At 54.9% G+C, this 55,627-nt stretch overlaps 3 protein-coding genes across 6 annotated transcripts in view; 1 reads left to right on the top strand and 2 right to left on the bottom strand.

Moving 5' to 3' along the window:
* The window catches only part of CAMK2A (calcium/calmodulin dependent protein kinase II alpha), a 30,163-nt gene extending 18,605 nt beyond the window's left edge, over nucleotides 1–11,558 (top strand). The window contains exons 12-19 of one of the 4 annotated variants that reach the window (XM_027682854.1): nucleotides 660–702; nucleotides 2,468–2,508; nucleotides 7,027–7,059; nucleotides 8,148–8,196; nucleotides 9,503–9,578; nucleotides 10,403–10,497; nucleotides 10,844–11,072; nucleotides 11,292–11,558. In XM_027682854.1, coding sequence (XP_027538655.1) covers nucleotides 660–702; nucleotides 2,468–2,508; nucleotides 7,027–7,059; nucleotides 8,148–8,196; nucleotides 9,503–9,578; nucleotides 10,403–10,497; nucleotides 10,844–11,072; nucleotides 11,292–11,295 — 570 coding nt within the window. In that variant the 3' untranslated portion in view covers nucleotides 11,296–11,558. Of the gene's footprint in view, nucleotides 1–659; nucleotides 703–2,467; nucleotides 2,509–7,026; nucleotides 7,060–8,147; nucleotides 8,197–9,502; nucleotides 9,579–10,402; nucleotides 10,498–10,843; nucleotides 11,082–11,291 lie in introns of all 4 variants that reach the window. The other 3 variants (XM_027682853.1, XM_027682855.1, XM_027682856.1) reach the window with 3 other exon arrangements.
* Nucleotides 11,559–19,092: 7,534 nt separating this feature from the next.
* On the bottom strand, nucleotides 19,093–32,230 carry SLC6A7 (solute carrier family 6 member 7). Its single transcript, XM_027682857.1, has 14 exons — nucleotides 31,895–32,230; nucleotides 26,237–26,417; nucleotides 25,433–25,564; nucleotides 24,627–24,861; nucleotides 24,033–24,171; nucleotides 23,606–23,740; nucleotides 22,848–22,951; nucleotides 22,190–22,314; nucleotides 21,693–21,805; nucleotides 21,480–21,611; nucleotides 21,053–21,152; nucleotides 20,591–20,691; nucleotides 20,212–20,379; nucleotides 19,093–19,308 (listed from the first exon to the last, which is right to left on the bottom strand). The coding sequence occupies exons 1-14, from the start codon at nucleotides 31,925–31,927 to the stop codon at nucleotides 19,093–19,095; spliced, it is 1,914 nt and encodes a 637-aa protein (XP_027538658.1). The 5' UTR covers nucleotides 31,928–32,230.
* Nucleotides 32,231–38,428: 6,198 nt separating this feature from the next.
* Nucleotides 38,429–50,409, bottom strand: CDX1 (caudal type homeobox 1). Its single transcript, XM_027682849.1, has 3 exons — nucleotides 49,939–50,409; nucleotides 38,906–39,051; nucleotides 38,429–38,674 (listed from the first exon to the last, which is right to left on the bottom strand). The coding sequence occupies exons 1-3, from the start codon at nucleotides 50,363–50,365 to the stop codon at nucleotides 38,468–38,470; spliced, it is 780 nt and encodes a 259-aa protein (XP_027538650.1). The 5' UTR covers nucleotides 50,366–50,409; the 3' UTR covers nucleotides 38,429–38,467.
* Between the last annotated feature and the right edge of the window lie 5,218 nt (nucleotides 50,410–55,627).

Below are 55,627 nucleotides of genomic sequence, written 5' to 3' on the forward strand. Positions count from 1 at the left end.
TACTAACAAGATTATCAAGCAAAGAAACTGGCTATAAACTATTATTACTTTTCTGCTAGACAAGTAATGAAATTAGTTCAGGCATACACTTCCAAATAGTAATCCATTACTGTAAGCAATTAGTCCAAAGTAATCTCATTATACGCTGAGCAACTAGTTAGTAAACTCAGCTGGAAAAGGGGAAGGATTCTTACAAGTGTTGTTTTGCAGTGGTGATCTTTGCGTGGCTCCCATGAGCAATCCCTGCCCTGATGCTCTGAGCTAGCGCAGCTTTAATGCCAATTAAATCTGGTTCCGCTCCTGGTGGGTCCCTTTGCCACCAGCTGCCAGCCCCGGTCAGTGGGGTTGTGCTACATCTAGGGCAGGGTAGTATGAGACTGGAAAGTGTCCCACAGATTAAATATCCCTTTAATCTTGGAGGGAAGGCAGTTTCAGAGCGTGCAACCCAATGCCTCAGTGCTGGTGATATGGAGTTGGGTACTGAGAGCTGCTTTTGATGGCAGGAGGAGAATATCAGTCCGTGGGCCAGTTTCCGTCCAGCCAGGTGGCTGGGGGACAGGTGCTGAGCAGGGTTTTCCGCCCTCAGGGATGGGGGGAGCAGCAGGGTGTGGAGAGCTGGGGTCCAGCACACCCTTCCTTCTGCCTTCCTTGTCTTTCAGGGAGCCATCCTCACCACCATGCTGGCCACCAGGAACTTCTCCGGTAGGTGCTGTCTCTGGGACTCATCTCTTTGTCTTACAGGCTGCCCAGGGCAAATCCGTAGGATTCCTGGAGATCTGGCTTTGCCTTGAGTGTCACGGGGAGACTGAGGTTGCGGCCTGGTGCCTCTGGGGATGTGTGGTTTTGGGTAGTCCTCCAGGGGAGATCACCTGGCACCTCCAGGCTGGCATCTGGTGTGGGATGCAAGAGGAAAGGTGTCTGGCTGAAGTGCAGTGGTCTCCAGTGGTGCAGGGGTTTATACGCGCCCAACCATCTGGCTCGTGCTGGGGTGGGGATGCAGGTGCTGGGGGCAGCCAGAGCTCAAGCTGCTGGTTTTGTGTCCTCCTGGAGATGTTTGTGGCTCAGGGAGAGCATCCTCTGCATCGGGAATGTCAGACAGGTTCCTGGGTGCCACGGCAGGCAGATGGCAGCAGGATCCCTCAGGTCTCTCCCCAGGCAGGTGGATGCGGATCCTGCGGGGTTTCCCACTCTCTTCCTGCCTCTCTACATCCCGAGGGCTGCATGGGAGACAGGGCCAAGCATGGCAGCCCAGCCTGTGCACTGGAGAGGTCTCAGCACAGCCACAAGCCCCAGTGCCCCCACCGAGAGCTGTTCCCTCTGGGGACACCTCGCTGCAGATGGGATTTCACAGGCGATTCCCAGGCACAGAACCAAATGGAGCCAAGTGACTACAGAGCTCATCCACTTGCTGTCACCTCCAGCCCTCCCCAGCGCTGGGAATGTCCCTGCAGCGGTGCTGCAGTGCTGGGACACACCAGCCAAGCCCTGCAGCCGCTGAGCCTGCTGGTGGCAGCTGTTTGGGGTCAGACGGGTGTTTCAGGGTGCTTTGCTGAGGCGCCCCGGGTGTCAGGTGCGGCAGGCGGGCAGAGGTGCCAGGGAAGCTCGGGGAGAGGGCTGTGGCCAGGGCTGGTATCTGCATTTGTCGTGCGGGGATCGTGCTGACACATTTAGCACCTGTGGAGGGGAGCTGGAGGAGTCCAGCAGCTGGGGGGATCCGGTGTCAGCCCCGCGCCGGGGAAGGCGGTGGACAGGAAGCATCAAAGGGCAGGAAATTCAAAAGCGTCTCTCATCGTGCTGCCCGTCCCACGCACGGCCCAAGGGCTCAACCAGAGCGCCCAGCCCAGGAGCACAGCGGGGCTGGTGAGCGAGTGCAAGGTCTCGCATGGCGCTGAGCTCCACCGATCCCACCCTGCTCCGGGGGTGCAGCGGCAGTGGGGTGGCTTGTGCGGCCCGGGGGGGGCTGGGGCAGTGCCGGCAGCGGTGGGTGGGCACCGGGGAAGGCGCCTGCTTTTCATCATTGTCAAAATGCGGGTTGCAGCTGTCGGGCCGGCGGGCCGGCAGCACATGATCCCGGCAGCATGGGGCTAAAATTAGAGGGCGGCAGGCGGGCAGCCCATTCCTCCACGCTGCACCACGCCGGGTCAACAGCACCCCCCGGCCAGAGCCCTCCTGCCGCCGGACAGCGCTGCCGGCCCCTCCAGCCGCCCCGAGCGCTCGGCGTGACTTCGGGAGACGGGTCATGCCCCTGGCCGAGAGCCGCCGGGGTAGGACGGGACGGTGCTGGCAAGGTCGCCCCTGAGCTCCAACGGATTGCACCGGGGGTTGCTGAAGAGAGGGCGAAACGAAGCCCACCAGCCGGTCCCGCGGGGTCCCGCCGCTCCGCCGCCCGGCACCATGCTGCTGCTCCTCGCCCTCCTGGTCGTGGTGCCCTGCCTGGCTCTCCTAATCACCTTCCTCCTCTCTCCAGGAGGCAAAAGTGGTGGCAACAAGAAGAATGACGGCGTGAAGGTAAGCCCCCTGCCCGCTGCCCTCTCCTGCCCGCCCCTCGGCTGCTGGGGCGGCGGTGGGGGTCTCTGTGCCGTGCCGGAGGGGACCGTCTCCATGCCCTGCTGTGCCAGGGGTCTCCGTGCCATGCCGGCAGTCCCTGAGACACCCTGCACTTTAAAGGGCAGCTGTTGGCCCGGCTGTCCCGGTGTGTCCCCGTGCCACCGGCTGGGCTCCTGCCGGGACAGGCAGTGCACAGGAGGCTTCGCAGCACTGCCGGTCGTTGCTGGAGGGGTGCATGGGGGGAACTCGAGGCTGTTTCATTGCCTGCAAAATGCGCTTGGCCCCTCGCTACCCCCAGGGAGGGGGAGAGGCAGAGGTTGGACCAGGACAGGGCACGGGGGAGGCAGCTCTTCAGCCCAGAGCCAAGGCTCCAACAGCAGCCATCTGGAGAGAGGGGAGGCCTCATCTCTTGCTCGCTCAGCATGTGTCCTGCTGTGGCTGGTGGGACTGGCCCCAGTTCCTGTCCCATCCTGTCCCAAGGGCTGATGTGCTGCTGGGTGACACATGGGTGCTTTAACCCCTTCAGCAATGCTGCCAGTCCCCTTTGCCCAGTCCAGACAGCAAAGGAACATGGTGATACTTGACAGAGCAAATGGCTTAGTGATGCTCTACAAACAAGCTGGTGCTTGGTGGATCTTGCTTCTTGGGCTGCAGAGCCTGCGGATTTGTCTGTCCCTTTGAGCTGGGGCCACAACTCTTCTCCAGGACAAGGTGGCTCCTGGAGGCAGCAAAATCATGCTGCTGAGCAGCTTCTTCTGGTGACACGGAGATGTGGTGGATAGTAGTGGCTATTGAGCTTTGTCACTTTTCCTGCAGGAAGGAATGGTCCATGTGAGGGCCTCTCTCTCCTTACCTGTTCCCTTTGTGAATACAAGGGATCACTCAGCAGAGGAGAGCTGGCGTGGTGACATCCTCCATCATCAGGCAGAACTCTGGGAGTCCAACTGCAGTATGGCTGCTCTCCTTCCTCCATAGGGACCCTTAGTTGGGAGAACCTAGAGAACATTTTTCCACCCTTTCGTAGGGACTGAACTATTGGACCGTGAGGGGTGCAGGATTTTGGAAGAGCAGAGCCCTCAGCCAGCTTCTTCCCTCCTCAATCCAAATGGTCAGCAGAGCCGGGGGTCTAGGAATGGCAGGTCTCTCTCCCACTCCTCCCACATCCAGTGGCTGGGACAGGACAAGCCTACAAGGACTGAGACCACTCACAGCACTCCAGACCTGGGCTCAGATCCACAGCAGGCCATCCTAGCCATGCAGTGTTATTCTGCAGCATGAAGTTGATGGGCTGGATGGCTCTCAGAGGACATTACTTTGGGCTATGGTGTCAGGTTAGCATGAGACTCCCAGAACAGGATTGCTGGGTTTGGTGCTGGCAGATCCCATAGGAGTCACAGCAACCCATCTGCCAGCCATTGCTGGCCTGTCCTCTTCTGCTCTGAGGTCCCAGCTGCTTCTGAGAGTCACCTGAGAAGTGACACCACAGGTAGAGCTGCCTTGGTTGCTGGAGCACAGGTGAGAGCAAACAGAAGATGCATTTTTAAGCTATAAAAGGAGAGATTGATGGAGAGGCTTCATCAGGCATTGTCCTGAATCTAATTTTCCAGCAGAAAGGGACAGCCTTAAATTTCTGTGTTGTGGTAGAAGACCATTTGCCAGCCCAACTTGCTAATGATGCTCCCTCTTGGACTTCAAAGTAGCTTTGTCCTGGGAAAAGGGGCACTTGCTGTTGTGGCAAAATAGCTTGTTTTGGTGAAGAGCCTTCTGGCTCATCACTGAAACTCAGCGAGCAGTCTGCTTTCAGAGCAGGATCAGAGAGGCTGGTTTGCATCGTCAGCCCTCACTGGTGAGCAGGGAGCAGGTCATGAGACTTCATTCCGAGGCAGTCTACGAGCCAACACTCCTCTCAAGATGGTGGACAAGCTCTGGAGAAAGAATTTGCTTTTTTATTGCACCCTTTCCAACAAGTGGAGGTGAGACAGCCTGCCTAGTTGGCCAGGAAGGTAGGGGAGGAGAAGACAAGGCAGAGGCAAACTCATTCCCAACAGCTTCCTTGCATTGGCCACCTTCAGCATAACCATCCCCACCTCTCATTCCCACGCTCAGCCTGAGGGGACCTGCATTGTGACCCACTCGTGGGGGCACAGGGAGGCTGGGGGCTGTGGGTGAAGCTTTAATAGCCCACCATGGGCAGCCAGCAGATGTCAGGACTCTGCTGAATGGTGTTCATTTCTTTCCATCTTGCTGGAAAAGTGAGGCGGGAGCCTGGAGGCCTGCCTTGGGTGGTTGGGCCGGTGGGAAGGGAATGGTCCTGCCTGCTCAGAGCCGGGCTGTAAGTCAGGCCATGTGATGTGGTTATCTGTTGGAAGAGTCGTGCTCCCATTTGGAGCAATATGCTGGACTGACCGTCCCCATGAGAGCAGGCAGGTCCCAGGCAGCCACCCCTGCCTTTCCTACCCAAGGCTGTGCTGGTGGGCAGCAGGCAGCTGGTGCTGCTCTCCAGCCTGCCCACACAGCTCTCCAACACCAGCATGGGGCTAGCCCAGGCTCAGAGAGCTTGAAACTCACCCTCCTGAGGAGGTTCCTCACCTACTAAAAGCATTCATGGGACCAAAAATCCCCCTTGAGCCCTGCTCTGGGGTCTGTGGGAGGTCCTCTGGTCCCAGCAGCTATGATACCTTCACTGCCCTGTGTAGTGTCACATCTCGTCCCATTGTAAACTAATGGAATCACTGCCCCATGTCACATCCTGTCCCGTCCTAAATTAATGAGCTCACTGCCCCATGTCGCATCCTGTTCCTGTATGTCCAGACTCGACGCGGTCACTGCTTTGTGTTGCATTCTGTGGCGTCTGAAACTTCTGCAGTTTTCTGCCCCGTCTCATGTCCTTGGGCAGCAGAAGCTGTCAGCCCTTCCTGAAGACAGCCCAGCTCCAGTGGCTCCTTTTCCCATGAGGTTCCTGCTGAAATACCACCGCTCACTCTGCCCTTTAGGACATCTGTTGTTTCAGCGAAGGAGAGGCGAGTGTTGACGGAGGACCAAGAGCCTAAAGGGGCTATGAGAGAGCTGGAGAGGGGCTTTGAACAAGGGCATGGAGTGATACAACAAGGACGAAAGGCTTTAAACTGAAGGAGGGCAGGTTTAGATGGGATATAAAGAAGAAGTTATTTATTGTGAGGGTGATGAGGCACTAGCACAGCTTGCCCAGAGAAGCCATGAATGCCCCATCCCTGGATTTCAAGGCCAGGTTAGATGGGCCTTGGGGCAACCTGGTCTAGGAACTGGATGATCTTTAAGGTCCCTTCCAACCCAAACCATTCTGTGTTTTTCTGTTTCTATGGGAGAGAGGGGAGAGCTGCACTGGCAGAGGGGGAAACTCAGTGAGGCTGCTGGTGGGAGCCAGTTAGGATGTCAAAGGATCAACAAGGGGGAATGGATATCAGCAGTTTTTACCCTGCAGCCCACCCATGCACCCTAATGGGTCGCTCTGTGGACTTTTCCAGGAGATTTGTACAGTGTGTGCTGCTTTTCCCACACAGGGCAGGCACAGATGGTGCCTTGTTAAATATGCTGCTACAACGCTTTGTTATTTGGCACTGCAGATTCTGATTTCTGCACATTGGTGTTCCCTGACACCCACTGGGATTCATTCCCTGGAAGCCAGAGGTGCTGAAAGGGTATGAGGTCAGCATGCACATCCCCCTGTCTCCTGGCTAAATTGAAAATGGAGATGGGGAGCAGAGCACAGCAGGGAAGGAGAGTCCAGAAGTAGTTTGGAGTTGCAAGCAGAAGCATGGCTATGGGGTCATCTAACCCAAAACCTTAAAGCCTAGTGGTAGTGGTCAAGGATAGAGACAAATGTGCATGTGTAAGGTCTTCTCTTTAGAGGAAGCTTGTCCTGATTTAAAGCACTGGATCCATGCTAAAGACAGCTTCGCACACAGTATGCATGCCTTGCAGGGTCGAGCAGCAAGGTCTGAAAACAGCCAGCTTAGTTCTGGTCTAGGTCCAAAGCACTAGTCAGTGCCATAGGCAGATGCACCCAGAACAGATCCAGAGTCTGTAGAAGTCAGTATGGCATTCACACTGGGCACAGGGCTGTGGTGGAGCTGCCTTTGATTTTCACCATCCCACTCCTGTTCCTGTGAGATTGCTGTGTGGGTCACAAAGCCACCGGAGTGGTCAGTGACTCCCTTTTGGACTAACCAGGTCCTTGGGATGAGAAACCCCAGAGATTGTGGCAGGTCAGGAGAGAAAGGTGCTGGCAGGAACACGGGGAGGGAACTGGCACAGCACCACCAGCACTGCAGCCAGTGGCACGTCCACACAGGAGCAACACGTTGCCCCCCTGCGCCTTTCGTTTGCCCCTCCATGAGGACCAAGAAGGGGTCCTCACGAGCTGCTGCCTCTCATGTGCTGCTCTCAGCCTTTCTCACTCTGTGTCTCTTCCTGTTCCATCTCTTCTCCTTGTTTTTCCAGAAAAGAAAGTCCAGTTCCAGCGTTCAGTTAATGGTGAGTGTCCTTCGTCTTCCTCAATGCCGATATTGCTGGGCCTCTCCACATGTTCCAGCTTCCCCCGTTTTTGGAAGTTACCTCGGGGTAGGGAAGAAGGGACAGCGGGGTTGGAGGGAACATCCTCAAAGCCGTATCACCCACAAACCCCATTAACAGGGTTGGTGCAGGCACTTGCTGGCCACCAGCTGGTGGGAAGCCAGCCCTGGTTCTTGCTGATGGGTTCTCATGCCGTTTCTCCCAGTTCTCCTGACTCAGGTCTGCAGGCTGCATCGGTCCAAGGAGCCTTGGAGAAACACCTTCCATGCCTCTGCGGGGACTGTATGGTCATGGGACACCTTGCCAACCTACATCGGGGTCTTCTGGGTAATACATAAGCAAGGCTCTGCTGGGAAGAGCTAGCAGAGCCATTGCTCTAGCTCCACTAGCAGAGTTGCCTTGATGGGGCTCCCGGAGAGAGACAGGGGGTCAGTACCCCTCTAACCCCCAAATCTGTGTAGTGCTCAGCTGTTTCTTGAAAGAGCTGTGTCTCAGCCTTCAGTGGTCCATGTGGGTCTTGGAAGCACTGTTTTATTGTACATTTCTCTCCCTACTCTGCGGTCAGTGTGGTCTCTCTCACTCCTGCACAGTCCCCTCTTTCTCATCCCAGCTCCTCCTCGCTGTTAATTTGTACATCTCTCTCTTTATTGTACAGTCAACATGGTGTCTTCCACCCCCGCACAGCCCCTCTCCCTGCCCCTCCGGCAACGCTCCTAGGAACCCACCAAATGGCCCCTGGACCTGCCCCCGTCTCTGTCCCCACAGGTGTCGGTAGGAAAGGCAGCGCCGTTCCTACGAGACCCTCCACAGCCCACCCCTTGTGCCCTTGGCTACAAGGAGTGGAGGTCAGGGAGGGCTCTGCCAATGCTGCCCTAGGGCTGTGGTTGAGGACAGGTTGGACCTGCTGGCGTTTTCCTTGGTTTCTGTCTGTTGGCACAGTCGAGCGCTGCGGGGTCGGACTCGGGGGGCTGTCGAACACACGAGCTCCGTCTGTCACAGGGAGAAGACCCTCCTCACCACCCCATCTCTCCTTTCTGTTCTTTGCTCAGGAGTCATCGGAGAGCACCAACACCACCATCGAGGACGAAGACACCAAAGGTGGGCTGGCGGGGAGGTGGGCGGGTTGTGGGTTGTTAGTCTGACTACCCCTCATGAGATGTTGGCTACAGCAAAACCCACCACCATCGAGCAGCCTCGGGGCCCTTCAGAAGTTGCTTTAACTCCTCAGATGGTTCCACTGCTGGGTTGCTGCCATGAGCAGCTGGGGCACTGCTGGTGAGGGAGAGGGGTGCTCCCATGAACAGGGATGTTCCCTGAAAGCAGGCATCGAAATGACAGAAATCTGCAGGGATAGCAGCCTGGCTGACTGCTCTCCAAAATAAATGGCCCTTTGGGAAAAGCCTCCAGGGGAAATCCCTGTCTGCCGCCTGCCTGCCAGCCAGAGGCAGCTTTCTAAGAATAACCCAGGCAATAATTTATCGGTGCTAATTTGTAAAGTCTCTCAATGAAGTGATCTCAGCACAAAGCAAGATGGACTTTGGCCTGATGTGAGAGCTAATGGGACACTTGTCATCCTAGGGAGGGGCTCCCCGAGCCTGGACACAGAGCCAGGCAGTGCTCGGGAAGTGATGGGAGTCCCTCTCCTCCTTTCTGAACAACTCCCAGGAACGTGCTCTCTCTCCTTTCATTAGTCACAATACAAAAAAGAAAGCCAACAAAAACAAAAAAGAGTTAAGCATGATGGCAATTTGCATTTGAAGCAGAGCCTTGTTAATAAGCCCAGAGTTACCTCTGACAGCTCCTTCTGCATCCCAGGGAGCCCAACCCGCTCTTGCAGCGCATCCCTTCCCGGATGAATTGTCAGTGCCTGGAATTCCCGGCAGCAGCTGCACAGCTTTATGCCCTTTGAGTGGTCCCTCCTTGTATCTCCTGGTGTGGCTGCCCATGTCATCCACCTGCTCTCCTCCCTGCTGAGACCCTCTCCTCCCATTTCAGAGTGAGGTGAGAGCATCCTTGGTCCAGCTTGCCCTGACTGGCCTCTGCTGTGAGTTCATGGGATAGAAGGTCCCAGCTCGGCAAGGCTTTGCAGCCAAGACCAGCCTGTGCCAACTTTTGGGCTGAGGGCAGCTCGCCATTTGGTAATTAACCCTTTGGCTCTTTAGGAAATTACAGAGTTTTTCAGTTTTGCTTTGGCTTTGAAAGTCTTTCCTTTCTGGTGATGAAGAGCCCTTCCCCACATTTCTCTTTCAAGTCGCTTTCCTGCTTTTTCTCTGGACAGTTTCCACAGTCCCCCAGCCTGCTGTGGTCTTTTTCTGATGAGATAAAGATCTCTCACCAATATGGTAACACCAGCACTTCTGGTTTGTATCCTCCTTTTATTTTCATTTTCTCTTTAAACCAACAGTACGCAAGCAAGAAATCATTAAAGTCACAGAGCAGCTGATTGAAGCAATAAGCAATGGAGACTTCGAGTCCTACACGTGAGTGTGCCCAGCGCGGGTTTGGGCTGGGTGGGGTCTCAGCCTCCCAGAGCAGGGTCTCTACTCTGATGGTGCTGCCCAGAAGGTTTTACTGTTGCTCAGGGCAGGGTGACCAGGTTGACGTGGTGGGGGAGACATGGAGACTATCCAAGAGAAGCTGGGGACATCAGTTTCCAAATATGATGCTGCTCTTGTGCTCAGCTGACCACAGCTCTCTGGTCTCACTGTCATGGATGAGCCCATTTTGAGGTTTGCAGAAAGAGAAATAATTGTAAACGTGATTTATGATGGAAGAAGGAACTTTGCATCTATTATATCCAGATTGCCACAGGCTGTACTGAAGCAGAGCTGCTTTCTGCTCACTGAGCTGATGCTCTTCAGAGTACACCTCTTCTGTGTCCAAGGCTGATTTAATTAGCAATGTCTGAGTGAGTGCAGGTCTTCATCACTGTCTCAGAGAATCACAGCAGGGATATTCTGATACAGAGCAGATAATATGTTTTTTATCGCTACTGTTTTCCTTTCTTACAAAGAAGATGGCAGTGTTTGAGGAGGTTTAATTACAGATGGTGACTGATGGAGAATGCCCCCTGCTTTGCTGGGGTCCTGGCTGTAGTCAGAGGCTGGAGGCAAGGTGGGGTGGGCTTCATGCAGAATGCAGAGATGAGTTCAGATTTTTGCAAGAATTACTTGCTAGTGCAGATGCCCCTCAGCCTCAGGCTGAGAGAGCCATCCTGAGCACAAGGCATTTGCATTCTTCAGGCTCTCATGCTAGAAGTGGTGAGATAACATCTCCCTTTTATCTTCCCTTCCTGGCTCCCCAGGAAGATGTGTGATCCTGGGATGACTGCCTTTGAGCCCGAGGCTCTGGGCAACCTTGTGGAAGGCCTGGATTTCCACCGATTCTACTTTGAAAACTGTAAGTAGCTCCCTTGCTTTCTGAGGGACCCCTCCCACCTCCCATGGGCCTGTCTTGACCTTCATCAGCTTACCAGATTGAATAGGATTATGGTGGCTGTGGAGCATCTCTAGCTGATCTGGAAGGTCCCAGCAGGAGATATTTGGTCAGCTGGGACCAGGTGCATGCAGAGGAGTCATTGCATTAGCTGCTTTCTAGGTGCTGAACCCACCCATGCAGCATTTACTCAGCCCAATCAGAGAACCTAACGCAAGCATCTCCCCTTCCCTCATTGCTGCCACCCTGGGCAAGAGCCCCCCAAACTCCTTTGCCTGCCTAACTGCCCTTGTGCTTGTCCCCTCTCCAGTGTGGTCCCGGAACAGCAAGCCCGTGCACACGACGATCCTGAACCCCCACATCCACCTGATGGGAGACGAGTCCGCCTGCATCGCCTACATCCGCATCACGCAGTACGTGGACGCCGGAGGGATCCCCCGCACTGCCCAGTCCGAGGAGACCCGCATCTGGCACCGCCGGGACGGCAAATGGCAAATTGTCCACTTCCACAGATCCGGCGCGCCCTCTGTCCTACCGCAGTAAGCCCTGTGAGGATCCAGGGATGGGGAAGGGAGGGCAGGGAGGGCCGAGTGCGGGCTCATCGCAGCTTTGAGGCTGCACAGCAGGTGGGATCCTGCTCCAGGATCTGCAGTGGGGAGCAGATGACTGAGTGCTGTGAGATGGCACTGGAGGGAGGGATGCTCTGCCAAAGGGATGGTCAAAGCAAATTCCGGCTCTTCCTGGTTTGTGTTTTGCAGCTGAAGCGTGGTCCTGCCTGTGTTGGGCTTGTCACTGACTGACTACCAAGGGGAGACCCCCTCCGACATGTTCACCTACGGGACTTTTCCTGTTGGCTCTGCTGCTTGGTTCCCGCTGGAATAACCCCTCGCTTCTCACCGCACACACTCAACGGCCCTGCCAGCGCAGCGCAAGCATCCCATGAAACCCCCCCACCCTGCCGGGGTCGTGGCGCTGGGCCCCCTTCCTCTGCATGAACCAGGAAAAGAGAAACCATGAACTTAAACCCAAACATCTGGCTGGTGTACAGGCCCTTCTCCTTGGCTGCAAAGCACTGGTGGGCCCCCTCACTACCCAGCACATGTCCTGAACTGGGCTTGGACTCATCATCCACCTCCATCCCCACCTCTGCTGGAAGCCCTCCGAGGAAGAGGGGGGCAGTTTTGAGCTGCTCTGTGCTGCATCCTCCCCGTGTGCTGGTGGATTTTGCTTTGCTGCTATCAAGGTCCCCGTCTGCTGCCATGACTCCTGCCCGCTCTTGACCCGAGTTCCCACTTCCCAGCAGCCTTGAATGGGGAACCACAACTTAAACCATTTGCAAAGTCCATTTTCCTCATGCACCTGGGCAAGGAGGGCCATGTTTGGACGGGTGAGTAAAGACTACCTGTTTATTTTCCCTTCCCAGCGCAGGCTGGCTCCTTCCCAGGAGAGCAAGTAGGTTTGCATCCTGGCTCCAGGCAGCTGCTGCGCCAAGAGGGATGGTCTCCCTCCTTCCTCCCTTCTCCCTTTGGAGCAGGGACTGGAGAAGCTGGGAGAAGAGAGGAGGAGAAAGACAACTGCTTCCCAGTACCGCATGGGCACAGCCGGGAGCTGGAGCTCTCCTCTCCTTCCCACACTCCTTCCAGCCTGGATCCTTTACCCCAGCACCCACCCCTGCCCCTCACGTGCAGCACTGGCACTCCCCTGCTCCTGACTCCCAGGCTGGGACGGGGGCAGCTGAACTGGCCGCTGATTTTGGGGCACAAACCTCCATCGCCCACACGACTCCTTCCAGCGATGACAAGGAATGCAAGCTTTAGTGACAAAACTCTGCAGAATCTGATTGTGCTTCAAAGAAAACAAACAAGCCTTTAGCTGTCTTCTCCTTTGAGCGCATGCCTTTTTATAGGGAAAAAGAAACCAACCTACCGTGCATTTCGTAACTTGATTTTGAGTATTTGCTGAAATGGATCTTTATGTAATAACTAGAAATATTCAACTGTTTAAGGTGGGGAGGGAGGGGGGGTTTTCGGGGGGTTGCTGTTTCTCATTGCGTTTACATTTGGAAAGGGGTTGAGCCGCTACGATGCTCCTACTGGGGGTCCCGCGGCTGCCAGCCCCCTCCCCACACCGTGGTGGCTCATCCCGTCCTGTCCCAGAGCACTGGATGGGTGAAGGCACCCATCTCTGGGGGCACCCGCCTCCCCAGGGTGCCTTCCTGCACCCCACGGGTCTTCCTGCAGGGCAAACCACAGCGGTGGCTTTTGGAGAGCCACCAGCATGTGGCTTTCGGGACAGAAGACACGGCCAGGATGAGAAATTTTGGTCTCACCTCTTTGCCATCAGGTAGAGGTCCGAGGGTGGGTGTTTTTCCGGCAGTTCTTCCGTTTCTCATTCTCTTTTTCCGACTGGAGCCTCTTTACTCATTGATGTGAGGCTCCTGCAGCGCTGCTGCCCTGGGGGACTTTCTAGCTCCCCTCTCTGCATCTGCATGGCGTTTAACTTTCTAGACGGTGCGTGTGTTGAAAAACAAAGAAACGAACAAAAAAACTGCTTGTTTTGGACATAAGAAAAAAAAAAGAAAAAGAAAAAAAAAGGAAAAAAAAAAGAAAAGAGGAAATGTTTCCTCCATGTAAATACTGAGCGTGTATTTTGCCTTTTATGTGGTTTTGAACGCTTTGCTCTCTGTCGAGGCAGGGACGGCCACCGTGCCAAACGCAGCTGCATCCTTGCAGACTGCAAAAAACATTTTCCCACTGGATGGAGGGGAAGAAATCCAAACTGCTGGGGCATGGACAGGCCCTGAGAAGTGTTGTGGTGTGTTCCGCTGTGCCGGCGGTGCGATGGCTGCTGGTGATGTGTGTAGAAGATGCCTTTCTGGGGGCAAATCACAGAGCTGCTCCACGGGTGCCCATGTGGGTCCCCTTGCCCTTGGTGGACCTATGCTGTTTCACCGTGGGCTTGCAAGAGATGACCCCAAAGCAGGGAAATCCATGCAGGGAGAGGATTAGCTTTTAAGGTAGACTTTTGGTGTTTTTACAGATCTGTTTTTCCTCCTATAGTCAGGTAGTGCTGAATTTTTTTCATTTTTAAAGGAAGGACTCAGCTCTTTCACAGTTCTCTCTCTCCCTCTCCAGAGCTTGCTCTGAAGTCAGCCATGGTGAATGCCATCCACCTTCTGATGCCCAGGCTCTCCAGGTGACAGGAGAGTTTTTGGGGATTGGTATAAGGTGGCTGAGGATAGAGGAGGTCATGTCAGGGCTCTGCATGGGGGCTGGAGGGTAGATGCCATTTCAACCTGTTTTTGAAGCTGCTGATAAGTGTGGACTTTGGGTGAGCTGTGAGGGTGAAGCTGCTCCAGCAGCTGCTACTGGAGAAAGGAATGGGACAGGAGGTGCAGTAGGATTTGCTGGGAATGACAGATGAGATGCTGGGGTAGATACAAACTCCTTTCACTGAGAGCCCACAGTCACTGCTAGGGAGAAACATCTTGGCTTCCAGGAAGGCTTTGAGGTGCCTTCTTGAAGGGGGTTTCTCATCCTTGAGGTTTCACTAAGGTCACCTCCCCAGGAGGCAGCTGGATGTCCTTGCAACACCTAAAACCTTTCTGCTCTTTTCCGAGGGAAGCGGAGTCTGGGGTTTCAACTCATTCTAGTCTTCCAGTCAAGCTGAAGCCTGACCAAGGAAGACCCAACTTCCCAACATACCCATGCTGGCAGCATTAAGCACCTGCACTTTAGGGATCTGTCCTGCCTGGCTTCTCTGTTCTGCTTCTCCTGAGCAGGTTCCTGTATCCCCAAGAGCATCTCTGAGCAAGCACTGACAGATCACCACCATTTCTCTCAGTATTCGTGGAAAACATCTTCTGTCTCTGTCTTCCTTCACATTTCCTGATTTCTTCTAAACTTGCAGGAAAACTATAAAAATAACCATCAACTGCCACCATCTTCTCTGGCTGGCAGAGCCAAGGATGCTGCTGTTATGTCTGTACTTTTGAGCTGTTGGCCCCAACAATCCCCCCCTGGTTCTGGGGATGACAAGGTCCAGGGATGCTCCCAATAAACAACATGGACAAGGCCACCTTGTTGGGATGGGGTTTACCACCATGGACCTCCTGTCCCTGTTGGCCTCAAAGCTGGAGATCAGGCTGTGGCACATTTCATTTCCTGGCATAGACAGAACCCCACTGCCCTGGTCACCTGCCTGTCTGGGTCAAACCAAACTCAGAAGTCCTACAAACTCATCCTCTGTTTCACCTCTCACAGGGGATATCTGACTGGAAGCTCTTGCTGTGGTGTTCTCGAGCTCCCAGCTCCACAGGTGGGCTTGGGAGCTGCCTGTTTTCCCTTTCTGGATACCAGGGTCCAGTGGCAACATCATAATTTCTCACATCTTGCTGGTGCATCCCCTCTGGAAGATGAAGAGGCTACTCCTGGGTCTCTATTCTTTGCTGGAGGAGCAGGGACTCCCCTCCTGACCCCAGACAGTCACAGCTGGGAGAGTGCTTTCCCCCCTACCCCACATGTAATGCCCCCTCTGCCAGGCACCGAATTTCTGTGTGACCCCAAACCTGCCTCCCCTCCCTTTGCCTTCCACAGTGGATGCCCCCACGGATCTCCAGAGGTTGGAGCAGGCAGGAACAGTCATCTGCTCCCACTTTGAGCTCACAGTGGGCCCTGCAGCCTGTGGTTGGATTACAGTGCCATGTGTGAGAGGGCAGCCATGCAGCCCCATGGACCAAGAGCTGTCTGCCAGCAGGAGATCCCATAACCTCCTCTGACCACCCCAGGAGATGGGCTGACCCTTCATCCTCACCACAGGGCACATCTCATGGTGTGCACCATGCTCTTGATGCAGCACTGAGGTAGAGACTTTGCCATCCCACATGTCCCAGGGTGCAGGTCCCAGCCCATCTGCACCAGACAGGGAAACCCAGACGTGAGCAGACTGTGGGGACATCAGAGCAGGGGCTGGTGGCCACTCTGCCACCCGTCCCACCAGCCGAATGTCCTTCCCTCCTGCAGGTCATTGACAGGGAGTGGGAGAGGGAGATGTGGAGGGGACTGTATCAAGTGGCTCCTTCCTTCTTTGGGTTGTTGTCCCTTTTTTCTAACTGTTGCACAATTTTAGGGCTTTTGTAACATTTTTTGGACAAGCAGGGAAAATAAGTTAACAGTGGTTTAAGAAAAAAAAAGTGAGATCTATCTCTCTCTCTTATATATTATATATATAAAAAATATATATACTTACAGGAAATCTCTATGGAAATATTTATTTAAGATGACTGCAAAAAATATATTATAATTAAGATTATACCAAGCTTTGTCACGTAACAAAAAATCAGGCCCCGGGGAGGGGTAGCTGCCTGTCCCCTCGTGTCCGTCCGTACGGTTGCAGCTGAAGCCTTTCTCTTCTCTTTTTGTAAGTGCACTCGAACTGTTGAGCAGTGTGACCGTGTTGGATTCAGTGGGAACTTGGGGGTGGGGGGTGGGATTGGTTTTGTTTCCTTTTCCTTTGTTTTGTTTTTTTTGTTTGTTTGTTTTTTGAACCTGTGGCTGTGAACAGAATGATCACTGCTCAAATCCGATGCTCTATTTGGGGAGGGCGGTGGGGGGGACTGGGAGTAGGGTGGGTGTGGGAGGGAGGGCGAGTGTCAGTTTTATTCTTGGTGTTCAAGTGCAATAAATAGCTACCAACTTCTGAGCATGGAAACGGGTGATTCTCCGTCACTGCAGTGACTCAGACCGTCTGCCACCCCCTTGTCCCGCTGTCACCGCACTCCTGTCCTCGAAAGCATCGAGGCTGGGACCAACCCTTGGGCAGGGGTTGCAGGTATCCTGCTGCCTGCAGGATGCTGGTACCCTGGGCGCTGGCTGCTCGGGGTGTTTAGCCTTCCTGAGGCTTTGGGGACCTCAGTGTCACCCCCCCAGACCCAGCTCACTGCAAGCATCCCTTTTCCCAGGCACGGGGTTCTGGGGGCTGCAGGTGTATGGGAGCCCCCAGGAGCTGCTTGAGCTGCATGGAGGGGTGGAGGTGCCCACTGGGCAGTTTGAGGGAGCTTTGGGGGAGCTGGTGCTGCAGGGTGAGGGGTACAGAACACCCAGGTGAGTCCGGGGTGGGTTGGGGGGGCTCCCAGGGGCAGTTGCTGGGCTTTGCCCATGCAGGTGGGCTGGTACCTCAGGGGGATTGTGGTCGGGCTGTCACAGCCCCTGTCCTGCACCCCCAGTCCTGAGGTGCCCCCATTGTTCCCCCTCTCCCTGCCATCTGCCCTGGCCCCAGCAGGTGTCAGCACTGGAATGATCCTGCTGCCATGTCCCCCCCCCAGCCCTGGGCAGCCACGCATGGCCTAGGGCACATGTCCTCCGGCTGTATCACTGCCCCCGTGCCTTTTGCCCCGGTGTCCTCCCACACTGCCAGCTTTGCTCCCCAGGCACATTCCCTGGCATAGCCTCGGCTCCTTCCTTCCCATCACTCTGCAGCGCAATTCTGGTTGATGGCAGCTGCCAAGGGAGAGCCCCAAGGATCCCAGGATCGCAGTGGGGGTTTGGGGAATGTGGCAGGACACCATGCGAGTAGGGAAAGCTGGGAGACACGCAGAGACTGGACCAACTTGGTCAGCCCAGAGCAGTTCAACTCCATGCCGTGGAAAGGTGTGAAGCACTCCTGATTCCTCCGGCACATTGTGGCTGGCAGTGACATCATGAAACACTTGGGTCCATCACCTGCTCCATCACCCCTGGAGACCCCCGTGTGTGCCCCTCCGGGGGCCAGCCCAGCCCGGGCTCCCCAGCCAGCACCCGCAGCGATGGCTGGGCAACACCGTGACCTCCTGAGGCCTCCTGCTCAGCAAATAGTGTCAAGGTTAGAGCGAGGGATTCATTGGGGCCATAAATGTTTATGGCAGGCCCTCCCCACTCCCCAGCCGCCACGGCTTGAACTTTCCATCAGCCACACTTTTATGGCCGGACTCTAATGATTAACCCGGGGGCCAGCGGCCGAAGGTGCTTCATGCACAGTTGTGCTGCAGGAGCCCCACACGCCCAGGGAAGCTGCAGCCATGGTGGGATACGGGGAGCAGGATGGGGAAAGCCATTGGTGGTCCTGCAGAGGAAAGGAAGGGCAGAGCCGTCCGGGAATGAGCTCAGCATCCCTGGGCAAGGGGAGGTGAACAGGCAGGTGGAGCAGGTGTAGGAGCTGGCCCTCTGCTCTCAGAGGTGAAAAGGCAATAATTAATTCTCCTCCACTGTAGGGAAAGAGAAAAACTGCAGCCTTATGCCAGAATTCACTCTGGAGGCTCAGGCAACAGTGCTTGATCCAGTGCACCAGAACCACATGCATAATCCAGACACAAACCCCCAATTTGTGTGTTTGGTCTTTTACCAGGACAAAGATTTGCAGGACAAAGCCCAGGGCAGCTGTGCCTCCCAACCCTGTAAGCCCCTCTAGATGTGCCTTTCTTCCATGCTGGGGACCCCCCAGATAACCCACACAAGGGCTGCGTCACACACTGGTTTTACTGGCGAGCCAATGGCACATGGAAGGCACACATGACACTGGGATGATGGACACTGGCAGAGTCAGGTCCAAACGGCCCCACCCAGGAGCTCACTGGCACCCTCAGGCCAGCAGCGTCAGCAGGAGATGGGGTCCCTGTGTCGTGAGCCCTGGGCTGATCTACCCCAAAATCATGTGCAGGAACTGAAACCCAGCCCTTCTCCTTTCCCTGGGAAAAGCAGCACCCAGGGCTAGGGCCATACATTGGATCTGTCCCTTGGCAGTGGACATGGCTCCTCCTTTGACACTGGGTCCAGCTGAGACCTGTCCCTGACCTCCTGTACACATGGAGAACAGGTCACTCAGCCTCTTCCCTTCTTTCAAGTCACCCAAGCCCTGCCAGGCACCACAGGGAAGAGCTGCCCTGACCCACCAAGGTCCTTGGGGATCTCCAAGCCTGGAAAGGCCCGAGTTGGTTTGTTTATAAAGCTTTTTTTTTTTTTTTTTAATTGCTTTTAACTGCTCATTTATTAGGTCAAATTTCTTTAGGAGGACACTGATTAGTGCTGGTTATTTGCTGGAATACCTCCATGTGATCAGAGCACACTGGTGCACGTTGTCCTCAGGGCATGGAGGATGTTACAGCCTCTCTCACATGTGTTTATGGGTTACTGGAGTCAAATACACACAAACACAGAACAGACCAACGCAGAGGACCTCCTCAACCTCTTCCACCTCCCCACCTACTGCAGCCTGGACATTCCTGCACCCTGGACACCCCTACACGGGTGGGGGCAGGGCTGGGACTGAGGGTGGGAGCGGGGCAGCCCTGACACTTCAACCAGACACTGTCACATGAACGGATGGACTCAGCACACAGTTTGTCACACTGAACAGAAACACATCAGGGGCACCAGGATGGGCAGCAGCTCTATCGTGGCAGGGCCAGGGTGGTGGTGAGGAACCTGACAGGGTCGACAGCTCCCGACTGCTGCCCAAAAGACCCCCCAAGCCGTCCTGAAGTGCTGCAGTGCAACCCGTGCAAATTGGGGGTGGGGGGAGGTCCCCTCACATCATGGACTCCTCCTCGTCCTCCTCCTCCATCTCCCGGTCCACTTCGATGGCCGTGTTCTCGTAGCTGGTGATGCCCCCGTATTTCCTCATGTGGACCATCAGCGGTTTGGGGGACTGGCTGCCCGCCAGGCTGGCCACGTACATGCCCGTCCGGTTCTCCTCCAGCGACGGGCCCCAGTCCATGGTGGGCCGACTGGCCTGCTGGACTCGCTGCAGGGAACAGGCAGAGGGAGCACGGGCATCTTGCACCAGCACTGCCTCCGCCCCCACAGCCAGCACACCCACACCTCCCAGGGGGACAGGGTGCTCTGCTAGCCCCCAGGGACTGGAAGAGCTCCCCATGAGCATGGGATGGGGCCAAATGCTTGTCCTGAAGCTTTTTGGGAAGGCAGCTCTGCCTAAGTGCCTTGCTGTGGGGGTGTTGTTGTCTGTGGGTGCTGGTGGTGAGGGCTTGCAGGAGAGAGGGGCTGTTGTAGGGCTACAGCCCTGTGCTGTGGGGTTAGTCACCCAGACAAGGGGTTGGCCTTGGCCAAGGGGGCTCCTGACCATGCCACGGTGCCCACGGCTGTGTCAAGCCAGGTTACAGACAGCAGGCAATTGCTGCCTGGGGAGGGCAGCAAGCTCTGCTCCTTTCCTTGTGACAGCCTGGGGAGAGCAGTGAAGGGCTGGGAAAGCTGTAAGCAGCCAGCAGCTCCGTAACCTGCTCCTGGGAGAAGCCTTTCAGTGCAGGGATCCCATCTGGGCTGCCTGCACAGTCTGGCAGCTGCCTGCCTTGCTCTGCCTTCTCTCCTGCCAAAGAGGTGCAAAGTCCCAGGTGCCCATGCCTGCCCCACATTTGGGACAATGTGCTTCCCCTCAGGGCACAGCAGGCTTGCTTTGGAGTGGGAATGCACACAGGGCTGCTCACTACCTGCCTGGCATCATGGTGAGCAGCACTGCTGGCAAGGCCTTGGCATGTGCCAGCCATCTCTCACACCCCGTGGGCAGGAAGGAGAGATGGGGAACACACCCCTCCAGCAGAGAGAATACAGAAACTTCCGGAAGGTACAGGCTTGGCAGGGGCTCGTGCTCACCCCTGCACACTTCTGGGGTGCAATGCCAGGCCCCTCCTACCTCCCATAGGGTCCCTTCTTCTCGGAGCAGAGCCACCACCATGCTCAAGGGAATCATCAGGCAGGAGAGGACTCCCATGAGGATGCCCAAGACCTCGGCCCAGGTGGGGAAGCGGTAGCTGCCGTACTCAGAGGGCTGGTACTTGACAATGTTATACACCAGCAGAGCCTGTGGGATGGGAAGAAAGTGAGGTCATCCCAGAGCCCTCTGAAGGTCTCGTGGTCAAAAAGAAAGGCTTGGACATTATGGACACCTCCCAGCAGAACCTGGGATGGTCCCTGGGGCAGGAGATGCCAGCAGAGCAACTTGTCACACTGGGAGGTCACCCAGGGATACTGGCACCACTGTGGCTCTCCAGCACCTCAAGCTGAGCAGTTACCATCATTGTTGCTGGGGATAGGACCATCCAGCAGGCTCTGAAGTAGGGCCCTGGTTTGAAGCCCAGCATCATGTGGATATCTCGGCAGAACCTCTTTATGCCTGGAGGAAGGAGAAGGAGAAAGACTCAGAAACTGTCAGCCCTCCCCCAGAGCCCAGTGCCTGTACCAGGCTGTGCTGCACTGATCAAAAGCAGTGGTTTGCATCCTCCTCGGTAGTCTCCCCTCCCAGCTGGGAGATGGAGGAGGGGATCCCAGCTGGTACTGTCCGTGGGACTAGTCTCAGCACCCCACGGATCTTTGGAAGGTGAATCCAGTGACGGCTGAGAAGAAACAAGGGTGGGAGCAGAGATGTTTCATGGTCCATTGTGAGTCTGTTGGTTTCCCTACTGCTGCCTCTAAATCCCTCTCTCCATACAGACAGCCCATCCTTCCCTGTGCCCCTGTGGGGACAAGCCCCTTACCATAGACACGTGTCACCACGAGGCAGGTAGTGATCACCACCACCATGAGACCAAAGCCAGCGCTGTAATCATCCAGTAGGACCAGCCAGTACATCCCACCCTGCAGAGACAAAGCACAATGGCCAGCATCTCCAGGACCATCATCCCAATAAACCCCCACCCAGCTCCTCCCACTTTTGTGGATCCTGGGGAAGACAGCAGAGACATCAAGAGACACCACACTTCTTATGGGGTTGTTGTAGGGATGAGAATAACACTGTGTCAGTCCCCTTGGACTCACACCTTCTGCAAGCCCGGGCTCATTGTTTCTCTTTCACCTTGATAGCTGATGTGAATACTCGTGTCTGCAAACATGGCCGTGATCGAAGTTCTCCCTAAAATGAAGCCCTAGTTGGTCCCCACAGTGGATCCATGCCCACACCCTTACCTCTGTTGTGAGGATGAGCCCCATCAGGAAGAGGGCAATGCAGATGACAGCCGAGAACGAGGCTTTCTTTGGCCGCAGGTAGTAGGGAAATTCATCTGTCACTGCCGTAACGATGGTCTCCATGAATGCAAACTGCTTGCACAGGAGGAGAGGGTCCCCTGAGCCCTCAGGGTGCCTGAGCTCCACAGTTGGCTCAGTGGGCTCTCTCCTTACCTGGCTGTCCAGGCCCAAGGTTAACAGCATGAAGAAGAACAGGAATGACCAGAATGGAGAAAGGGGGAGCATTGTCATGGCCTGTGGGTACACCACAAAAGCCAGACCAGGACCTAGGGGAGGAAAAGGACAGCAGGTGAGAAGGGGGTGAAGGGGCTGGACATGGGGGGATGGAGAAGAGGAGAGCTCAGCAGAGCAGCACCACGGCAGGGACCTGCCAGGACTCTTGCATGATGGGCAGGAGGGGTCCTGCAGCAGGGGGTGGAGGGGTGCAGGAGAACCAGCCTGCTCCTTGCTCAGACCTTCCTTAGGCATCACTTGGTGCTCAACCTTTACACCACAAGAACCCGTCTCCCCCCTTCCCTCCCCCTGGCCAGCTGAGCATACATCCTCATCCCTCATACTAGGACCTTCTCAGGTGCCTTCAGTCCTGAAGGGACACTCCTCAGCACACCCAGGCAGAGGGGGAAGGGGAAAGGGTCTTCGTTTGGCCTCACCTGCTTTTGCCACCTGGTTAACAGGGACCCCAAGCTCCTGGGACATGTATCCCAAAACAGAGAAGATGGCAAACCCTGCCAGGATGCTGGTGATGGCATTACCCAGGGTCACTATGAAGGTGTCCCTACAGAGGAGAGATAAGATGCTCTGTACATGCTCTCTCCTTCTCACCCCACACTAGTGCATGAAGGCATTGCCAGCCCCAGGAGCCACAGTAAGGTGACCCAGCGTGACTCTCCCCCAGGACCTCTCTTGGCATGTGCTTTCCAGGGTCAAAAGGACATAGGTAATTTTGTGGGTTCCTCCCAAGCTTGCTTTCCCCTGTGGAGGGGATCAGACCAAATGTCCAACACCCCTCTCCATTGGTGAACCATAAACAACTCCAACCTCAGTTATCCTCAGACTTCAGCACCCACAGCCCAAAACTTTGGAACAGGGTGCTCTGCATTGGTGCTTAGGAGAATTTTCTCCCACAGATGCCTCTGTTCCTCTCAGGCCTGTGCAAGCTGCCAGGTATTGCCACGGTGCTCCTGCAAGGAGCAGTGCTGGATGACTGTGTGTTGCACCATGTACTTCTGCTGGCTTTGAACCCGCTGTCTGAGGTTTTCATGGCTCCCCCCAACCCACCATTTTTACGAGACAGCAGCTGGCTCCCACCTGTAGATATTCTGATGGAAGGTGTTGTACGAGGCGAAGGTGAGGAGGCCCCCAAAGCCCACCCCAAGGGAGTAGAAAATCTGCAGGGCTGCCTCGATCCACACCTGGGGGAAGGAAGCAGTTCTGAGGAGATCAGGGGTTTGGAAACCTCCTCACAAGGAAGATGGCATTGAGAATCTGCTTCCCCAAACCCCTGGGCACATCTTCCCCAGCACCCCAGGCATGCACATGTTTGTCTTTCCTAGTTAACACACTCACCACTCACAGTGGATCAGCTGGCTAGTTAAAGGGCTAACAGGAGTGTTTTAGAGTCAGCCCAGTGTGGCATTAAATGCCCTTGTAAAACTGGATGGTCTCTTGGTGGCCACCCCTGCTGACCCCTGATCCACCTGCTGAGATTTCTTGAGAACAACAGAACAGCCAAATCCACCATGGGAACCCACTGCCACACCCAGCCCATCACTGGGGCTGGGATGATCCTGCCCATGGTCCTGGTACCTAGGGGAGGCTGTGACCACATTGTCCCCTCTGTGCAGAGCCAGAATCACAGGCATGGGGATGGGCCTCATGGGAACAGCGGTCAAGAAAAGGTGTGGGGCAAAGACTTTTGATCTTGGAGCAACCAAGAGAGAGGATTTTAGGTCAGGGAGTGGTCAGAAAAGACACCTGAGTAAGGGAACTGCCTCTGTTGCACACTGGAGGTGGCAGGAGAAGGTTCATTTCCATGTCTTGAACAAACTGCACAATGTCCTGCTCACCTTGGAAGACAGCAAGTGATCAAACTGGGGCGTGAGGTAAAACCGTATCCCCTTCCAGGCCCCCTCCAGGGTCACACCACGAATGAGCAGCATCACCAGGATGAGGTACGGGAAGGTGGCAGTAAAGTACACGACCTGTGGGAGAGCAGAGCCAGCTGGGAGAGCTGGGAGCGAGAGCACAGTGTGAGCACTGCCCCCTGCCCCGTCCCCTGGGTGGGACTTTGTGCCACCCTGCAGTGCTGGGGTCCTTGGGCTGCAGCAGGGCTGGTGTGTCAGTCCTGCCGGTCTCCAGGTGTGGAAGGCATCCCGGGAATGTCCTGTGTCCAGCAGATACTGTTTGTGGGTCTCACTTTCCCAGACGTGCAGAGTTGCAGGCACTGGTGAGCATTGCTGTAAATCCCCCCAAAAGAGGCCATCCAGCCCTTACCTTGCCAGAGGATTTGACTCCCTTAAGGATGCACAGATAGACGATAGTCCAAGAAAGGAGCAGGCACAGACACAGGTTCCAGCGGATCCTCCCGGGATCCCCGATCCCTGAGCTCCCTTGGATGTGCAGGACATACCGACTAGAGAGAAAGGAGAACCACTAGTGAGCAGCCATTAGCACCCTCTACCTTCTTCCAGAGGCCCTCTCTGACCCTGGAAATGCCTCTGCTGCAAAAAATAACCTTGTCAGCAATCCCAGGCACTGGCAGCTATTTGCCAAGGAAATGGGAACAGTTGGTGTGAGGCTAGAGGGGATGCCTGGTATCTTGAGAGCAAATTCCTAGCCATTCCAGGCATGGGATTCATTTCAGTCTAACAGATCACCAGGCCAGAAAAGCAGCACTAGAACATGTCATCCCAGTGGCTAAACTGAGATATCACCCACAGCTGAGCACAAGAGCCCATCACTGCTCCTACAACACCAGCCATGAGTGCCCACCATGCCGTGATTTATGGAGCACAGACCCCTCACCCCTCATCCTACCCCCATCCTTTCCCTTGCTGGATGCCAAGCACATCCCCATGTTCTCCTTACCTCCAATACTCCTCGCTGGGGCTGACAGTGTTGGTGATGTTGACAGGGAAGGTGGTGTTCCCCCCCTTGATGACGTGGTGGTCCAGGCACAGGTCGGTGTTCCACCAGTTGCCACAGTGCTGCCAGGGCAAGTCACTTGTGAGGGATGCAAAGAGGTAGAAGAGAACATAAGCAATGATCATATTGTAGTAAATGGCCACCAAGGAGACGATGAGGATCGTGCCCATGCCAATGCCTGGAGGAAGGAGAGGGTAAAGAAGGAGTGAGCCATCTCTCTGGAGCAGAGCACATCCAAACCCAGGGTCAGACACTGCATCTCAGCAGCCAAATGTTCAACCAGTCAGAGGTTCACCTGGTGAGGGAGCCTTTTATTGCCATTTTACCCTCTGGACATGCTTTCTCTGTATTGATGATCTATTGCCTCATCCAGACAACTTTACTCCAGTGTAATGTTGAGAATAAAAAGATTTGATTTGACTTTTTTTTTTTAAATGCTTTATTCTCCTCTTTGTCTTTAACAGTCATTGCTTAGCTTTCATGCTCTGGGTTAATAATTTTCATACTATTTCTACTATTTCTAAAATGATCATGCCATCCAGAACCCTCAAAGACTGACAGATCTTATAGATACCTTGCAGCTATTAAAACAGCTAACCAAAAAGTCCAGCCTGCTCCACTTTCTCCTAGGATTTAACTTTTGATGCTAACAAGAGCTTTGAGGGTCACAGAATGCTGCTGCTGGTCCATGTTCTCATCAATCAGGTCTTGCAGAGGCCTTGCAGTGGCTCTGGACTTTCCTCACGCACCTTTAAAGAGAGGGCTTATCTTCCAGACTGCAAGTGGCCCCAGGCTGGAGAACTGGCCAAGTGACAGTTCCATGAAGAAGATGGGGATCCCACAGATGGCCAGCATGATGAAGTAAGGAACCAAGAAAGCTCCTGCAAGAAGCAAGGAAAAAACTCCTGAAAGCAATACAGAGCAAACACCTAAAGCCCATCTGTGACAGGGAATGAAGTTCATTCAATATCTGTGGTCCTGAGGGATCTACACCAAAATGTGGAAGACAATGAGGAGCGACAGCTCACTGTCAGTGCAGGAGAAAAGGGCTGTGATTCACCTGTGTCATGCTTCCCCCCTGCTCCCAACTTTCTTTTCTCAAACACCGTGGCATTCTCCCGTTATTATTGTGTGAAACAAGCAATTCTGAACCAGCACTTTGCACCATCACCCCGGACTCTTGCCTTGCAAAAAGCTCCCTCCTTCCATAGCTGGGAAGAATTTGCTGACCCTGCTGAGTCCTGAAGGACACCAGGCCAAGAAACTGTTGGACACCAGGAGAGATGGTCAGGTAGTGTTCAGTTCAGCACTGAGCTGGGGATTTCTCCGGGTCCGGGAATACAGAGATGGGTTGGCACATCCTTTCCCGCACAGGGGTACAGGTGGTTAATGCCCTAAACTAGCACGGGGGGCAGGAGGAGGCTTCACCTCATAACAATGACTAGTGCTACTTCCCAGCCCCAAGAAGGGGAAGGGACACCTCTTTAGGGACATGTCCCACCAGCCCAGCTCAGTGATGGGGAAACCAGCTACTCCAAAGGATGCTCAAGTACCTCCTCCATTGGTGTAAGCCCTGTAAGGGAACCTCCAGACGTTTCCAAGGCCAACGCAGTATCCGATGCAGGAGAGGAGGAAATCCAGCCGCCCCGTCCAGTTCCCTCTGTCTTCTGGGCACTCGGAGCCCAGGTCCCCATCCTGGCTGCTGGGGCTTACCAGGAGATCTGGTGTCACCGGCTGAGCGAAGGAATGGGGTATGGGAGAAGGCAGACAGGAGTCAAGGAGGGAATAAAAACAGAGAATGAAGAATGGGAGAGTGGGAAGGAGTGCCAAGAACTCCTGTGTGAATTTGTAACCCCAAGTCGCAGCACTGACACTCGTCCCTTGGGGACACCCCATTACAGCAACTCTCTGGTCACCACCCCAGGCAATGTCCTGCTCTGCCACTGAGCAAGGAAAGGGGATAAATGCAATCCCATGTGACCAGAGCTTCCCTGGGAAAGGCAGGATGGTCCTGGTTCACCCTGGGAAGCCTCATCAGGATCTATCTTGCAATTCCAGGTTCCAAAGACATACTTTTAAGGGGCCACAATAAACTTTCCGGATATCCTGCAGAACATGGGCATGAGGACAGCAGAACACTGTGGTGTGCCAGGGAGTGTGACACTCCATCCCCATGTGCCACTGCCATGCCAGGCACTCAGGCTGCTATTAAATGCTCCATATATTTTTCACACTTTTCCAACTGGCAAAACACTGTGGGGATTTTGTGATGCTCTCACTTGTCCCTGCTGAGAGACCTCCTTCCAGCTTTCCTAATATGCCCTGGATCAATGCAGCACAGGCAGGGAATTAACCCATTCCCTTCCTTCCCACTGTCAGCTCTGCAAGAGGGAGGTGTGAGTCCTGCAATCCATTTAGGCTGGGGTGATGCACTGTGAGGACTCCTTGCTGTTTGTGTGTGGGTGTATGTCAGGCCTGTAGTGAGATGTTTGGTCTGAATTTCCCCAATCTCCTGATCTTGGGAGAGGGGGGAAGGCATCCCTGCTGGCTCCCATCCCTCCAGAGCTGAAAGCCTAAGCCAGCAGCTGCTGGGTGAGATCCCATCACAGATATCCCCTCAGCAAGACCAGGCAGCAAAAAAGGGGTGGGATGAGGATCCTGTCCCTGTGGCACCACATGTTGCTGTGCCCTGGCATGGGAGTACATCACATTCATATTGAAGCACAAGAAGATTCTGGGGTCCCTGCTGACAAGGCACCAGGACCAGGGCAGGAAAAACCCATTTGGGAACCTTCTCTTCTTCTTTGGCTCTCCAAAGAAAAAAGCAGCTCTCTCCATGTCCCTCTTCACAGTCCTAGGGAACAAGTCTATGGGAAGTGGTTGAGGGAGAGGAGTCTGGATTTGGAGGGATCAACCAGAAGGAGTTGTGGGTTCCCTGCACCAGCATGCACATGTGCTCAAAGCCTGCAGCAGACCCCAATTCCCCTGAGCAGAGCTCAGTGCCGCCCTGCCACAGCCTCCAGGAAGGTGGCAGCCACCTTCTCTGCTCTCCTCCTCCTCCTCTCTGGCTGGACTGGACTGGAGGATGCTCTTGCTGCCAGTTCCCATGGAGACACTGAGCCGTGCTGTCGATGGTGAGGGCTTCCAGCTCCCACCCTTCCCAGGGTGCACCCCACACCCCCAGCCACCGGCACTGCAGACGTGTTGCTTGCAGCCCAAAGGCACCAAACACAGAGGTGAACTCACCCCCGTCCCCACCTGGTGTGAAAACCCCCTGAGGGACAGGACAAGCCAGGGCAAACTCTTCCCAAAGCCAACCTGAAACACACAGCCCCAGCAAAGCCATAACACCAAACCCCTCCATGAAAAGCCCATCCCCACTGGATGCCACCATCACAAGGCAAGGACCAGAAGAAAAAGTTTCAGAAACACGGGCTGAAAAGTCAAAATATGGCCTAAATATAATACTGTTGCTATAAAACTGTTGCTACCTGGCAGCCCTCCTGCAGCGGTTCAACACAGCTCTCTGGCTTTGCAACATCTCCAAGCCATGGCCGTGCCTGCTAATTAGCCCAGCACGCACAGCAGGCACGACCTGCAGCTGTCTCTGCTTGCAGGGGATGGACAGGCTGCTCCGCAACACCTTCCCAAAAGTTTCAGCAGATAAAACCTTTATTCAAATGCCCCTGCTCAGTGGGGACCATCACAGTTGGGTCTTTCCCCCCAAAATGCTTCCCTGTCCATCACATTGCCTCAGGGGAGCTTTTGTTTTCCAGGTTTGCATCACAGAAAACCAGCAAGCAGGGATGCTGGGAGATCATTAAATCCTCTGCCTGACTCCTGCATCTCTGTCTGAATCCTAAACACCTACGAGAGGGCACAGGTAGAGCTGCAAGAGCTGATTACATGCCGTGCCCATCCATCAGATACAGCACAGAAATCAACACAGAAGCAACAACAAAAAGAGAAAGGAACAAACTGGACCTTTTCCAATCTGTAAATGGCCCAGTCTCCATCTCAGTCCCCTTTTCAAGGGCCGTAGGATGTAATCTGTCACCTGTGTCTCTGTGATAACTGTCCCCCTTATAATATCTTTAGCTGGAGCTCTGCAGTTTAAATTTGATACCCCACAGCAGAATGCAGAGACTGCTCAAGCATCAGGTAGACCCTGAAGACAGTGACAGTGTGGTCCCCACCGGGGATGTTCGGGAGGCACAGGCCAGGAATGCTGCTGGAAAACACACAAAAAGGCTGCTCCATGACCAGAATGCTCAAAAACGCCCCAAATCTCAGCCTTTCCATAGAAATCACAGAAAAACTGGCCTACTTGCCTGGCTTAAAATGAATTGCAAAGCACAGTATTTAAGGATTCTAGCCCATCTTTGTCCCAAATAGCAGAGAAAAGCACACCTCCCTACTTCAGACTGCTGGAAATCTCACACACCGGCTCGATTCCAGATCCTTTTTTAAGGATTATTGCTCCCTTTCAGCCTCTGTCATAACAGGAATTTTCTTTTTCAGCAGCAGCTGAAGTGCTCCAGTGCTACAATATTGCTCTAGTGCTTTCCACCGTCAACTGCCATCCTTCAAACCGGGCTCCCGTCTCGCGGTTATAAACAGACGGGGACCAACAGCTCCCTTGGCAACCACGGCCTCTTTGAACACAGCATCACTTTTCATTATTCACCAAAAGATGTTCCCAAAGAAGTCAGCAAATCAAAGGTCACCAAGAAAAGAAAAAAAGCACTTTAATCTCTGCCAAGATAAGAGCTCACGTCCGTAAGACAATCCCTGTGCTAATTATTTTCTGTAAACCAATTTACTTAAACCAGTCCAAAACTCAGCTGCATCCATGAAAAAACCAGCCAGATCAAAGTTACTTTTTCATCGTATTTTGTCTCTGCTCAAGCTGGCATTGTGGGGTTATTTTGCCAGTGTTTTGTGCATGGATCACAGCCTTTGATTGGGAGAAATGCCACCCGGTGCCAGATTTCTCCCCTGCGGATCTGAGCACAGCGAGTCTCTAAAGTGTGAGTCACTTCAGATTACCTCGAATTGCTTGTTAATCTCCGAGAGAAAAAAACCAACAGAACAGCATAAAAATTAATTCAAATGTAATATCACTTAGAAAGTGAAGTAAATAAAGCATCGCTGTGGTGTGGGAGAGCCCCTTGAAGGGCTGCACTGACCATGGGTGCCCCCAGCCCATGGCATCTCCCAAGACATGGTGGAGTCAGCACAGGGGGCTTTGGGGGCTGGAGATGGCTGAGGCTGAAGCAAACTCATTACAGTGATGTCCAAAGTTCAGAGGGTACACATGGATACAAACGCTTATGGTCTTTCATTCAAAAACCCTGGGGAAGTTTTGAGGCAGTTTGTGGCAGGCAGAGGAGGGCAGTGGCTCAGGCAGGAGGAGGATGCTCTGTGGATATGAGGAGGGACAGCCCAAACCATGGCTCCCACCACTGGCTCCCATGGGCTTTAGCCCATTTCTACCAAATAACCCTCCAAAGCAAATAATCAAATTAAAACATCCACTCAGCTCTTCTGGAAATACCGTTATGCAAAAGCCAACCTGAAGTCCTTAGAGCCTGGGAAAGATCTTTTCCATTAAAGAGGCATTTTCATATATCTAAAACATGTCTGGTGAGAAAGCTTAAAACTCCTGACTCGCCTATGGGAAGTGGATCATAATGAGAGGGAGAGGAGGCTCTCAGGGTCCTGGGTGGGTGCTGCAGTTGGAATGGGCACATCTCTCCATCAGCCACCGCCAGCTCCAGGCAAGCCCAATGCCAGCGTTGGTCCCAAGGTGGCTGTGAGCACCAGGTTTTCCCTCTGGAGCTCAGCAAGTGGTTTTGGGTAATGGTGGATGGAGGGCTCTGAGCAGCACTGGGAATGGAGAAAATGACTCCAGAGACATCTGCTTTCCATCCCAGCTGATTGCCATGGGATTAAATGAATTCCTGAATAAATGCTAAACAGGATCACCAGCATCAAGTAACTCAGAAAACCATCGGAAGGGACAAAGACAACTTTTAGTGGATCTTGCAGTCACAAAGACATCTGAAAAAGCAATTTGTAGGAAAGAGGAGGAGAGAGAAGAGCCAGACAATGCCTCCAAACAGTGGAGAAACAGCAAAGAGCTGCTGGCTGTCACCAGGCCACTGCTGGCTTTTTTACGTCATGTTTCAATATCCTAGGAATTTCCTGGCAGTGATGAAACTCTCCTGGGTTTTCATTCATCAGGATGCTGGCACAGGTTGGAGTCACCCTGCCCTGTGGTTAATGGGCATGGATTGGCAGAGAGCAGAGCCAAAGTGGCTCCCAGCCCTGGGTCACTGCCTGGGATGCTCCAGGAAGTGCTGACCCACTGGCAGCAGCAGTGCATTCCTATGGTGAAGCTGTGGCTGACACCCTCTGCCACCCTGCTCCACCATGTCCCCAAGGGGGACAGGCACGAGAAAGTCCCCAAAGTGGGGGAAAATGGTAACTCAGAGAGGCTGTAAGAGCAAAGTGGTAGCAGAGGGGAGCCTGGGATGGGAAAGCCTGACAGCTGAGCTTAAAAAGGGTTTCCAGCAGGATGGAAAAAGGATTTGTAGCTCTGTCAGCTCTGCCCTGAACCCAGAGTTCAGTGTTCAGCTGGCCCCTCACCACCCAGCCCCCTTTAAATCCTGCGGGGGAGGATGAGGAGGCAATCCAAGCTGCAGGTGGGAAAGTCACTGCCCAGCTCCCTGTGTGGGACTCCTCATCCCTTACCCCTCACGCCCGCTCCGAGCCCGGGGGCTGGTGGGAGCAGTGTCCCCGGGGTGCCAGGCTGCGGGGAGCCAGCTCTGCCCCCGGTGCCACCCCCGGCGTCTGTCCAGACACAACATGAGTCACCCACCGCCGGCAGCACCTGCTGGCACGGGAGGGCGAGGGCAGGAGCAGTGGGCACGAAACGCCCCATCCCTCTGCCCACAGTCCCGCTTTGTCCCCGCGCACGGACACTATCCCCTAATATCCGACTAATCCCTGTCGGCTGCCCACGAAGGCTCCCGAGGACAGGATGCAGGGCGACAGACATGCCTCCCCCTCTCCCCGCTCCCAGCCCGGGGGTATCCTTGCTCCCTGCTCCCAGTCCAGGGGTACCCCCGCTCCTGGCTCTCACCCCCCGGGGGTAACCCCTGCTCCCCGGCTCCTATCCCCGGGGCACCCCCGCTCCCGGCTCTCACCTTCCGGAGATGCTGCTGCCGAACCTGCTTCATGCCAGACCCTGTTGCTATGCGCTCCCCGCTCCGACACTTTTCGTCTCGCTCTCTCTGGCGCTGGGGAGGGCCGAGGGGGAGAGGGGAAGCGACGGCCGGCACGGAGGGTGTCCCTCTGCTACCGGGGGGAGCTGGGGAACGGCAGGAGCGAGGCTGGAGGAAAGGTTTGCCTCGAGTGGAGGATGGCTGCGTGCGGAGCAGGGAGGGAGGAGGGAGGTCTGTCTGTCAAACGCACCCCTGGCGGGGAAAGGGGGGCTCTGGGACCTCAGCCCCCGACCTGGGCAGCAAGGGGGAACGGCTGCTGCCTCGCTCATGCCACGAATGCATCAGGTGTCCCTAGGGACGGACCTGACTTTGCAGGCACTCTGCCACTGAGCACCCCACGTGCCCCAAGCAGCGGTGGCAGCAGCACGAGTGCAGATGCCAGAAGCTCACAGCACCTTCCTGTCCAGCTCTGAGCTGATTTTCCTATGGCAGGACACAGCTGGAGCCTGAGCAGGTCAGAATTGCCTTCTTCCCATGGTGCTTGAGCCCAGTCCCTGGCCCCGGGAGAAGGGAGGAGGGATGCTCCACAGCCTTTGGGTAGGACCAGCACATCCCACCATGCTGGGGGCAAGAGCAATCCTTGGGCAGTCCCCAGGGTGAGTGACTGACCCCAGCATACTGTGGGCCCAATGCTGGAGCACAGGCCACATCTCCAGGGTCCAGATGAGTCAGCAGTGGGATACTGCAGCACCAAAGCCCAGGGAGATGTGGGCTTTTCCCCGTCAAGTTCTGTCAAATTCCCTATGAGGTAGCAGAGAGCTGGTCTGTGCCTTCTTCTCCCACTTTCCTGGTGGGAAATGTCTCCTGCATGGCTGGAAGGAGGGACAACTCTGCATGCCCCAGGGCCAGTGTGGGACCAGCAGAGCTCAGGACCCACAGTGGTGCCTGTTTCCTTCACTTGTCCATCACTTCCTCCCTGCCCAGTTCATCAGGCAGTGTATGTCCCTTTTCCTTGCAAATGCCCTATGGGCTCCAAAATGCCCCAGACCTCTCCCCAGCTGCTTTGCTCAGGTTTAAGGCTGAGTGGGCAGCACTGGGGATGAGGAGGACAACAACAGAGCTGGGACTGAGTGGACCCAGCCTGCCTGATGTAAGAGCAAATCTCCATCACATTGAATGGGAGTTGTGCTCCTGGAGCCCTCTAAGCACTTCTGAAAATTTTCTCTGAAAGGAAACGGATCTTGAGCATAAAGACACATTTCTGCAGAATCCAACATGATGAAGTGGCTCAGCATTTGCACAGTGGGTCTTTCAGAGCTAATATTTACCGATATTTCCCATTGGGAAAGGAGGAAAGAACAAACTACACAACCTAACAAACATCTCTTTTTACACACTCACAGCTTCCTCAAAAATGAAAAGGTCTTTGGGAATTCACCCAGGCAGGTTTTACCTGCCGTGGACTCACCCATCAATTCTCCCTCTCCCGGGATACTGGCTGGGAATGCAGAGCTTGGAGCTGGCCAGGCTGACACCCAGGGGCTGCATCAGGCACTGTCCCTGCCTCACCCTTCATGCAGGGCAGGGATGCTTTATTTGCCTTTCGTGCCAGTGCAATCTGAATCAGCCCTTTGATTTTTTCCCTTGGGATCCACCTAAAGAGAAGCATCCCATGACCATCTCTGTGACATGGGAGAGGAGAGACTAATGTCACCTTATTACAACTGTCTCAGTCCTGTGTCACCAGCATGGACTGAACTCTGTACAAACAACCCAGCATTCCTGGGTGGACTTCAAGCCCTCATCTTCTTGTGTCCAGGGCAGTATTTGCCAGCAGAGACATCCAGGGCTGATGCTGCCCTGAAATGTCCATGATGACACTGCTGCTGCTGGGATGCTCTGTATCTGGAGCTCCCTTTTCTGGTTTGTCTGGTGCTACTCTGAGAGCACCATCAGCTCTCCATTGCCTGGGACCACCAGGGAGTAGAGGTCCCACCCCAGGCACCTGGGGTGCTCCAGGGTCTCATTACATGGCTGGCTCAAGTCTTGCGTTGCCCTGGAGCTGGCAAGAAGCCCACTCCATGGAACAGCACCCACCAGAGGCAGTAGGAACCAGAAAGAGCAGTGCAGTCCAGGGACCCCCAAAACCCCAGGAGAGCTCAGGAGGAGTACAAGGGTACTGCACAGCTGTTCGCATGCCCTGATCTTCAAGGAGCTGGCACTAGGGAGCACAAACGGGGCTTGCAAGCATTTTCTAGCAAGCGTTGCTTCCTCCCACCCCACCTCTGAGCCACCCCTGGGACATCAAGTAAACCTTTCCCTTCTCCTGGGCCGAAGCACAGACACAGCAGGGAAAGCAAAGACTTGTCTCTCTGTCGTGCTGCAGAACTGACAGACACTGGCACTGCCTGGTGGGCAAGGAGAGGGTGGAACATAGGCTGGGGAAACACCCTTGCCTACCCTGCCTGGGCAGCCCACCCACATCTGAGGGGCAGCCACCCGGGAAGAAGCGAGAAGGTGGCTGACAGCAAGATGGGACTGTGCCCAGATCTGCGGCGCAGACAGGAGGAAGGCGACAGCAGCAGTGGTGCTCTGGTTAGTCACTGCTGGGAAGTGTGCCATGCTGTGGGACGGTGGTGTGCTCGGCCACCTGCTGCGTGTGGCCTTATTTTGATGATGATTTCAAGATTCCTCTAAGGAGGAGTGAAGCTGGGCAGCAGGAGCTGACGAAAAGCGCAGAGGAAGGAAGAGGAAGAAACTGCAGGGGCTTGCTGGGGACATCTCCCAGGATCCTCTGGCCATGAGGGCAGGCTGTCCCCATAAGGACCAGGCTCCATGTGGGGACGTATGACTCAGGAGGCAGCTGCTGCAGGTGCTGAAACCAGGTGTCAGTCACCTGCCAGGGGTGCAACCGTCAGGGTGACACATGTCCAGGAGGTTGGAATCAAAGGTTTCAAAGCTGATGGGCACATGGTGTCCACCGGCCCCTTTCCTGGCACAGCGGGGACCCTGCAGGGTTTGCCCATCCCTGCCCAAACGGCAGATGCAGGGCGGCAGGGGAGGACATGGGAGTGGGGACGCAGCAGATGCATTTCGTCACCCGGTCAAGGGGCGTGTGTGTGTGTAGGGGGAAGGGGTGACTGGGTGTGTGGGCGCATTTATTGCCTCTTCCCGCCAGCGCCGGCTCCCTGTGCACACACGGGTGGCAGGGACCCAAGGGCACAGCCCACGGCTCCCTGGACTTTTACCCTGCTGTGCAAACAGGCAGGCGCCAGATTAGGGTATCAGTTGGAATTTCATCCTGTCAATGGCACCCGCAGCCTCTCTGGGCGGGCGGCAAAGCATCTTCCCTCTGTCCTGGCCCCTTGTCCTACCTGCAGGCAACCCAACACTGCAGGTGAATTTGGGAGATGCACATTTCATCCCCCCAGGACTCTGTTCCTCCCCAGGCTCACCCCTTGCAGACAATAGTGATGCCCATGCTGGGTTGCCATCACCCCATCCCCTGCCAGAGCAGGATCCCACTGCTGGTCTCCCTGTGGCAATGACAAAATTGGATGTCAAAGGCAGCCAAAGCCCACTGAGGGAGGATGATGAGTGTGGAGGAGCCAGCCCCTGGCATGGTGACCATGCTGGAGTCTGCACACAGAAATGGCTCCACCTTCCCCAGCCCAGCTCTTCAGGCAGGTGGCCCATCCAGTCTTATCCCTTTCCTATGTGGCACCAGCTCCATTGTCTTTGCCTCCCCCTGCCTGTTTTAACTCCTGATTCTCCATGTCCTCTTGCAAGGGTGTGGAAAGGTGGTGGTCCCATGCCATGGGCAGCCTGGCACCATGCTGGTGAGTGCAGGGTCACCAGGGTGCAGTGGTGGGTGCAGCTGCTATTGCAATTACAGGAACAAACCGTTTGCTCTGTCCCTCTCTCTGCAATGACACCTCATCCTGTTCCCACTCCTCCATCTCCTCCACCCTTTATCCTGTTTCAGGTGTCCCTCCACAGCCACCTGCCCTGCGCTGGCACCTTGGCACACACATCTCCACCTCTTCTCAGGCAATGCTTGGCACTGGAAGGAGTTTTGGGGCTGGACAAGCCATATTGGGTAGGGATTTGAGGGCAACCCCTTACTCAGTGCCCTTCTGGACCGGGGGGACACTCCTGGGATGGAGAGGGGAGAGAGTTGGGCACCAATGCCAGCTGTCCCAGGCACTATCTCACATCCTCGTTCTCTGTTTGTTCATCTTGGACAAGGAGGATATTCAGCCCATCGACAGCCATAAAATGAGATTAGAGACCAGGAGGCGCCAATGGGAGCTGGCCTTGTTCTTTGGCCTCTGCCAGCCCAAGCACGGCCTCACCCTTTCCCTGCTGTCTCCAGAGTCTGCAGCCGCTGGGTCACCCAGCACTGCCATCCCTCTTGGTGCCAAAGGAATGAGACGTGGCAGCGCCAAGCCACGATATGAGCCATGACACCGCCAGCAATGCCCTTGTGGGATGGGCACAGTGTGTGCTACATGGGCAAGGCTGCTGCCCCAAGACACCCTTCCTGACCTGGGCTGCGCTCAGGGGCGTCGGCGCCAGTGTGGCTCCTGAGCCAGCACCCTCCCCTGCCATGACACCGTGGGCCAGGAGGGATGGCAACAAACCTGTGGCACGCAGGATTCCTGCTCGTTTTTATTTTCACTGATGCCTAAAAATAAAAAGGAAAACCAGTTCTGCCTTATATACACAAAAACTGAGCCGAAGTCCCGAGCTGATGCAAACATTTGTCCTCATCACTGTGTGCACCTGGCAGTGGTGGCCATGGGAGGTGTCATTGGCTCCTGCAGGAGGGACACCCAAAGCCTTTGAGGGCTGGAGCAGAGCAGTGGGTGCAGTGGGATAATGGACCCACCTGTAAAAGCCACAGCACACCTGGGCACCTTGTGTTCTGGGGTCTGTGAGCAGTGTGGGGCTGGCAGTGGACAGGGCAGTCAAGGGATGTGAGGCACAAGACACTGTTGGGTGGGATTTGAGGGCTTGACTGGGTGCTCTGCAGGCAGCAGGGACATGTCTGCTGCTCCATGTTCACGGAGCTTGGAGAGATGATGCTGGGAAAGGTCACACAAGCCACCATGCAAGGCTCATGCTCCCTAATCCCTGTCTTGGACTTCAGAAGCTGCAGCTCAGGAGCAGCTGGCTCAGCCCTCAGCAGGAGCCACAGACACAGCTGTGCCCCAGCTGTGCCCCACTGGCCTTTGGGTCTGCTGAAACTGGGCTGCCCATTAACCTGGGCCAATAGAGTGGTCAGGACTCAGGGGTGTGGGATGAAGGCACTGCTCAGCTGCAGTTCACCAGCAGGAACAGACAGGGGTTAGTTACTGGCCTAGGGCACAGAGCAGGTAAAAGGAGGTACGGTGCATGGAGGAGGGGGGAGACAGGGAGGATAAAATCTGTAGTCCTGTAATCTGTAGTTTTAAAAAAATAGGAAAAAAAAAGCCTCTTTGTCTTTCTGAAAATCAATTCTCCACCCCCTAACTGCAGGGTGCATGCCAGCCCCATTTCTCACACGCCTGAGGTGGCTCCTGCCCACCTGGCAGCAGCTCCTGGTGCCTGTGGTGACTGTGATCCCTTGGACTACCACACAGAACTTTCCTGGTGTCAACCCTTCTGGACAGCATGGGGCTGGTTCTTGCACCCTACCCCAATGGCAAACCTTCTGTTCTCCTCCACTTCCCCACAGGAAGGTGGTCTCAGGGCTCGGCAGGATGGTCTGCCCCCAGTGTGCCCGTGCCAGGCTCCCTTGTCTCCTCTCCCTGTGCTCCAGGTGGAGGATGGCTGCAGTGCTGTCTTGCTATGGCACAGATGGGGGCACTGGGACTGCTGGACACGTCTCCATGTGGCTCTTTGTGTCTGCAGGGGCAGAGCTGGTGATGGGGAGTGGGCATTGCCAGGGTGGCTGAGGACATGGACAGGGCTGTTCAGGGACTCTTGCCAAGGATGTGCTCCACCTTGCCACCATCACTGCGGTTTGAAGGACTCCCCCATCATGTCCTACAGCCAAGTGTCTTGCCTGGTTCCTGCAGCCCAGCTTGCTCTGCCCTCCTCACCCCACTTCCCGGGAGACCAGTTCAGCAGAAACCCATTTTGCCTTGAGTCCAGCCAGGTCTTTTTTCTACTTCAGTCTGGTTCAAACTGCCCAAAAGCACCAAGCAGCTGGAAAGCCAGGAGGACCAAAGGAAGCATCCTTCCAGTTCCACCTGGAGCACCACAAGAGAGCCCTCCTCCACCACCACCCCCTCTCTTCTGCTGACATAAGAACCTTGCCTTGGGCTACAGAGACCAGAGCAGTGTGTATTTCCCATGGGAGAGCAGTACTACCTAACCCATTTTTTTTACACAGCCCACCAGTCCCATGGGAAGGTCCCAGTGCCACTTTGCCCCCTCACTGTCTGCCCCGTCAGTTCAGTCAGGGGCCATCGTGTCTTTGGGAAGGGGCTGTCACTCTTCTGGGCACACGGACCGGCTGGGCTCTGTGCATAGTGCTTATCTCTTGGTGTCTGTAGCTGGTGAAGGGGGTTAAGGCATGAATTCTTCCTTGATCGTCAGCGGAGATGAGGAGACGAGGTTGGGGGCACTGCTGTTGCAGAGGCCCCCGATGGGTCCGAGCGTGCTGACGGCCGGCGGGGTGGGCGTGGTGGTGCTGGTGGGTTGGCTTTGCTGCTGCAGCTTCTTCTTGTTCACCTTCCTCTCCTTCGCCCTCCGATTCTGAAACCAGATTTTCACCTGCAGAAAGGAAAAGATGGATATGCAGAGCTGAGGATGGATGCAACCAAAGATGACCACCCTCATAGTGCCCCTGGGACAGGGAGGGCATCCCCAGGTTTGGAAAGGAAGGGATCTCTGTGGAGCAAGGTGGGGCCTCTGCTAACTGCTTGGGCCACAGCCCTCCCCCACCCCATTCCCATCTCTATCTCCCCCTGGGACGTGGTTTTCCCGGGACACTGCAGCACTGACCTGCCGTTCAGTCAGCCCCAGGGCAGCGGCCAGCTCGGCCTTGCGGCGGATGGTGATGTAGCGGCTGTAGTGAAACTCCTTCTCCAGCTCCAGGCGCTGGTGGTCTGTGTACACCACCCTGTACTTGTCTTTTGTCCTTGTCTTGCCTGGCAGAGAGAGCAGACTGGGAGGTGAGTCGTGGGGAAAGGGAGCAGTGGAGGGGAGGGAACATCCCCAAGGGCACGGAGGAGATGCACAACCACCTGTGGAGAGCTCAGGAGAAATGTGGCAATGCCCTGGGGACCAGTGGGAAAGACAGTCGTGAGGCTCCTACTGGATTTAATGTCCATCCTGGTTAGCACCAAGGTGTTTCTCCCTGTTGAAAAGTACCTGGGCTTTGGTGGAATTGCTTGGTGGAAAGAGCAGGAGGGATTCAGAGGCACCCCAAGAAGACGGACTATAAATCCCATGTGTCCCTGAGAGGAGCAGGGCTGCAAGTCCTGTGGTGGACTGAGGACAAGCTGCCTGGGATTGCTGGACAAAGCCCATCTCTTTGCCAGGAAGCCCAAAACCAAGTTGTCATCACTTAAAGGCACATGGATCATGACAGGGGAAAGACAGAAAACCCTAGAATGACAGCATTTCTCTGCCACTGAGAGGGTTATTTTCCTTTTCCCTGTACTGATCTAAGACAGAGGGCAGTGCTTTCCATGCATTTTCAAAGATCCACTGGAGAAAGCCCACATGATGCCTAAGCAGTCCTGGGGACTGACTCCATGGGCCAGGGATTTTTGGCCAATGCCAACCTGAATCTCTCCTCGGTACCCCCAGATATGAACAAAAGTTGGGGCCATCAAGACCCACATTTCTGAGCACAGAGATGCACATCCCACAGGCCTGCAAACAGCACCTGCTGCTTTGTAGCACAAGAATATAGTCAAAAGACAGCCCTACTGTCTCCTCTGTTAGTTCCTTTGCTAATCCCACAACACACAGGATTTGTGGAACCCTGCCTGGGCTAGGGGCCGAGGGGTGCAGGTGGCACTCCAAGGAAGGACACCTATTCCTGGAAGTTTGCTGACAAGTTCCTGGTGCTTTCCTCTGCAGAAATGCCCATGGGCAGGGAATAAACACAGCTGTGAATATTTGCTTCTCCACCCAAAATTACAAAATCCTGTTCCAGGGAGTCAAGAGGGATGGTGCTTGGTCATTTGTTTGCCTGGCAGACACGTTTGCCCATCTTCTCCTGAATTTCTGCCGCTGAGAGCAGTGCTGCCACAGGGAGGAGTAGGAGCAAGTGCAGAACAGCTCCATGGATTTCCCTGGGGCTGCCCTGGGTGTACCAGCATGGACAAGATACTGCCTATCACTGCTGCAGATGTGCAGAGAGGGATTTCTAGTGACCCAAGAACCCGTATGACCTCACTTGCAGCCTGATTATGCCAGGAAGGGGGATCTTTGTGTGCCTGCCATCCTGTTCATCCATTCCCCCTAAAAAGTCTCTGGCACCTCAGCCAGTTTGGGCCAAATCAGATGGGCATTGGGCAGTCTCAGCAATACAATTAAATTCTGAGCCTCCAGTGGAAGCAGGAGTTTGGGTGGCGCAGAGCAAAACTGGGCTCTAGAGACACTAATAGGACATCAGAGAATCTCCACAGAGCAAACCCCCAACCCTCAGGCTGAAAATCTGTTTCTCAAGCAACTCAGTTTTACTTTTGACAGTGCCTCTCTCTTGCTTTCCCATCGCAAGGAGATGGGGACTTTCCTAAGCCACCTCTTACACTGAAACATAAATGTAAAAGAGTGTTGGAGGCAGAACAACCCACAGTCACTGTATGTTCCAGGTCAGAGAGGGGCACCCTCAGGGTCATTTCCCTTGCAGCATCCCATAGGATGTACAAAGACAGCTGTTTTTCTACTGCTGTAGAAAAGCAAGAGCCACAAACCCAGCTCATATAATTGACCACTGAGCAAACCAGGCGTGGAAGCACATGAGTGGGAGCAAGTGGGCTGGCACAGAAGGCATCTTGCCCTGCTGGGACTTGACAGTGGCACTCCAAGGCACACAAGCAGCAGTCACCCAATTCAAGTTAGCACCTGATTTCCATGAGTGTGCCACCCTTTGTCCTGCCATTGCTCCTGGAGGTGCTGGCTGGGGCTCAGCACAGCATGAACAGAGTGATGGATGAGGGTCCCAGCACAGTCCTCAAGAAGCACCAGAGTTCTCCAGTGATACTAGGAAGAGGGAGTGAACCCATCAAAGCTGCAACATGACCAGGAATAGAACCAGAGAGTCCAGGGCTGGACTCCAGCCACTAACTTGTATTTGAGGGATGTGATGAATTCAGTGACCGCTTCAGAGAGTGGGGAGCCCAGCTCATCCCAGGGCTGGTCAGAAGTGAACACCTAATCCCTCCTCACCACTGCCAGGTCAAACCTGCCTCTGGACACAGAGGGTGACTCTGCAGGTCAAAACAGGGTTAAAAAGGTAATTTGTTTGAGCAAGATGTGTGTGGAATGTCTGCAGAGACGTGGCTAAAACGCAGCGATTCAGTGTGCAAGGGGGTCTATGGCAGCTTTGCCGGGTGCTTGTCTCCTATTTGGCACATCAGCTGTGACAGCTCAAAGCAAAACTGCCCACAGGAGATTCTGCTGGGCTGGAGTGATGTTGGAGGCACCCAGCCCCTGTAGGACCCACACTCTCCCCTTGCTCTCCCACAGGACCCTTGTCCTTTCCGGGGGTTGCTGCCTCCTCTCGCCACCCCACAGGGAAGGAGTTCACCAGCATGAAAAGAATTTCTTCACCCCAACCCAGCAGGGACCTGTGCTGAATTTGCAAGCACAGCGATCCTGGGAAGTTACAGAATAAACCAGATGCGCTGGTGGAGATTTATGTGAGGTTTAGCAGCTCTGTGAGAAACTGGGCTCCCTTTGGTTGCTCCAGGCTCAGGGGCTCCTACAAGTTTTTTTCTTTCTCATACATTTATCTTTCTTTTTTCATTTGAAAGCAAACACTTTTCTAAAAAGATAATAACTTAAAAATGATCTTATTGGAAACATTGCTGTTTGAATATCCTAAAAATACCTGGAAAGTGAAGGAATTGACAGATACAGTAAAAAAAATAATTAAAGGATAAAGAATAAAGGCAGTTTGCGAATACCACATATGCCATGAATTTCAGCAGGAATTATTATTTCCTGCTGCAGCTGTAAATAGATCCATCACAGCTTGTTCTTTGTTATTCTCTCTTCATCGTTCATCCTGGATGGAGGGCTGTGCTTTGCCTCAGGGGTGGCAGAGCCATCGCTGGGCACCCGGCTCTCGCTGCCCAATGTCAGGTAGAAAAGACTCAAAGCAGAGGGCTCACGACCAAGCCAGAGATGGAAAGTTATTCACCTTGACTAATTGCTGGTTTCGGATGTTTGCTGAACTCTGGGATGTGCTGTGAGTGATTCACAAGGAAAAGAAAAGGATTCCAAAGAAATACTATTGACAATGAATAATTCAACTGCCTTGAATATGAATGCTGGGTTACACTTAACTCTCTCCTGGAGAGTTTTTATGGCTTTGTGAAAAGAAAGAGAAAATTCGGGATGAGCCAGCCTGGTTCCTTATGGGGAGCCCTCATGCCTACGGGGAGACCCTGATGCTGCAGAAGTGAGCAAGGCTAAGCAGAGTGATGGAGCTGCTCCCACGTTTACATCCAAGCCTGGCAAAGGTGTATCAGGCAGTCCCATGCCTGGGAAAGTTTGGAGCTGAGACTGCTGTCCCAGGAGAGGGTGTGACTGGGGTGCATGGGGTGCACAGGGGGTGCTGGTGATGTCTCCTAACACAGTTGCTGGCCACTTCCAGCCCTGCTGTGCATTTACAGCTCCTCCTGCTTGTCCCCAAAAGACCAGGCAAAGGAACTGCTCAGGCAGCCAAATGGAGCCATTCATGGGGCCAGTGGGAATGGTTTCGGCTTTGGGATCAAGGCAGGGCCAATGGCTGCGTGGGGAGAAGGGATCGTTACTACTGTTAATGTATAACCCTAATAGCACTCACCTGAGCCATGATTAGATAAGGGAATAGCTTTAATGTGCTGTGCAAACCCCAAGGGACGCGCTCCCGAGTGTGCACACACACACACACACACACTTGCACAGGGGGATGGAGTCCTGATCCCAGCCTGGATCTGCTCTCCACAGCAGCCCTGCCCCAGAACAGGGATGCTGGAGCTCCTGCCTTGGGCTGTATCAGGAGCTGGCAGGGTAAAGGAAAATCAAACTAGATCCCTGTGCCCACCATCCACGGTCACAGCTGCCAGGGAGGTGGTAGTTCACCCTCTCTCCGACCTTGGCCTGTCCAAAGGATGACTTTAATCAAGAAACTGTGCCCCAAAATCCCTGAGAGATCAGCAATATGGGACATTGTGAGACTGGTGCTGAGCAGCTCTAAAAATCAGTTGAAAAGGAGCTCATTCAAACCAGGGAGGAAAGAGACTGCACGGTGGCAGGGGCACCCTGGAGGTGGAAAACAGTGAAGGAGCAAAAGCTGGCATGTGCTATACAGAACTTGTCTTTTCCCCAGTCCTGCCTGGTCCCACCTTCCTGGTGATGCTCTGGCCACACACTGGCTCCCTCTGTACAGCCTTGTCTGCCCGTCTGTCTGTACTGGGTGCATGGTCCCACAGTATCTGAGGGCATTACAAAATTTTAATGCTGAAAAACATCAGCTGTGTGTAAGTCCCATTACCAGTGAGCACCTAGGAAAGAACTGGTCTGCACTGGGGTTAAAATGCACAAAGACAGGGCTCGAGGCTGTCCCCTCCATGTGGGTTCTTCCTCTCCATGAAAAAGCAGCTTCGTTCTGAATAAGCAGTCCTTCCATCCCAAAGGAATCAGTGCTCTATCAGGATTTGGTGTTTCTCCCCAGGGAAAGGATCAAGGAAGATTTCCCCTACCCCCAGCAGAGCTTAGGCAATGCTACAGATGGAGAAACTGAGGCACAGAAGCAGTTCCAAAGCAGAGTGAAGTCCCAGGATCAGAGCCACAGCTCTGCTCACTGGTGGGACTCCCTGGATGTCTTAACCCCCAGTCCTTCTGCAGGTCCATGGGGGGAAATGGAGGTAACCCTAACCCACACCTAACTCACACCTAACCCACACCTTCACAAAGACAGGGACAGCCAGCAGAGTGATGCCCCGTGACAGAGACTCCCAGCCCAGAAGAGGGCTGGGATCGGCTCCTGAAGCTCAGGAGACTCCAGGCTGGCTGGAGCCATCCTCATCTGGCAGCCAGCTGTGCTCCAGCTGCCTCTGTGTGGAGGGGTCGATGCTCCCTCTGCCGAGCAGCGGTGATGGGAGCCTCACTGCACAGTGGTGATGCTGAGGCTCAGGACAGACAGCCCAGCTCATTTCACCATCCCTAAACTGACCAGAACTGGGAACCCCAAAGTCTGCACTGACAGTGGCAGGGGCTGAGCCTCTGATGCCCTCCCTGGGCACCCCCTGCCCCACACTTGTTTGCTCCCCTCCTTTCCCCTCCAGCTCCAGCAGCCACTCCAAAACACCCACACTCCTCTGTGGCCTGGGAAGGGGGGATAAACCCGAGCCCCCCACCCTCCCTGAGTGCTGGGAACCAGCAGCTCAAGCTTTTCACAAGCCTTCCCCTTCCCGTGCATACTTCAATATCCTCAGCTATTTTTCCTCTGCCGCAGGAAGCAGAGGAGTGATGGATGGGACGACCAACACGGGGCGAAGGAGCGGAGCCATGTGGTTTGCTTCATCTCGGCCAAGGAGAAACGACCCCCTCCGGAGGGCAGTCCTTCCCGAGATCCCTGCCTGAGATCGTTCCTCTGCCAGAATGCATCGGATTTTGACAACCGCTGGGTGTCAAAAACTGGGTGAGAGGAACCACACATCCCCCCCCCCACACACACATTTAATGTCTCTGTACTGCAGAGGGAGGAGATGCTGGATGAATCCTCACCCACTGGACCCTGCCAAAGCTCCCCAGTCTCTACTCTGGGTTGGGAAAATGGCCATTACAGACATCAGGGTTGAGGCAAGACTCATCTGTGCCACAGAGTGCTGCAGGCCCCTCCAAGGACCCCAGCAACCCTCCTATCCCCAGGGTAGTTCCTTCCAGGCTGTCTGCTAACATTGACACAACCTGGTTCCAAAGACTTCAGAGCAAACAGCAATGCTCCTGTGGGCACCCACTAGCAATAAAACCTGTTTCGGCTTGGTGCAGCGTGCACTGGAAATGTTTCACTTGCCAAACTGCCCCACTTGACCCAATGGCTTTCTAGCCTCCTGCTCACAGAGGATCAAGCTCTCTGCTCCCAAAAAACCTTTGCTCTAAGTGCAAAGCTGTGGCTGGGGGTTGCACGCCCGGGGGTTGTGGGACTGGCAGAGCTGTGAGGCAGAGCCCAGGCTTGGTGCACAGCACAGCTGCTAAGGGCAGCCAGGCTGACAGGAAAGGACAGACACACCTGGTCAAAGAGCTGGATTTGGAGAGCACAGACCGGCGCACCGGAGCGCAGGCTGGCCCTGGCTGGGCTCTGCACTGCTGGCACTGTGACTGGGCCAGAACTGCACCCACACCCACACACATGGGAAAAGGCACCTCTCTTGCAAGCCTCATGTTCCTCCCAGGAGGTGCAAACACCAAGGGGATGAAGAGCAGGTTCCTGGTGTTTGCAGCGAGCTGGCAGTTCCCTATCACAGCCTCACGTTCTTGGGCATGGACAGCGCAACCGGAGATGCTTCAACCCCAGAGGCAGCAGCCTGAAGCTGGGTTTGGGTCAAGTCTTTACCGTCCCTGCTGTGATTCAGTCCTTTATTTTGGCAACTGGCAGATTCCTTCAGTTGTTCCCATGTTTTATGGGTGCCAAGCTGAATGCTGCCAGCCTGGCTCCTGTGATGGGTCAAAGACCACACCAGGGCGGGAGGGCGAGGAGCGCCGGGGCCACAGCCAGCGCCTGCGGGATGGGAACAGCCTGATGCAGAGCACTGCCTTCACACCAGCCCTGATCCAGCTCATCCTGACCTACCACCTGGATGGATCTGGTGCATCTGCAGCAGGAGGAGGACAGCAAGGCAGTGGGGGTCCCATCTGGGCACCAGGATTCCTCTCCCCCTTTGCAGCCCCACAGGGTTTGGCCCATCCTTACCGTGGGGCAGCACAGGGGGAAGGATCCAGCCCCTTATCCAAGTGATCACAAAGCTAACAGCACTGGAGTGGGTGTCCTTGAAGGGTCCCCTATGGGAAACATCTGTCATTGGCCAGAGGTTTAAAGTGTCCCTCTGCTAATCCTGGGGTATTAGCCAGCCAAGCCCATCACGTAGGTACCGCCAGTGCTCCAGGGAAGCCCTTTTTGTTCAAGGAAAGTCAATTCTAGGGAAGTTTAAGAGGCCTGTACCTTGGCCAGCAGGCTAAGTAGACAACAAACCCCAGATGGGGCCAGGAGCAGGTTGTGGGTTAATAATTCAAGGGGAGAAGACTGATGGGGCCCAACACACGGACACTGAGAGTCCTGGGAGAGCAAAGGGTCTCACAGGGAGTGACCATGTCCTAAAGAGGGGTTCCCCATACAGGGTCTGACCAGGGAAATCCACTGTCCTCCAGCCACCACCATCATCCCAAAACATACTAAGCACAGCATGAACCCCAGCAGTCCAGGGGAAATGTTTCTGTCTCATTATTGGGAATTTTACACATGGGCCCCACTAGGAAAATAAACAGAGCTGGAAAACTGACTTAGAAAGAGTGAAAACTGAGATGGAAAACTGCACACCCAGCAAATCACCACTCACCCATTTTCAGAGCACCACTCTTTGCTCTCCATCACCCCAAAACCTGCCCAGGCACCACGGGCATTGGTGCCACGTGAAGCCCTGAGCACATTTGCCTGCCCAAGGGATGCCCCAATTGCACTTTCACTTGCAATATTTAGCACTGCTGCCTTGGTTGGATTAGTGACCTAAAAGCCAGACCCAAGGCAGTATCTAAGGATTTGCATGACTAATGAGCAGTGGGTGAATTTCAAAGTTCAGCCAACCCCCTTTCCAGCCACCTTCCTGAGCTTTTTATAAACCCAGGGTGCAATTCACAGGGAAGTTTGCAAATAATTGTGAATAAGGAGGAAGCATGAGGCTCTGACACGCTGCTCATGAAGATTTTATGAGCAGAAAAAGAGGTGACATTGGAGAGAGAAATAAGGCCTGGGGACATCTTCCAGCTCAGTTCCCTTTAACTCCCCATTCCCAGCAACCGGCGCTGCAATTCCTTGTGCTGCTGAGTTATCTCGGCTCAGCCGGGTGAAGCACGCATGTATGTAGCAACAGGTACATAAAATCATCCCCCTGCAAAGCCTGACTCTGCAGTGAGTCACTGGGAGATTTCACATTGATTTTCCTCGGGCTCTGGATCACGTTTGCAGAAGTCCCCAACACACTCATATTCCCTGTGTAACATTTGCTCTTCCCACCACACAGCTCTTCCCCAAAAGCTTTCAAACTAGGGCCAAGGGCTGTTTATACAAAGCAAGACAGAGAGGGAACTTTAATTTACAACTCTCTGAAGTATTATGATTTATAGCACTCACAATGAAAGTGTTGATATTTACAGTGAAGAAGTCTGTGTATTCATTTCCTATTCCCACTGTGGTGAGATGGGTAGTTTATCAATCCAGATTGATTAAAGTCCAGCTTATTGATTCCAATAAAATGATTCATCTAAGAGCTTCACCTTTATCTATGTCAAACCTATCTCTGCCCTGCACTCTTTCAAGCTTAATGGAGACTTTTATTTAAAGGGTAGCACTGGAAAACACCAGCTGCATCCCACCATCTCCCAGCACATGATCCCACTATGGCCAAATCCTGCAGTCACTTGGCACCAGCAGCACTGGGCTTGGACCCAGCAGACGTGCAAGGACAGGTCCTTAATCTGTGAGTGCCTTAGAAAGGGACCTTGTCATCCATCCTAAGGAAACCCCCACAAGAAAGGGCCTTTCACCCCAGTATCCAGCCCCGCATCGCTGTGGTGGGGCTGGGGCAGCTCCTCTGTGTGTGAGAGGAACAAGGCCGACTTATTTGTTCCTTTGTATTTGATCTAAGAGATACAAACTAAGCAACTAATGATATTTTTCCAGAATTCAATCAACTCAATTGTCGTCTGACTCAATCAGAGGCACTTTCAAGCCCCTGTTTTATCTCGGCCCCACTGCTGGGTGTAAACCCATGCCCTTGATCCAGAGGAGAGGTGTGCTGATGGCTTTCTCCTCTCATTAATTTTCCCTCCCACCTCTTTCCTCAAAAGAAACCGAGATGTTCAAACCTACAAAACCTGCAGAAGTGGCAGGGTCCCAGCTGCAGGGGAGGGCTGCAGATCACATCCCCCTTCCACCCCAGGCAGAGGGAAGCCCTCAGCTCTGGCACGCCTGTGGGTCTCCATCACTGGGTGTGGGGAGAGGTATTTTTCCTAAATAGTTATATTCAGTGCTTAAAATGGGACAGGAAATACCAGCCTCCCTCTCCCCTCCTCTTTCCAGACCGGGGCTGTTTTTTTCCATTTATCGGGATGTTCTGCCTGCTCCGCTGCAGTCACTGGTCCCCATTCCTGCCACATGGATCCTAGGAGCACAAGTAGCTATTTTCCATGCTGGAAGACCCCAGGCACCTCTGCACAAGGCCCTTACATGGGCCTTGGCCAGTGGGAATAGCATGGAGCCAAAACCAAGCCAAAAACTGGAGACACTTTGCAAACAGGGAGCCCTAGCCCTGATTCCAAGCATATGGGGCAGCAGTAACTGAAAACACAGCCACTCCTGCAGTGAGTTTGGCCCCAGCAGAGCTCTGAGGAGCTCATGGCCCAGGAGAGGAAGAGGGGTGGCAGGTCCAGGCAAGCCCTGTGGGCAGAGGGTCCCGCTGTGGCAGGACAGGACCAGGCTGGGAAGATGAAAGGGTGAGGGTAGGTCAGGACAAAGGGCCCCGCACCTCACCTCACTGCCAAAGGAGCCAGCCACCATCTCCATGACAAAGAGAAGCCTTTGTCAATTTGGGCTGGCCCCAAGGGGGATCTGCCCACTGCCTTTGAAGTGGGCAGCAGGGTGGGCAGGGCGCTGGGGTCGCCCAGACGCTTTCCCCAGGTCAGGAGTTCAGCGGGGACAGGACCCCAGGAACATGGGGACAGGACCCTGGGGACAGCACGACCGCTTGGTGCCCACGCCAGAGGTGACTACAGGAACCAGGGCACCCTCTTCTGCAGTGCCAAGCACCCACCCATGGTGTGCTGCACCTGTGGCACCTACATCCACCCTCCACGTGGCACTGTCCCCAGCACTTTGCACACACACACTGCCTGTCACACACACACTGAGCACAGCACCATCCTCTGCACACAACACCCTGCACGCACACACTGAGCCCATAACACCCCCCATACACACCCGGTGACACTGACTGTACACATGTACTGCTCAGGGTACCTTGCACACACACAGAGGCTGTAGCACCTCACTAAATCCACCTTCTGTACACACACACACACACAGCCTGTATTTATGTACAGTACCTTCCCTTCACACATACACACACACAAATACACGCAGCGTGTGCACACCCACCATGCACAGGTTTTCATACAGCCAACTCACACTCTCACACAGACACAGCCCCACACACTCACCCTTGCATGAGACCCCCCATCCAACACCCCTTCGGGGTCCTGGGGGTCTCTGACTCTGCCCATCCCTACCCTGTGGCCACAAGTGAGGACAGGGGTGCCAGGATGGGGAAAAGGACTTTCCAACCATATAACCCCAGCTGCCACCAATGCGGAAGGACAGCACCCTCCCTGCCCATCCTCAGCTCCTGCCACTTCGGTGGTGGGGTCCTCTGCTCTTTGGGGACTGGGTACCACACCAAGGGCAGGCCAAGCTTGCTGTCCCTCCGGCAGTCCCCGTGCAGGGAGAGCCACGGAGCAGGATCTGGCCCCACAGGACTTCTAGCCTAGAGATCCTGTGCACTGAGGACGGCGCAAGTGTGCAGGGTTGGGGATTTCCTTACCGTTGTTGCTGGTGCTGGGAATGCTGCGCCTCATCCACTCATACGGGGTGCGTCTCTGGGCATTAGGGGAGAGCTGGGGGACAGAGCTGCTAATGGGTGGAGGCAGGAGTCCAGAGCCTGGGGGCTGGATGGGGTTAAAATCTGGGGGGCTGAATCCAAACTGCCCTGGGCTGGCAGTGGAAGGCGTCGCCGTGGTCCCGTAGGAATGCCAGTCCTCCTTGGCTGGGGTATAGGGAGACCCCCAGGCGGCCGCCGGCTGCCCGTGGTGCAGGTCGTTGTTAATCCCCGGCACATGGTGGTAGCTGGCGAAGTCCGAGTACTGGGGCGGCCCCGGCACGTAATTCTGGGGGTTGAGGTTGAGGCTGGGATGCCGGACCGGGCTGGGATACATGTTGGTGTCCTTATCCACAAGATAACCCACATACATCTTCCCCGGCCGACCCCGTGCACATGCTGTGCCGCTGAGCCCCGACTGCGGCCGGTTGGGTTTGGCGGGGAGGCGGCCGCCCCTCCTTCCCCGCCACTCACCTGGGCGCCTTGGGGAGCCTGTCCTGGGGCCAGGCACCTCCCTGCCCACAGGCTTTTATTGGGCCCAACCTCTCGCAGCATTTGCATTGAAAGGCAGGTTTGCATTTCAAAGTGCAGGAACCCCAGCGGGTGAGGGGGACTGAGTTCAAACCTCCCACCCCGGCTGCAAGGAGGACGAGGTGGTGGGTAACCCTGGGGAGCACTGAGGACCCCACGTTCCCTCTGTTGTCACCACCCCACAACTATGCCCATGCCACCAGATGTGGTCCCTTCATAGAAGCCAGCTTTGGGGACACTAGGGCAACACAGGTGTCACCCACAAGGATGCCCGAAGGAGCCCACCACCATCCGTACCCCAGGAGCAGGATGCCTTGGGCTGAGACCCAGCATTAAAACCCGGCTGTGGGCAGGGGACAGGCTGGGCTGTGCCTGCCACCTGCCCTGTCTCCACGCTGGGGAACACTAAACTCTTGCTCTGAATGGGGCTTTCCTGTGCCCAGTGGCAGCGTTTGGCCTATTTGGAAAAGGGGGGCTGGTGGGAAGTGAAGGTTCTGGATCCCCATTTGTTCCCTCCATCCGGGGGCAAACTCACCCCTCGAACCCTGACAGCAAAGCTCACCCCAGTATCAGAGAGCAGGACAGATGGACAGACAGAGTCTGTGTGCAGGGGGAATGCTCTCACCATGGACACAACGAGAAGTCCCTGGGCTCTGACACATCTCCAGGGGGCTCACAAACCTGTGGCAAGAGGAGTTTCTCACCTGTTTTCAGCCTTAAGAAAGCTAAAACATCCCCATATGTTTGGTGATAGGGAAAACCAAGCAGAAAGGGGACTCTCGTGGAGCCGTGTCTGCCTGCAAGGTGGGAGGTGGACACCAGCCATAAACACCCCAGTAAAGATTGCCCACTCATCGACTGTCAGGCCAGACACACCTCCACTCCAGAGGGGACAAGGGACCGAGGACCAGCATTGTGCCATGCTGCCAGAAACTGCAGAAACTGGCATCCAGGAGCCTCCTCCCCACCATTTTCCCCCTCCCCACCGGTGTCACCAGACACCACCACAACCACAGTCATCATTTGCAGGCTGGTTTTTCTCTCCTCAGTCACAAACACAGCCCACAGAGGGTCCAGAAGGGTGTTTTATCACTCCTCCCCAAGGCCACCTCTGTCTTTTTCTCGGCACCAGCCCCTTTGCCTGCTAGAAACATGAGCAGGACAAGGACTGATCCACTCTCACCCTCCTGCGGCTGAAACAGCTGGGAATTTGACAATAGGAAATAGGGGGGGAAAAAAAGAGAGAGAGTGAGAAACGCAGAGGGAAAAAGAGATTAAGGACGAAGTTGAGAGGAGGGAATAAAACCTCCAGCACAAGGTTGTGGACATTCAGCAGCTCTGCATCAGTACTGGGCACCTCATCCCATCGCTCCAGCCTCAATTCCAGCTGAAACTGTGTGAAAATAACACACAGATACTGCTGTGCCACATCCAGTCCCTGCAAGGAGGTGGGAGCCAGGATGAGATGGAAGGGAGATGGGTAAGAGGCAAGGAATCTGGTTTGCAAGAAAGGAGAAGAGTAAAACCCCAGCAATGGTAAATCACCCCCAGAGCTGACACTGCTGGGGCTCTGCGTCCTGAGACCTCTCATGGCCAGAGGCACCATGAGAGGTGAACACTTAGCAGCACCCTCTCTGTGCCCCCGGGGTCCCCAGCCCCTTGCTCAGCTTTGTGCTGGCTCCCTCCCTTGTGACAAAGGTGACTGTCATCACAGTCCCACCCCGTGATGATCTCAGCTCACTACGCAGCTCAGATTGCTTGATGTGCCATATAGCTCCATCTATCCTGGATTTTTCCCAAGGTCTCAGCTTTGTGTAAACAAGAGAGCCAAGGCCACCTTACTCCTCCTCTTCCTCTCGCCAGCAAAGAGGCACTGGCTCAGGAAGTACGAAAAAAGAGAAGAAAAGAAGAAAATCCCCCCTGAGTGGATGGTGGGAGGTACTGAGGGATGCAGGTGGCTGCTGGGTGTCACCCCAGGGGTGGCTGCAATTCAGGGACTGGGGTTATTCCTGCCACTGGCTGTTTCCTACAGGCAGTGATGGGCAGCCCAGTCCCCCTTTCCCTTTTCCCATCCTGTGGGGCCAAGGCCAAGGGCTCAGGCAGCTGCTGGAGACTGGGAGGTGGGGTTCAGGGGTCTGGGCCAGCACCCCACACCTGCATCCTCCCCAGGTGACAGCAGGTGACAGGTTCAGTGGGGCGCAGGATCACCACGTGCCTGCCAACAGCCGAGCCACGAGCTCCCTCGGTGGGGGTAAAGTGGGCCAGGGAAGACAATGAGGCCATAAAGATCCACTGATGATAATTTCCCTCTTCTCCTTTTCTTTGACTCCTTTATTACTGGTGAGGATTATGGCTGGCAAAGTTTATGCCAAGGAAGAGCCATGTGAGAAGCCCTCCATGGGCTCCCCTCCATGGGCTCCCCGAGGAGCATCTCTGCTGCTCAACTGGAGCTGAAGGATGCTGATGGGGATCCTCAGAGCCCCAGGATACTGCCTGCACTGGGGGCCCATGGCTGAGCAGGTCAAGGACTGCCAGGGCCCCTGGGAGTCCCCAGCTGGATGACAGGAGGTGGCAGTACCCCCTCCATCCACCCTAGAGACCCCCAGCAGTAAACCCAGCCTGGGGGCCTCCTGCTAGTCGTCCAGATCTGGTGTTCCTGATAGTAACTAGGCAGACACAGTGGAGAGGGAGAGCAGTCAGGGTTCCCCGATGCTCCCTGGGGCTCGGTGCTCCTATCCGTGATCGAGTGATGCCATCTCCTGGAAGCATTAGGGCTGGGAGGTCCCCAGGGCCAGGCTACAAGCAGCTATCACAGATGGAGCAGGGAGACCATTCCTTCACCTCCTCCTCCCATGGAGGAGGCACTCAATCTGGGAAATCAAGTCCTGTCTTGTCACCCAACTTGTTCTGAACCTCACCATGTTTTCAGCAGGAGAGGGAGATGCCTGCAGAGTCAAGTAGGTGCCTCCTCTCACTACCCTTTCCCCTTCCCAACCTCCTGCCCCACCACCTCCCCTCTCCCTCCAGCTCCTATTGCCCCCACAGTCAAATCTGTGGCTTCAGACCAGCACATCCCAGAGCTGCATGGCCCCACACACACCCCAGCCCAGCCATCACCTTTCTGTCATTCCCCAGCTTCTCCTGCTGCCCTCCCAGAGCAGGAGGAAAGGGAGAGCAGAACATGTCTCCAATGCATCATTCCTGTCACACATCTTTGGAGCAGCATCCCGGAGGGCAAGGGAGGGATGGGGCAATCACAGATGCCCCACTGAATTACCCGAGAACAACTCCTCTTCCCTGGCAATGGAGACATCAGTGCAACCTGCTTGCAAAGGACAAGCCCCCAACCCATCTCCATCAGCCCCATGCAAACTCCTGTGAGCCCTTTGGCTCTTCCCAGGTGCCTGAACCACATCTGTGCTGGCACTTGTGGCCCCGTGCCAAGTAAAGTCTGCAGAGCTTGTCCCTGGAGGGACGGGTGCTGGGATAGCCTGAATGGGTGTGCTGCCAGCACTGCCATAGAACTCCCCTCTCCCCATCCAGGGCTGTGTTCCTCTTGGGGATCTGGAGCAGCTTTCCTGGCAAATGCAAATGCCACAAATTTTGGGACTATCCTCAAGAAGGCATTGGACACATGCTGCCATCCCTCATTGCTTTCTAGCACATGTGGGGTCCCTGCTCGCACTGTGTTGGGATGGGATTCCCCCTGCACTGGTGGGGAGTGTCCTGGCTGTGCTTCACTCCTTCACCGTGTTTCAGGCACTGTGTAAGCAGAGGGTTAACGATTCCCAATTCCCACATTAAGTGGCTGCAGATGTGTGGGAAAGTCTGGGGCGGCCGGACGGCATCGCTATTAGTATTCACCCAGGAGCCTGTCTCTGCCTCCCGGGGGCTCTGCCGAGCACATTTAATACCAAGGTTCGTTGTGGGGGTTAGGAAAAGTGCGTGGGACAGGGGCGGAAAGGCCCCGAGGTGGGGAAAGGCAGCGGGTTAGAATCCTCTGCCACTGCCTCCTCCTCTGCTCAAACCCAGGGGATGTAGGGAAGGGGCCAGCATCTGTAGGGACACAGCACCACATGGTGTATGGCTCAGTGCTACCTTCTGACACTGTGGTCACCCTGCGGGGTCCATGGCTGGTATTCCCGGTGCTGCAGGACACTCCCCAGCCCAGGATGCTCCCCCGTGCATTGTGCTCAGACATGTGGTCACTTTGGAAGAAGTCCAGCACTTTTTGCCTCCCCTTCCTCCTGGGCAGTGCTGTCACCCACCCTGGCAAAGCAGGACCACGCACAGGGTAGCTGTTCCTCCGGAGGCCAGGGCAGAGCTCTGGAGAGGCTGGATGAAGCCTTGGTGCAGCTCCCCCAGGGCTTGAGGGCTGGATTCAGCCAGGAGCAAGCGCTGGCAGCTGCCACACCAGATGGGCTGCCCAGATGTGCTGCTGTGCTCCCTGGCACCCACTGCTCCTCTCTTGTGGTCTGCAGCTTGACACCACATCAGAGCGATGCTGAAATTCCTGGGCTGTCTTGGAGTTGATAGGAACTTGGAGAAACCAAAGCCGGGGCAAATCTGGCTCTCGTTAAGCCTTCGGAGAAGTGGGAAAGGCCGACATCTGCTGCTTCTTTCCTACCTGCCTGTCACCTGCTGGCACATGGGACCTGTTGCTGACTCCAGCATGGCTGTTTCCACCATTGTGTTGGGTCATCCTGACTCTGGTCTCTCTCCTTGTCAGGTGTGGAAAAGGGGCTTTTTGCTGGGGTCCCAGCTCTGCCTGGGATGGGGCAGGAGGTCGGAGTGCTGCTTTGATCCATATGATGCCAAAGCAGACCAAATAACCTGGAGTGTCCCTGTCTCAGTGGCTGATTTCCCCACCAGAGATGTGGCACTACATGACCCCAAGCCCCCGTTAGCACTTTATGATGATTATTGAGGCTGGAAATCCCAGCTGAGAGTGGTCTGGCATCTCACACTGCAGCTGTCCTGGCCCCAGGGGGACCACTGAGTTCTGCAGCACCACTGACGGGGGGTGCAGGCGCCAGAAATAGAGGCGAGCAATGAAGGGGTGATGAGGCCCAAGTAGCAGAGCTGCTGCCCTCCACCCACACAC

Source organism: Neopelma chrysocephalum, unplaced genomic scaffold, assembly GCF_003984885.1.
Source record: "Neopelma chrysocephalum unplaced genomic scaffold, ASM398488v2 Primary Assembly neopelma1_63, whole genome shotgun sequence".
Lineage (NCBI taxonomy): Eukaryota > Metazoa > Chordata > Aves > Passeriformes > Pipridae > Neopelma > Neopelma chrysocephalum.

Excerpts from the sequence above, each read along its gene's own strand:
- CDX1 (XM_027682849.1), bottom strand. The coding sequence starts at position 50,365 with ATGTATGTGGGTTATCTTGTGGATAAGGACACCAACATGTATCCCAGC. Across the intron at positions 39,052-49,938 it reads TCCCAGCACCAGCAACAACG|GCAAGACAAGGACAAAAGAC; the intron begins GTAAGGAAATCC and ends TCTCTCTGCCAG. Across the intron at positions 38,675-38,905 it reads TGGGGCTGACTGAACGGCAG|GTGAAAATCTGGTTTCAGAA; the intron begins GTCAGTGCTGCA and ends TCCTTTCTGCAG.
- SLC6A7 (XM_027682857.1), bottom strand. The coding sequence starts at position 31,927 with ATGAAGCAGGTTCGGCAGCAGCATCTCCGGAAG. Across the intron at positions 24,172-24,626 it reads CCCAGCGAGGAGTATTGGAG|TCGGTATGTCCTGCACATCC; the intron begins GTAAGGAGAACA and ends CTTTCTCTCTAG. Across the intron at positions 22,315-22,847 it reads TTCCATCAGAATATCTACAG|GGACACCTTCATAGTGACCC; the intron begins GTGGGAGCCAGC and ends TCTCCTCTGTAG.